This window comes from Macaca nemestrina, chromosome 5 (genome assembly GCF_043159975.1).
Source record: "Macaca nemestrina isolate mMacNem1 chromosome 5, mMacNem.hap1, whole genome shotgun sequence".
Lineage (NCBI taxonomy): Eukaryota > Metazoa > Chordata > Mammalia > Primates > Cercopithecidae > Macaca > Macaca nemestrina.
Genome location: NC_092129.1, coordinates 31,016,746 through 31,082,422, shown reverse-complemented (window position 1 = coordinate 31,082,422; position 65,677 = coordinate 31,016,746). Strand labels below are relative to the sequence as shown.

General features: G+C 36.4%; 1 long non-coding RNA gene and 1 pseudogene across 1 annotated transcript; both read left to right on the top strand.

Moving 5' to 3' along the window:
* The first annotated feature begins 16,519 nt into the window (after nt 1-16,519).
* Nucleotides 16,520-56,033, top strand: LOC112423818 (uncharacterized). The gene is made up of 3 exons (XR_003014365.2): nt 16,520-16,655; nt 43,505-43,585; nt 55,928-56,033. It is a non-coding gene; the product is annotated as an uncharacterized lncRNA (long non-coding RNA).
* Nucleotides 21,451-22,260, top strand: LOC105465559 (large ribosomal subunit protein uL30 pseudogene; annotated as a pseudogene).
* Nucleotides 56,034-65,677: the final 9,644 nt, after the last annotated feature.

The window sequence follows — 65,677 nt, the reverse complement described above, 5'->3', positions numbered from 1 at the left end:
CGTAGAACTGATGTCTCAACTAACAGATTTGTGATCACTTTCTTTTATCATCATGTCACATAATACTAACATCCTGGAAACAAATAACTTTGGTGGACTGAAAAGCATTTTATTAAAATTATCATGTCCTTGATTACTCAGCTTTACAGAGACTAAAAAGTCTTTCAAAGGTGATTAGTACACTTCCCTGATTCTAGAAAGGATTACACCTAGATTATCTAGTAAATGTAATTGGTGGGAGAAAAATACAGAAAATACATCAAATCGATTATGATAAGCTCTAGTCCCAGAGGTTTCATTGCCAGGCAATTTTTTTTTATGTCATTATAAACCTTCTTACCCACACTGACCCCGGAACACTAAACTCTGGATAATAAGATTGGTCCCAAAAGGAATCCCCTCAATTGACGGCACACAATCATTTATAGGCCAAGCTTTTAATGAAAGCATAACAGCATTGAAACATTATTTTTACTTCATTAAAAAATATAGTGTAATGTTTATTTCTCCAAAATTTGCACTGCATTTGATAGCATACTTTTTAAAAAAACAAACCGTGAAGCATTAAGAGCCCAAGGCTTTATCCACACAAATAAAGTGAAATATTAGCAATGTGGTCTTGTGGGAAGGGCAGTGGTCCAAAGGTTTTCAGATGCCTCTATCTAATAAGACATTACATTGAGCAAGTGACTCAGCCTCACATTTAATATTTTTAAGCAGTAAAATTGGAATACTAATGGTTATCTGAGAAAATTAATTACATAAGTAACATAGATTGTAGGATTTACAAAGATGCTAAATTCATATTTTTACTTAACAGAAGGATATGAGCCTTAAATTACCTAAGTTTCACAACAGACATAGGATACTGATAAGTCACAAAGTTTTACTAAAGCATCCAGAATTTCTCCTTCTATATAAACAGATATAAGATGGATGAAGTCTAGTAGAGCACCAGAAAGGCAGGAAAAACAAGAAATATATCAATCACAATGGCTGAGAGGCTAAATAACCTATTAATAGAAAAAAGTAAGCATAATATAACCATAAATGTACAGATTTATGTAAAGAGGACAGAAAATAATGTACCTGCCATTTTTCACATTTTCATTCAAGAGCATTATAAAATATTTTTCCACTTTTGAAAGAGTTATTAAAATGAAATTTCCAGAGGCCAAGAAAGAACTATTAAAAAGAGGAAAAACAATTATTACAACATACTGTTAAAGAAGTGGGATGTTTTAAGACAAAGAAGTGGATGCTTTATCTACTCTCTTAGAGTGGAAGGTTATTACAAGGAGAATGTTAACCAATTGTTCTATGTCATGACAAGATGAAAGATTGTAAAAACATTACAAGGAATATTTGTAAACCTTAGCAGGAGGGGCCATAATTAGAGTTATTGTATAATTTTTCATTATGTGGTTAGGCATCGAAACAGACAAGGAAGAAACAACATAATCTGGATCTTTAGAAATAGAAATAGAACAGACAGCAATTCACGTTGAATGACTTGGCTGTACCTTTGCTAAATAAAGCCTGGGCATTTGATCATTGATCTTTGATGTCTCCTCCAGAACTCAGATTTTATAGCTTATTCTCAGGAACAGAAACAGGCTGATCAACTGTGGGTTATAATTTCTTATTTTATTATATGTATTGTAATTTTAACACATCATTTTTTTGCCAAGTTAATAGCAATGTTTTACTAGAAGTTGTGAAGCTCTGTATTCAATGAGTTTAATGCCAATCTATTCACTTTAACTGGGGCAGTTTTGAAACAGAGTAGCTCTAAGGTGAATTTGTAACTTAGTTTTCGTACACACAATGAATACTACTGTGTTTTCATTTCTAGAGGTAAGCATAATTGTACATGTCTAGCCAGCTATAATTAAGTCTGAAAAGCTGAAACATTGCAGACAGTATTCACAAGAAGAAATGTAATAGAGTAGGTTTTTATTATTAAATGTTATATGTATTATGATATGCCACAAAAGAGACATTTCATTTTTAAAAGATTATTGGTTATATTCAAAATGACCTTCTACACCATTAGGTAGAATTTGTTTCCTTACAGGACTGAAAGTGATACAGCCCTCATCATTTAACTGCTGATTTCTTGATTCCCACATATTCCAAAACTAGGATTTGGCCTGCTGGGTTTGGCAAGTTTCATGTTGGTATCAAGCAAACTACCACTCAAAAAAGTTGTTGGATAGCACTACCATAACTCTGAGCTGTACTGAAATCCAAATGTGAATTTCCTGGAACACATATGGGAACATGTAGTCAACAGATTTCTGAAATTGCATACCAGCACTTTGCTTTGCTTCTACAAGTGCTTGCCTATCTTGGAAGAAAGTCTATTCAAATGTTTCCTGATGGATTCAGAGAGAAAATAACTTCAAGTAAAATGGTCACTTCACTAGTCAGCTTAAAATGATATATTCTTTCATATAAAACAGAATAAAACATATTTATTATGTATATATAAAGGCATACTTCCAAAATAGCAAATGATTAGAGTGATAAAATAATTATCATCATCCTCTATGCAAATTTTCATTAAATTCAATCATTCCCCTTACTCATAAACCCCATAATCAAGACAAGGTTGAGACTTAAGAGTAAAACTTGCTATTAATATTTTATGCTTTTTCCCAAAAAGAGGTTTGGCTAAAAGCTATTTTACATTGCATTTTCTTAAACTATCTGACTAGAACATTGGTTTACATATATTTAAATTTCTTTCAACTTGCTCAATTTCCTACTCACCTTGTAACTCTTATTTCTAAAAGAATCCTCTTGTTCCCTGTTGAACATATTCTCTACACTTCAGTTTTAAGATACCTGAAAAGAAACAACAACAAAGCTGAGAGAAAAGCTCCACTGCTTTCTGAGATACTACACCAATGGTCTGATAAAATCAGGTTAACTTGAGAAAAAAACTTAGTTATCGTATAAGCAGCTAATGCTTATTCTCTTCTTCTTACACAGTCACTGGGTTTCTGATGCATACAGAGTATTCTCCAGTCAAGGTTTATTCAGCTTACCAGGTAGCCCTGGGCATTTTAAACTACCATGATAAATAGATTCTAGCACAAGGCCTAACATATAGTAAAATGAGGGAAGGACAGAATTAAACATAGAAATACCTTTTCTAGAATCTTTAAAACTACTAAATGTAGTAGAAATAATAGTTTTTAATAACTAAAATAATATGTGTTTCTAAATGAAATGTGTTATGCATAATCTTTAAAAATATAAATATTTGAAGACAATGGACTCCTATATATGACTGGCATAGAGATAAGCCTCAAATCAAAGAATCAGAACTGACAGGCCTCCACTGAGCAGACTGGGCCAGTTCACAGAAGTCCAGGACAACTAGCACAAAATCACTGTTTGCACTTGCCACTCCTTCCCCCAAAGTTTTCTTAAAAATGGGTTTTAATCATAAGAAGGCCATATTAAAAAAAAAAAAACTTCCTGATCTAGGGTAGTAGAACAAACTGGTATTTTAGATATGAAGTTTGAATTAGATTTAGGGCAATGACTGTGTTTGGAGAGAGAGACTGTCATAGTGGGGAAGGTCCCAAGTCTAAGTGATGTGCACAGCTCAGATTCAGACAGATGTGTCCAGGTCTGGCAGATACAGGCAACCCAGACAGATGTTTATCTGAATGAGAGGCATTAGAATGGACACAGATCATTTTAATGGATGAGAATCAGGTTCATAGACTTGGGCCAATAAAAACAACTGGGTTGATGAGCAGGAGTGGTACTAAGTGTGATAGTCAGTATAATAAGGACCCTACTACTAATCAGATTAGTCTCCTGACTCAACCCGATATCTGAGTTTTAAGGAGATGGAGACTGCAAATTACAATGGGGGGGGGGGACCTTAAAAAGTTAATTAAAAAAAAAAAACATTGTAAGATACTGAGGTTCAAGCCAATTCTTTGGTATATACCCCTAGAGAGGGGATAGCAGTATGAAGACAACAGAGACATACTTGCTAATGACCTTGCAGCATTGTAGGGTACAGGATATAAGCCATATCCCAGTTCCATGGGCAGTGGGTTGCAGCACACAGCCAATTGCTTATACTCACAGTATTTTCTAGGAGCAAAGGTATTGGGAACATAGGGTGTAGGGAGTAGACAGTATGGGTGACAGGTGCCATGGGTATTTATGGACATTGAGAATTTGAGAGCACATGAATGCCACGCAGCATAATTCCCAGATAAAAGAAAACCTTTGAATTGAAGTAAGTCTCAAAACAGGAGATGAAAATGAGAACTAAGGAAACTTTTTTGTTGTTGTTGTTGTTTTGAGATGGAGTCTCACTCTGTTGCCTAGGTTGGAGTGCAGTGGTGCGATCTTGGCTCACCACAGCCTCCACCTCCCTGGTTTAAGCAATTCTCCTGCCTCAGCCTCCCGAGTAGCTGGGATTGCAGGTGCGCACCATCACGCCCAGCTAATTTTTGTATATTTAGTAGAGACGGGGTTTCACTATGTTGGCCAGGCTGGTCTTGAACTCCTGACCTCATGATCTGTCCACCTCAGCCTCCCAAAGTGCTGGGATTATAGGTGTGAGCCACCACGCCCGGCCAATATTGCTCATTTCTAATAACCCATCTCCATAACACTCTCCTCCAGGTTGCTGTGGCATGAAACAACATGGGTTGCATATTTATTATACATATAAGCTAGGATAGGACTAGAAGTAGTTTAGATTAAGAACTCAGGAAAAATCAGATTGTTTGCATTTCCACCCACAGCAAGTAGTTTGTTAGAATTTCATAATAACGAATTGTTTGATAAAACTCACCAGCTTCATTGTGAAGCAGGGGGTAAAGAAAACTACTTCTTTTACTTTACTTGAAAATGTAAACACTCTTAACAGAGGAAATGCATTTGAAGTGGTTTCATCAATATAATCAGGTTTAGTGTATGTTTGGAGAAACAATCCCCAAATCTCATACATTGTGCTTAGACAGGAAAAATCCTTGAAGGATGAGAGAATCTCAGCCATTGCTCTGCTTTACTTCACTTGTTCAATTGTATGTCCTTTTAAAATGCAATCCAACATTAGCAGATTAAAACAAACAAGCAAAAACGCACTGGGGTCAGAGCATTCAGGAGGTAAAAAAGAAAGGTCTTCCTTCTAATCATCCAATGGACTAGAAGTTTATGTACTTTTAAATCAACAGGTGTTTATCTCATAAAATCAAAATAGTATACTTAACAGCCTCCTTGGCTGTCCTAAGGATATTTAGGATAAAATAGGAAGAAAATTCTCCTGTCCTTGAAGTAATGATTTCAGCTGGCTTGACTATGTCTGTATGCATGTGTGTAGGATAGTAGTGAGGAAGATGAAGTGAAAAAATATGGTCTTTCTTAATTTATAAAACATTCACTTGTTGGATTCAATAATAATCTTTTTTAAATTTTAATGTTATTATTTTATTTATTTATTTATTTTTGAGATGGAGTCTTGCTCTGTCACCCAGGCTGGAGTGTAGTGGTGCCACCTTGGCTCACTGCAGCCTCTGCCTCCCAGGTTCAAGCAATTATCCTGCCTCAGCCTCCCTAGTAGCTGGGACTATAGGCAAGCGCCGCCATGCCTGGCTAATTTTTGTAATTTTTTTTTTTTTTTTTTTTTAGTAGTGATGGGGTTTCACCATGTTGGCCAGGATGATCTTGAATCTCCTGACCTCGTGATCTACCCACCTCGGCCTCCCAAAGTGCTGGGATTACAGGCGTGAACCACTGCGCTCAGTCAGGATTCAATAATAATCTTTATAGATATCAACAACTGACCTTTCCTAGCACCCACTACTATGAAAACAGTTCAAACTCTTCCCAAAGCAGTGACCATCACAACTCCATCAGAACAGGACCCACGGGGGAGGAAATCTGTCAGACCCATGTGCAAAACAACTCTCTGCCTGCTCCATTTGTTCAATGTATAGCAAAGATACAGACAATGAAAAGTGTAATTATTTAAATTATGCTGGCATATATATGTCTTTTTTATTTTATTTGAATGGATCATATGTAAGCAGTCGTATATACTAAATTAAAATTTAAATCTATTCGAGGCAAATCATTCTTTTCTATGTTGAGCACTGGCTCATTTTACTTAAGAGAGTTATAAAGCCAAATTGTGTTTTACCTATATTTCCCTTCATCACTTGTTTGTAAATATAAATTTACTAGGTACCACACACCTGATATGTTCAAGACATGATGCGTATTTCCCTTCATCACTTGTTTGTAAATATAAATTTACTAAGTACCACACACCTGATATGTTCAAGACATGATGCGTATTTCCCTTCATCACTTGTTTGTAAATATAAATTTACTAGGTACCACACACCTGATATGTTCAAGACATGATGCGGATAAATCAAGGGTGGGGAGTGACACAGAGAGAAATTATAAGATACAGTCAGTACACAAAACAGCTTAGAATCTATTCCAGACACAGACATGGGTCACTAATCCTAAAGTCAGGCATTCCATGATAAGTGAGCTAACAGATGCCACAGAATACTGTGGGAGAACAGACATTTGAGCTGACCTTGGAGTCTGAGGACATGTTTTCTCCCAGGTGGGGAAGGATATCCGAGGAAGAAGGACAAACACAGACAAAGGCATAAAGGAATGAAAAAAACTGTATCAAAATTAAAATGTCTCTTGTTTGCCTTGTAAGAGAGGAAACAACTTTGGGGAAAGAGTAGAGGGGCATTTGAGGACTTTTTGTTCTCAATGTACTCTAAGGAATTCTTAGATCCCTGTAGAAATTGTCTAAAACATAATACACCTATAAGGAAAAACTCTAAATAATTAATAAATATATTTTTAAAACTCAGCCTAACTAAATAGCAAGGAAATGCAAATTGTATTACGCCATTCTTGCATTGTTGTAAAGAAATATCTGAGCCTGGGTAATTTATAAAGAAAAGAGGCATGGTGCTGACTGGCATCTGCTTAGCTTCTGGGGAAGCAGCAGGGAGCTTTTACTCATGGCAGGTGGTGAAGTGGCAGTAGGCACATTACATGTTGAAAGCAGGAACAAGAGAGAGTTGGGGGGAGGTGCCACACACTTAAACAATCAGATCTCTCAAGTTCTTACTATTGAAGGGACAGCACCAAGGAATGCAGGATCCACCCCCATGACCCAAACATCTCCCATCAGGTCCCACCTCCAACATTGGGGATTACAATTCAACATGAGATTTGGGCAGGAACAAATATCCAAACTATATCACAAATTTTAAAAAGTTATTTGTTTTTCACTTACCAAGTAAAGAAATAGAACAATAACACTCTGATTTAGCAAGGGTGTGGAAAGATAGACATAGACATTTTTGTATATTTCTTGAGATGTATCCTAAGGAATAATCATTAGCCTACAAGAAGATATAATAACAAAAGAGATTAATCAAGACATTATTTACAAGTAAAAAAACTTGGGAAAAATTAAATGTCTAATAATGAGAAACATGTTAAATAAGTTATTGTACAAATATAAAATGAAATATGTATTCAACATATTAAATAATTATGGAGATGGCTTATGTGTACTCTTTGTATTAACTGAAAAAAGTGAAGTCTATGTACAATGTATACAGAAACAGAACTAATAGAATACATACAAAAACAGTAGTAAAAGTTATCTCTAGGTGGCATATATAATTATAGTTATTTTCTTATGTTCATCTGCATTTTCTAAAATGAGCATGTAATGATTTTATGTCAAGAAAAATTATGTATCCAACTTTACCAAAAAAAAAAAAACAAGGCACAGTTGGATGGTCCTACATTGGAACAAGAGCAAAGTACTTTATAGTGGTGAGCACAATTTTCTTTCTGCCAGTAAAAGAAAATTTTTAAAAGAGTGTTCCTATTTCTCCACATCCTCTCCAGCACCTGTTGTTTCCTGACTTTTTAATGATCGCCATTCTAACTGGTGTGAGATGGTATATCATTGTGGTTTTGATTTGCAAACTAGTTCAACCATTATGGAAAACAGTATGGCGATTCCTCAAGGATCTAGAACTAGATGTACCATATGACCCAGCCATCCCATTACTGGGGATATACCCAAAGGATTATAAATCATGCTGCTATAAAGACACATGCACACGTCTGTTTATTGCAGCACTATTCACAATAGCAAAGACTTGGAATCAACCCAAATGTCCATCAGTGACAGATTGGATTAAGAAAATGTGGCACATATACACCATGGAATACTATGCAGCCATAAAAAAGGATGAGTTTGTGTCCTTTGTAGGGACATGGATGCAGCTGGAAACCATCATTCTTAGCAAACTATCACAAGAACAGAAAACCAAACACCGCATGTTCTCACTCATAGGTGGGAACTGAACAATGAGATCACTCGGACTCAGGAAGGGGAACATCACACACCGGGGCCTATCATGGGGAGGGGGGAGGGGGGAGGGATTGCATTGGGAGTTATACCTGATGTAAATGACGAGTTGATGGGTGCAGCACAGCAACATGGCACAAGTATACATATGTAACAAACCTGCACGTTATGCACATGTACCCTACAACTTAAAGTATAATAATAATAAATAAATTAAAAAAAAAAAAAACAGAAAAGAAAGTGTTAGAAAAGATGCTATTTAATTGGGAAAATTAGCGGGAAAAAAAGTCTTAATAAAGTTGGAGAATGGATGTGGAGGGAATAAGTAAATAAAATGACAGATAAAAGCGGTAATCAGAGTGGCACATTAGAGTTTACGATTTAATAATGAAATAGTTTCTTGTAGCAACACATTTCATAATATAGCCAAGGGTAATAGTGGCTCAATTAGAGGAAAATAAAGGTCTTTAAGATAGACATGAAGAATGCTGTCATCTACATAAACAGTAATAACAGGCAGAAAAATGGCATGAGTTTAAAAGGAAGACTGCAAGCTATATACCAAAAGTTTTAATGAAATCTGTAAATCATCAATATATGACAGTGTGGAAGAGTAGAGGACAATATAAGTATGACATGGATTGACAGTATGACATGGATTTTAGGAGGATCAATTTTATACAAAACAAGAGTAACAGAAAGTTAAGAGAACATGTCTTCCCAATTCCTTGGTACTGGAAAGTAGCTTCCACTTATCTTTCTAATGATCTTTCAAATAGATACTTATCAAATGTTTATTAAACAAAGAATTACTACCTTCTCAATTATTGATCATATATAATCCCCACACAGAAGCCTTCTGACTGAAAGAATCCGATGATAAGTTCCTAAATTATTTTCCTATTTTCCAAAAAAAAAAAAAAAAAAAAGCAAGCTGACATTTTAGAAAGGCTGGAGACTTTAGAAACCGAACCTGGCCTTCAACTGTGGTGACGTGTCCCTATTTTTGTTGTTGTTGTTGTTGTTTAAACATATATTTGGAGGCATATTCAGGGTCACAGGGATTATTGGACAAATAAAAATAATTTGAAACGTTTGGCTAAAAAGGAACCAACAATATCCTCATAGGTGGTAGAGGACAAAATCTGTTGTATATTCCTCAGAGTTAATGAAATTAATCCAGATCCCAGAGGACCCAAGAACATTACTTATTTTTCTTTTATTGAAGAAGTTCAATTTTGAATAAAATATGAAAGAAATGATTTATTGGGTAACTGGGAGAGGTGACTCATACCTCTAATCCCAGCGCTTTTGGAAGCCTAGGCAAGAGGATCTCCTGAGGCCAGGAGATTGAGATTAGCCTCAGCAACAGAGCAAGACCCCCATCTCTACAAAAAATTTTAAAAAGTTAGCAGGGTGTGATGGTGTGTACCTGTAATCCTAGCTACTCAGAAGTCTAAGGCAGAAGGATTGCCTGAATCCAGGAGTCTGGAGCCACAGCAAACCATGTTCATGCCACTGTACCCCACTCTGAGTGACAGAGTGAGACCCTATCTTTAAAATAAGTAAATAAATTTATTTTGGAAAACTAGTCTAAGTGAAAGAGCATTCTATAATAGGACACCGAGTAACTAGAATGTGAGATCCTAATATCTCATCATGTATAACATGGATGATGGAGTAACTTAATATGTAAAAACAATCCTAGTGGTTGTGAAAGAAAGTACCTATTAGTCTGATTTGTTGGCACCTCTCTGGGACATATAGATACGTTTTTGTTTGTTTTTTGTTTTGTTTTTGTTTTGTTTTGTTTTGTTTTTTTGTTTTTTTTTTTTGAGATGAGTTTCATTCTTGTTTTCCAGGCTGGGGTGCAATGGCGCGATCTCGGTTCACTGCAACCTCCACCTCCGGGTTCAAGCGATTTTCCTGCATCAGCCTCCTGAGTAGCTGGGATCACAGATGCCCGCCACTTTGCCTGGCTAATCTTTTGTATTTTTAGTAGAGATGGGGCTTCACCATGCTGGCCAGGCTGGTCTTTAACTCCTGACCTCAGGTGATCCACACGCCCCAGCCTCCCAAAGCGCTGGGATTACAGGCATGAGCTACTGTGCCCGGCCTTGTGGTTTTAATTGAACACTTTATGAGATTACCTTTCTCTTTTCTTAACATATCAATTATACTTTTATTTTCACTTTTTTTGTGGTTACCCTAGAGTTTGCAATCTACATTTACAAGCAGTCCAAGACTGCTTTTAAATAACGCAATAAAACTACCACTTCACAGATTGTGCAATACCTTATAATAATGAAGTATTCCTAATTCCATCTGCCTGTCTGTTGTATTTTCAGTTCACATATACATTGCTGTCCTTCACTCCACTTTTTTTTTTTTAATTTCCTTTTTTTGTTGTTGTTCATTATACTTTAAGTTCTAGGGTACATGTGCACAACGTGCAGGTTTGTTACATATGTATACTTGTGCCATGTTGGTGTGCTGCACCCATTAACTTGTCATTTACATTAGGCATATCTCCTAATGCTATCCCTCCCTCCCCACTCCCCACAATAGGACCCGGCGTGTGATGATCCCCTTCCTATGTCCAAGTGATCTCATTGTTCAATTCCCACTTATCAGTAAGAACATGCAGTGTTTGGTTTTCTGTTCTTGCGATAGTTTGCTGAGAATGATGGTTTCCAGCTGCATCCATGTCCCTACAAAGGACACGAATTCATCCTTTTTTATGGCTGCATAGTATTCCACGAGGTATATGTGCCACATTTTCTTAATCCAGTCTGTCACTGATGGACATCTGGGTTGATTCCAAGTCTTTGCTATTGTGAATAGTGCCACAGTGAACATACGTGTGCATGTGTCTTTATAGCAGCATGATTTATAATCCTTTGGGTATATACTCAGTAATGGGATGGCTGGGTCATATGGTACATTTAGTTCTAGATCCTTGAGGAATCGCCATACTGTTTTCCATAATGGTGAACTAGTTTACAATCCCACCAACAGTGTAAAAGTGTTCCTATTTCTCCACATCCTCTCCAGCACCTGTTGTTTCCTGACGTTTTAATGATTGCCATTCTAACTGGTGTGAGACGGTATCTCATTGTGGTTTTGATTTGCATTTCTCTGATGGCCAGTGATGATGAGCATTTTTTCATGTGTCTGTTGGCTGTATGAATGTCTTCTTTTGAGAAATGTCTGTTCATATCCTTTGCCCACTTTTGGATGGGGTTGTTTGTTTTTTTCTTGTAAATTTGTTTGAGTTCTTTGTAGGTTCTGGATATTAGCCCTTTGTCAGATGAGTAGATTGCAAAAATTTTCTCACATTCTGTAGGTTGCCTGTTCACTCTGATGGTAGTTTCTTTTGCTGTGCAGAAGCTCTTTAGTTTAATTAGATCCCATTTGTCAATTTTGGCTTTTGTTGCCATTGCTTTTGGTGTTTTAGACATGAAGTCCTTGCCCATGCCTATGTCCTGAATGGTATTACCTAGGTTTTCTTCTAGGGGTTTTATGGTATTAGGTCTAACATTTAAGTCTCTAATCCATCTTGAATTAATTTCCGTATAAGGAGTAAGGAAAGGATCCAGTTTCAGCTTTCTACTTATGGCTAGCCAATTTTCTCAGCATCATTTAATAAATAGGGAATCGTTTCCCAATGTCGTTTTTGTCAGGTTTGTCAAAGATCAGATGGCTGCAGATGTGTGGTATTATTTCTGAGGACTCTGTTCTGTTCCATTGGTCTATATCTCTGTTTTGGTACCAGTACCATGCTGTTTTGGTTACTGTAGCCTTGTAGTATAGTTCGAAGTCAGGTAGCATGATGCCTCCAGCTTTGTTCTTTTGAGTTAGGATTGTCTTGGCAATGCGGGCTCTTTTTTGGTTCCATATGAACTTTAAAGCAGTTTTTTCCAATTCTGTGAAGAAACTCATTGGTAGCTTGATGGGGATGGCATTGAATCTATAAATTACCTTGGGCAGTATGGCCATTTTCACGATATTGATTCTTCCTATGCATGAGCATGGTATGTTCTTCCATTTGTTTGTGTCCTCTTTTATTTCACTGAGCAGTAGTTTGTAGTTCTCTTTGAAGAGGTCCTTTACATCCCTTGTAAGTTAGATTTCTAGGTCTTTTATTCTCTTTGAAGCAATTGTGAATGGAATATCATTCATGATTTGGCTCTCTGTTTGTGTGTTACTGGTGTATAAGAATGCTTGTGATTTCTGCACATTGATTTTGTATCCTGAGACTTTGCTGAAGTTGCTTATCAGCTTAAGGAGATTTTGGGCTGAGACAATGGGGTTTTCTAAATATACAATCATGTCATCTGCAAACAGGGACAATTGGACTTCTTCTTTTCCTAACTAAATACCCTTGATTTCTTTCTCTTGCCTGATTGCCCTAGCCAGAACTTCCAACACCATGTTGAATAGGAGTGATGAGAGAGGGCATCCCTGTCTTGTGCCAGTTTTCAAAGGGAATGCTTCCAGTTTTTGCCCATTCAGTATGATATTGGCTGTGGGTTTGTCATAAATAGCTCTTATGATATTGAGATACATTCCATCAATACCGAATTTATTGAGAATTTTTAGCATGAAGGGCTGTTGAATTTTGTCAAAGTCCTTTTCTGCATCTATTGAGATAATCATGTGGTTTTTGTCTTTGGTTCTGTTTATATGCTGGATTACATTTATTGATTTGCATATGTTGAACCAGCCTTGCATCCCAGGGATGAAGCCCACTTGATCATGGTGGGTAAGCTTTCTGATGTGCTGCTGGATTCGGTTTGCCAGTATTTTATTGAGGATTTTTACATCAACGTTCATCAGGGATATTGGTCTAAAATTCTCCTTTTTTGTTGTGTCTCTGCCAGGCTTTGGTATCAGGATGATGTTGGCCTCATAAAATGAGTTAGGGAGGATTCCCTCTTTTTCTATTGATTGGAATAGTTTCAGAAGGAATGGTACCAACTCCTCCTTGTACCTCTGGTAGAATTCAGCTGTGAATTCATCTGGTCCTGGACGTTTTTTGGTTCGTAGGCTATTAATTATTGCCTCAATTTCAGAGCCTGCTATTGGTCTACTCAGGGATTCAGCTTCTTCCTGGTTTAGTCTTGGGAGATTGTAAGTGTCCAGGAAATTATCCATTTCTTCTAGAATTTCTAGTTTATTTGCATAGAGGTGTTCATAGTATTCTCTGATGGTAGTTTGCATTTCTGTGGGGTCAGTGGTGATATCCCCTTTATCATTTTTTATTGCATCTATTTGATTCTTCTCTCTTTTCTTCTTTACTAGTCTTGCTAGCGGTCTATCAATTTTGTTGATCTTTTCAAAAAACCAACTCCTGGATTCATTGATTTTTTGGAGAGTTTTTTGTGTCTCTATCTCCTTCAGTTCTGCTCTGATCTTAGTTATTTCTTGCCTTCTGCTAGCTTTCAAATGTGTTTGCTCTTGCTTCTCTAGTTCTTTTAATTGTGATGTTAGAGTGTCAATTTTAGATCTTTCCAGCTTTCTCTTGTGGGCATTTAGTGCTATAAATTTCCCTCTACACACTGCTTTAAATGTGTCCCAGAGATTCTGGTATGTTGTATCTTTGTTCTCATTGGTTTCAAAGAACATCTTTATTTCTGCCTTCATTTCGTTATGTACCCAGTAGTCATTCAGGAGCAGGTTATTCAGTTTCCATGTAGTTGAGCGGTTTTGATTGAGTTTCTTAGTTTCATTTCCTTTTACTCTTTTTTCTCTACACTTCTCTCTTCATTTCATTCATTTGATCTTCAATTGCTGATACTCTTTCTTACAGTTGATCGAGTCAGTTACTAAACTTGTGCATTTGTCACGTAATTCTCATGTTATGATTTTCATCTCTATCAGTTCTTTTAAGGTCCTCTCTGCATTGATTATTCTAGTTATCCATTCATCCATCCTTTTTTCAAGGTTTTTAGTTTCTTTGCACTGGTTACGTAGTGCCTCCTTTAGCTCTGAGAAGTTTGATCAACTGAAGCCTTCTTCTCTCAACTCATCAAAGTCATTCTCCGTCCAGCTTTGTTCCGTTGCTGGCGATGAGCTGCATTCCTTTGGAGGGGGAGATGCGCTCTGATTTTTTGAATTTCCAGCTTTTCTGCACTGCTTTTTCCCCATCTTTGTGGTTTTATCTGCCTTTGGTCTTTGATGGTGGTGACGTACTGATGGGGTTTTGGTGTGGGTGTCCTTTCTGTTTGTTAATTTTCCTTCTAACAGTCAGGACCCTCAGCTGTAGGTCTGCTGGAGTTTGCTTGAGGTCCACTCCAGACCCTGTTTGCCTGGGTATCAGCAGCAGAGGCTGCAGAAGATAGAATATTGCTGAACAGCAAGTGTTGCTGTCTGATTCTTATACTGGAAGTTTCGTCTCAGGGTGTACCCCACCATGTGAGGTGTGAGGTGTAGGTCTGCACCTAGTGGGGGATGTCTCCCAGTTAGGCTACTCAGGGGTCAGGGACCCACTTGAGCAGGCAGTCTGTCCATTCTCAGATCCCCACCGCCATGCTGGGAGATCCACTGCTCTCTTCAAAGCTGTCAGACAGGGGCATTTACATCTGCGAGGTTTCTGCTGCTTTTTGTTTAGTTATGCCCTGCCCCCAGAGGAGGAGTCTACAGAGGCAGGCCAGTCTCCTGAGCTGTGGTGGGCTTCACCCAATTCGAGCTTCCCAGCAGCTTTGTTTACCTACTTAAGCCTCAGCAATGGCGGGCGTCCCTCCCCCAGCATCGTTGCCGCCATGCAGTTAGATCTCAGACTGCTGTGCTAGCAATGAAGGAGGCTCCGTGCACATGGGACCCTCTGGGCCAGGTGTGGGATATAATCTCCTGGTGTTCTGTTTGCTGAGACCCTTGGTAAAGCGCAGTATTAGGGTGGGAGTTACCCGAGTTTCCAGGTGTGTGTCTCAATTTCCTTTGGCTAGGAAAAGGAATTCCCTTCCCCCTTGCACTTCCCAGGGGAGGCGATGCCTTGCCCTCCTTCAGCTCTCGTTAGTCGGGCTTCACCCGCAGACCAGTGCCAACTGTCCAACACGCCCCAGTGAGATGAACCCGGTACCTCAGTTGAAATTGCAGAAATCACCCGTCTTCTGTGTCACTCACGCTGGAACCTGGAGGCTGGAGCTGTTCCTATTCGGCCATCTTGGGTGTGCCCCAACATATCCCTATTTTAATGCAATATTCACTTAAGCATCTTTCCCTTTGTAGGACCCATTTGACTGGAAGTCCTTTCCTTCAGTAGAAATTACCATACTCCCCATTTCACCTCAAAAAGGAACTTTTCTTCAAAGCTGCTTCCTATTGAGGACATAGATTACCAGGTGTTTATTTCTAAAGTCAATTTCTTCTTTCCTAACTGACCAACCAGAAAATATTTTCAGATAATTTAGTCTAGATCCTACAGACTCTCCCAGTAAATAAATTTGGGGAGCCATGCCATTTCTTTGTCAAGACAAAGTAAGCTTACCTGTCTCAATCTATACCAACACCAACTTCAATTTCCAGTAGCTGTGCTGCATCAGGTTACTTAACATATAATTTTAACCCTAATTTTGTAGTTTATTTTTCAGCAACTACCTTTTTTTTAAAATGTGTTTAAAGAAGATACTTGATGCAAAGATATTTATCTGCTTGCTTACCCTAGTTCAGTAAATCCTACATAATCTGACTCCAACCTATCTCTCCCATTCCTACTTGTACCACTTAGCTCTTAGGCCATCTCACATCCAGCCACGTTGGCCTCTTTATTTTCCTGACAAAGCAAAATTTGTTTCCCTTTCTTCTGCCTGGAGTGCTATACTACCTGACTATCCCAGGTTTGGCTCCTTTATATCCTGTGGATCTCAGGTTAAATATTCCTGTTCAAAGAGACTTTTCATGACCACCTAAAATAGCAAGTCAGCTGTTCTTTATGACATCAACAGTGTTCATTTTCTGCACTTCATTTATAACCACTTGTGCTAGGCAGAATCCTGGTTCTCCAAAGATGTTCACATCTTCATTCCTAGACCTGTGAATATGTTACCTTACATGCCAAAAGAGACTTCGTATGTGACTGGGTTAAGGATCTGGAAATGAAGAAATAATCTTGGATTTTCCAGATTGACTCAATATAATCATTAAGATTCTTATAACAGAAAAGCAGGATAATCAGTGGCACGGAGAAAACATATGACAATGACAGCATAAGTTGGAAGAAAGAGGCCACCAGCCAAAGAATACAGTAGGTGTCTAGAAGGTAGAAAAGGCAAGGAAATGGATTCTCTCCTAAATCCAGAGGAGGCACAGCCCAGCTAATACCTTGATTTCAGTCCAGTGAAACCAATTTCGGACTTCTAGTCTCCGGAACTGTAAAGTAATAAATTTGTGTTGTTTTAAGTCATTTGTTTGTGTAAATTATAGCAGTGGTAGAATACTAATACTCTACCTGACATTTTTCTTGTTTTATTTATTTGTTATTTATCATCTGTCTCCCCGTACTAGAAAGTAAACGCCATAGGACAAGAGCCTTGTTTTTTTATACTCACTGTTTACATTCTTAGAGCAATATATAATAGGAACTCAATAAGTTGAATTGAGTGAATAATTGTTTATCATGTGTAAATTTTGCATTTTGTCTGTCAAAGAGTTATGTCCCTAGACAACCTTTATGCTTTCTGATTGTGAAAAAAAGAAATGTTTGATAAAGATAAAAGTACATTGATCATTCTAATCTCAGTGTCGGAGGACAGTTGTAACTTAGATTCTCCTGTACTAAAAATATGTTCGTTCTCATCCTGAGTTAGCACCCTCATAAGGACATGATGTACCTTGATATTTGTAATTCTTTGCCAAGGCACATGCTGTTGGTTACTAATTTGATTATCTTGACCTCCACGTATAATATTAACCCCAGAGTTGATATGATTATTTTTAGAGCTATAAACAGCAAGAATGATGATGGAGTTGCCCTAACTTTATCTGGAGTTTATCGGATTTTTAAAAAGTTTACATTAAGATTCACACTTAGTGTTGTACATCCTGTGGGTTTTGACAAATGTACAATGACATGTATCCACCATAAGTATCATAAAGAAGAATTTTACTTCCCAAAAAATCTTGTGTTACTTTTACCCCTTCCTCTCCCCAAATCCTGATAACCACTGATCTTATTATTGTCTTTGTAGTTTTGCTTTTTGCAGCAAAATATAAAAAAATATTTTCCTGAAAATATTCCCAGTGGTATGGATATACCATGTTTTATTTATTCATTCATCAGCTGATTAATGGAGTATTAAGTTTCCACTTTTTATTATGAATAGCACTGCTATGAGCATTTATGTAAAACTATTTGTGTGAGCATATATTATTACGTATCTTGATTTTATCCTAAGAGTGAACTGTCTGGTCACATGGCCAATCTATATTTAACATTTTCAGAGAATGCCAGACTACTGCACAAAGTAGATGCACCATTTTACACTCTCACTGGCAGTGTATAATAACTTCACTTTACCCACGTCCTTTCCAACACTTGCTATTATCTGTCTTTTTGACTACAGCTGTCCTATTGGGTATGAAGTGGTATCCCAAAGTTTTATTTATATTTCCCTGAGAGCTAACAATGTTGAACATTTTTCGTGTGCTTCTAGCCATTTTTATATTTTCTTTAGAGAAATGTCCTTTGCCCATTTATTATTTGAGTTACCTATATTATTGAATTTTAAAAGTTATTTATATATTCTGGATACATGTCTTTAACAGACATATAGGATTTGAAAATGTTTTAGGTATGATTGATGACTTCTAAGCAAAACGGATCTGATATCTTTTCATATTGCCAAATGTATTAGTCCATTTTCACACTGCTGATAAAGACATACCCAAGACTGGGCAATATACAAAAGAAAGAGGTTTAATGGACTTACTGTTCTAAGTGTCTGGGGAGGCCTCACAATCTTACATGGATAGCAGCAAGCAAAGAGAGAGCTTGTGCAGGGAAACTCTGCCTTATAAAGCCATCAGATCTCATAAGACTTATTCACTATCATAAGAACAGCACGGGAAAGACCCACACTCATTATTTGATTACCTCCCACTGGGTCCATCCCACAACATGTGGGAATTTAAGATGAGATTTGGTTGGGGACAGAGCTAAACCATATCATTCTTCCCCTGGCCCCTCCCAAATCTCATCTTAAAAAATTCCCAAATTTGAAGAGAAATTTGGACATCCATAACCAGGAAACTCAAAAATTCCAAAATAGATTCAACCCAAAAAGAGATTCGTAAAGGCACAAAATAGTCAAATTGTCAAAAATCAGCACAAAGGGAGAATTCTAAAAACTGCAAGAGAAGAAAAGCATCAATTCATGTATAAGGAAATTCTTACTTGACTGACAGATTTCTTTGCAAACACCTTATAAGCCAGGATAAAATATGATGATACACTTAAAGTGCTGAAAGAAAAAAAGAAGCCAACTAAATTACAATACTTAGAAAAGCCATCCTTCAAAAATGAAGAAAAAATAAAATCTTTCTCAGACAAGCAATAAATGAAGAAATTCATCACCACTAGACTGGCTTTACAAGAGGCGTTCAAGGTAGCCCTGTATCTAGAAATAAAAATATGATAATTACTATCATGAAAACATGGAGAAATACACAAAGCTCTGGTAGAACAAATACACAAAAGAAAAGGACAAAAGAATAAAATCTGATCACCATAAAAAACCACCATATCACAATGATAAAACAATAAGAGAGGAAGAAAGAACCAAAGAATATACAAAACCACCAGAATACAATTAACAGATGATGAGAGTAATTGCTCACCAAAAAATAATAATTTATAAATGGATTAAATCCCCCACTTAAAAGATACAGTCTAGCTGAATGGATTTTTTTAAATGACCCAACTATATGCTACCTATGAGAAACTCACTTCACTGGTAAAGATGCGTACAGATTGAAAGTGAAACGATAGTAAAAAATATTTCACTCAAATGAAAACAAAAAGCAATCAAGAGTAGCTACTATACTTACATTGGATAAAACAAGCTTTAAGTAAAAGACTAAAAAAAAAAAAGACTAAAAGGTCATTATATAATACTTAAGAAATAAATTCAGAAATAAATAAATACAATATATCAATTGTGAATATATATGCATGAAGCACCAGAACACATGGATATATAAAGCAAACATTATTAGATATAAAGGAAGAGACACACTCCATTTATAGATTGGTACTTCAACATGCCACTCACAGCATTGGATAGATAATCTAGAAACAAAATCCACAAAGAAACATTGGATTTAAACTTAACATTAGACCTAATAGACATTTACAAAGCATTTCATCCAACAGCTGCAGAATTCGCATTCTTCTCATGAACACATGGAACATTCTCCAGAATAAACCACATGTTAGGTCATAAAACAAGTCTCAACAAATCCTTTTTAAAATTGAAATTATCAAGTATCTTTTCTTGTATCAACGAACTAAAACTGAAATCAATAATTAGAAACTTTTGAAAGGTACAAATATATGGAAATTAACCAATATGCTCCTGAACAACCAATGAGTCCATGAAGAAATTAATTAGGAAATTTAAAACGTTCTTAAAACAACTAAACCTATGGGATATAGCACAACTATATTATTATATATATAACTATATTATTATACAGTAATAAGTTGAAGTTTATAGCAATCAGTACCTACATGAAAAAAGTAAAAAGATTTCAAGTAAACAGCCGAATGATGTATCTCAAGGAATCAGAGAAAGCAAAAACAAGCGAAAGCCCAAATTAGTGGAGAAAAATAAATATTAAAAATAAGAGCATAAATAAAATAAAACTAAAAAAAAAATCAAGAAAATGAAAAAAGTTGACTTTTTGAAAACATAAACAACATTGACAATCTTTACTTAGACTAAGAAAAAAAGAAAGAACACTCACACAAATAAATTAGAAACAAAAAAATATAATTGATACCACAGAAATACAAAGGATCATTAGAGATGACTATGAATAACCATACAACAAAATGGAAAATCTATAGGAAAAGAAAAAAATCCCTGGACATATACAACCTAACAAGATTGAACCAGGAAGAAATACAAAACCTGGACAGATCAATAAGAATATTGAGATTGAACCTGTAATAAAAAGTCTCCCATTTCACTCTGTAGTCCATCTTGAGTTAATTTTTGTATAAAGTGTAAGAAAGGGGTTGATATGGTTTGGCCAGGTCCCCACCCAAATCTCATCTTGAAGAGTAGCTCCCATAATTCCCAAGTGTCATGGGAGGGGTCCAGTGGGAAGTAACTGAATCATGGGAGCAGGTCCCCATGCTGTTCTCGTGATAGTGAATAAGTCTCATGAGATCTGGTGATTTAATAAAGGGGAGTTCCTCTACACACATTCTCTTGTCTGCCACCATGTAAGACATGCCTTTGCTCCTCCTACATCTTCCACCTTGATTGTGAGACCTCCCCAGCCATATGAAACTGAGAGTCCATTAAATCTCTTTTTCTTTATAAATTACCCAGTCTTGAGTATGTCTTTATTAGCAGCTGAGAACAGACTAACACAGGGGTCTAATTTCAATTTTCTGCATATGACTAGCCAGTTTTCCCAGCACCATTTATTAATTTCAACTTTCTGCATATGGCTACCCAGTTCTCCCAGCACCATTTATTAAATAGGGAATCTTTTCCCCATTGCTTGTAAAACCCAAAACTATAAAAACTCTGAAGAAAATCTAGGCAAATACCACTTAGGACATAAGCACAGGCAAAGATTTCATGATGAAAACACCAAAAGCAATTGCAACAAAAATAAAAACTGACAAAGGGAATCTAATTAAACTAAAGAGCTTCAGCATAGCAAAAAACCTCTCAGAGTGAACAGACAACCTACAGAATGGGAAAAAAATTTTACAATCTACTCATCTGACAAAGGTCTAATATCAAGAGTCTACAAGTAACTTAAACAAATTTACAAGAATAAAACAAACAACCTCCTCTTTTTCCGGCTGGAACCATGGATGGTGCGGAAGAGGAGAAGAAGGTTCCTGCTGTGCCAGAAACCCTTAAGAAAAAGCGAAGGAATTTCGCAGAGCTGAAGATCAAGCGCCTGAGAAAGAAGTTTGCCCAAAAGATGCTTCGAAAGGCAAGGAGGAAGCTTATCTATGAGAAAGCGAAGCACTATCACAAGGAATATAGGCAGATGTACAGAACTGAAACTCGAATGGCGAGGATGGCAAGAAAAGCTGGCAACTTCTATGTACCTGCTGAACCCAAATTGGCATTTGTCATCAGCATCAGAGGTATCAATGGTGTGAGCCCAAAGGTCCGAAAGGTATTGCAGCTTCTGCGCCTTCGTCAAATCTTCAATGGAACCTTTGTGAAGCTCAACAAGGCTTCAGTTAACATGCTGAGGATTGTAGAGCCATATATTGCATGGGGGTACCCCAATCTGAAGTCAGTAAATGAGCTAATCTACAAGTGTGGTTATGGCAAAATCAATAAGCAGCGAATTGCTTTGACAGATAACACTTTGATTGCTCGATCTCTTGGTAAATATGGCATCATCTGCATGGAGGATCTGATTCATGAGATCTATACTGTTGGAAAACGCTTCAAAGAGGCAAATAACTTCCTGTGGCCTTTCAAATTATCTTCTCCACGAGGTGGAATGAAGAAAAAGACCACCCATTTTGTAGAAGGTGGAGATGCTGGCAACAAGGAGGACCAGATCAACAGGCTTATTAGAAGAATGAACTAAGGTGTCTACCATGATTATTTTTCGAGTCTCGTCAGTTTAATAAACAGTACCTGCTCTCAAAATTAAAAAAAAAAAAAAAAAAAAACACCTCATTAAAAAGTGGGCAAAGGACATGAACAGACACTTCTCAAAAGACATTCATGCAACCAAAAACATGAAAAAAGCTCAACATCACTGTTCATTAAGGAAATGCAAATCAAAACCACAAAGGATACCATCTTACGGCAGTCAGAATGGCAATTATTAAAAACAACAGATGCTGGCAAGGTTGAGGAGAAAAAGGAATGCTTTTACACTATTGGTGGGAGTATGTAAATTAATTAAACCATTTTGGAAGACAGTGTGGTAATTCCTCAAAGATCTAGAAGTAGAAATACCATTTGACCCAGCCATCCCATTACTGAGCATATACCCAAGGGAAAATAAATAATTCTATTATAAAGATACATGCACACATATATTCATTGCAGCACTATTCATAATAGCAAAGACATGAAATCAATCCAAATGCCCATCAAAAATAGACTGGATGAAGAAAATGTGGTACATATACACCATAGAATACTATGCAGCCATAAAAAGGAACTAGATCATGTCCTTTGCAGGGGCATAGATGGAGCTGGAAGCCATTATCCTCAGCAAACTTATGAAGAAACAGAAAACTATACACCACTTTGTTCTCACTTATAAGTGAGAGATGACCAACGAGAAAACATGAATACATAGTGGGGAACAAGACACACTGGGACCTGTTGGGGAGGTGGTGAGTATAGCATCAGAAAGAACAGCTAATGGATGCTGGGTTTAATACCTAGGTGATGGGAGTTGATCTGTACAGCAAACCACAATGGCAAACATTTACCTATGTAATAACCCTGTACATCCTGCACATGTACCCTGGAACTTAAAGTTGAAAAAAAGACTCCTAGCAAAGGAAAGCCCAGGACTGAATGGTTTCATTGCTGAATTCTATCAAACTTTTTTTTTTTTTTTTTTTCAAGATAGAGACTTGCTATGTCACCAAGGCTGGAGTGTAGTGTAGGGGTGCAATCTTGGCTCACTGCAACCTCCACCTCCTGGGTTCAAGCAATTTTCCTGCCTCAGCCTCCCAAGTAGCTGGAATTACAGGCACCCACCACCACGCCTGTCTAATTTTTGCATTTTTAGTAAAGATGGGGTTTCACCATATTGGCCAGGCAGGTCTCGAACTCCTGACCTTATGATCTGCCCGCCTCAGCCTCCCAAAGTGATGAGATTACAGGCATAAGCCACTGCACCTGGCCTATCAAACTTTTAAAAGAGAACCAACACCCATTCTTTTCAAACTATTTTTGAAAATTGAGGTGAAGGAAATTTTTTCAGTCTCTTTCTATGACACAAGCATTACTCTGATACCAAAACCAAATTAGAAAAAAAAAAAGAAAGAAAGAAAAAGAAAGCACATACACGCATGAAAGAAAAAAATACAGTTCAATATCCTTGATGAACATAGATCAAAAAAACTCAATAAAATAATAGTATGAAATTCAACAACATATCAATAAGTTTATACACCATAATCAAGTGGGACTTCTCTCAGGGAGCAGGGATGGTTTAACATTTACAAACAATAAATGTGATATATCACATCAACAGAACAAAGAAAAAAAGCCATATAATCCTCTCAATAGACACAAAAAACATTTGAGAAAATTAAACATCTCATCATAATAAAAACATTCAACAAGTTATATATAGAAAGAATGTACTTCAATGCAATTAAGGACATGTATGACAAACCCACAGCTAACATTACGCTGAATAAGAAAATGTTGAAAGCTTTTCCTCTAGGAACTAGAACCAGACGAGGATGCTCACTTTCACCACTCTTATTCAACATAATACTGAAAGTCCTAACCAGAGAAATAGGAAGTCAAGTTGTCCCTGACTGCAAATGGTATAATCTTATATATGGAAAAGCCTAAAGACTTCCCACAAAAATATCTTAGAATTGATAAGCAAAATCAACAAAGTTCCAAGATATAAAAATCAATGTACAAAAATCAGTAGCATTTCTATACACAAATAATGAACTAGGAGAAAAAGAAATCAAGAAACCATCCCATTTAAAACAGCTAAAAAATAACTTAGTAACAGACAATTAAGGAGATGAAAATTCTCTATAATGAAAACTGTAAAACACCAATTAAAGAAACTGAAGCAGACACACAAAAAATGAAAAGACAGCCAATGTTCACATATTACAAATTTTTTTTCTAATGATTATACTACCAAAAGCAATAAACAGATTTAATGCAATCTCTATCAAAATATCAATGTCACTTGTCATGAAAATAAAAAAAAATCCATAAATTTGTGTGGAAGTAAAAAAGGCCTCAAATAGCCAAAGCAATTCTGAGGTAAAGAACAAAGCTGGAGGCATCACACTACTGTCTTCAAAATATACCACAAAACTATAGCAACCAAAACAGCAAGGTACTGGCATGGAAACAGAAACATAGGCCAATAAAACAGAATACAGAACCCAGAAATAAATCCATGTATCTACAACCAACTTAATTTTGAGAAAGGTGACAAGAACATATTAATATATTAAGAAAGGGATAGTCTTTTTAAAAAATGGTGCTGGGAAAACTGGATATTTATAGGCAGAAGAAAAAACTAGACTTCAATCTTTCACAATATACAAAACTCAACCAAAATTGAATACAGTCTTAAATGTAAGACCTAAAACTATAAATCTACTTGAAGAAAACAGGACACCAGTCTTATTCGACACCATAAGCACAGACAACAAAAACAAATATAGATAAATGAGACTATATCAAACTAAGAAGTTTCTGCACAGCAAAGGAAACAGTCAACAGAGTGAAAAGACAACCTGCAGAATAGGAGGAAATATTGGCAACGTATTTATCCAAGAAAAGATTAAAATTCAAACAAGAAATACAACTCAGTAACAATAACAACAACAAAAAAAACCCAGATGCTTTTAAAAATGCACCAATGAGCTGACTATACAGCTCTCAAAGAAAACATACAAATGGCCAATAGGTATACGAAAAATGCTTTACATCACTAACCAAGGAAATGCAAATCACAAACACAATATCATCTCACTGCAGTTAGAATGGCTATTATCAAAAAGACAAAAAAAAGCTTTTGGTGAGCATACAGTCTTCTTCTGGGATTCTTATACACTGTTGGTGGAAATGTTAAGTTATTACATCCATTAGGAAAAAAGTATGGAGGTTCCTCAAAAAACTACAAATAGAACTATCATATGTTTGAGCACTCTGACTACTGTTTATATATCCAAAAGAAAGAAAGAAAATCAGTATGTTGAAGAGTTATCTGCACTCCTGTGTTCACTGCAGCACTGTTCACAGCAGCCAGGTATGGAATCAATCTAAGTGTCCATTAACAGATGAATGGAAAATTTCTTCCCAGAAGATTTTCAAAGATTTACTCAGATCCATTAGAAGAATTACTATGTCAACGCTAGCCTTATTCAATGTTTGTCTTAAATAATAACATATGAAAGCCAAAATTACTCCTTGATCCATGGGCTGCAGAATGGATATTGTGTTAGCAGGTATGTAAACAACATTAATCTTTTATATCTCTATCAGAGCTCTTGGATGACCAGGTAAATTGTCAGGGAGCAATAAGATTTTGAAAGGAATCTTTTCTGTGCAGTAGGTCTCAACACTGGGCTTAAAATACTCAGTAAACCATACTGTCAACAGATGTGTCATCATCCAGGCTTTGTTGTTCCATTTATAACAGCACAGCCAGAGTAGATGTAGCATAGCTCTTAAGGGCCGTAGGATTTTTGGAACTGTAAATGAGCCTTGGATTCCATTTAAAGTCACCAGCTGTATTAGCCTCTAACAGAAGAGTCAGTCCGTCCTTGAAGTCAGGCATTATCTTCTCCTCTCTAGCTATGAAAGTCTTACATGGCATCTTCTTCCAATGTGAATCTATTTCATCTACATTGAAAATGTTTTGTTTAGTGTAACAACCTTCATCACTTATCTTGGCTAGATTTCAGGATAATTTGCTTCAGCTTCTCTATCAGCACTTACAGTTTCATCTTGTACTTCAGCTTCTATATCAACACTTACTGTTTTATCTTGTTCTTTGATGTTACAGAGATGTCTTATTTCCTTAAACCTCACGAATCAACCTATGCTAGTCTTCAAACTTTTCCTCTACAGCTTCTTTACCTCTCTGACTTCACTGAATTGAAGAGAGTTATAGCCTTGCTCTGGATTGGGCTTTAGCTTAAGAGAATGTTGTGGCTGCTTTTATCTATTCAGACCACTAAAATTTCTGTATATCAGCAATATGGCTGTTTTGCTTCCTTGAACTTTTTAATTTCCTTCAAGAACTTTTCCTTTGCATTCATAATTTGGCTATTTAGTGCAAGAGGCCTAGTTTTCAGCTTATCTCAGCTTTCAACATGCCTTCCTCACTAAAGCTTAATCATTTTTAGCTTTTGATTTAAAGTAAGAGATATGCAACTTCTCTTTTCCTTAAATACTTACAGCCCATTGTAAAGGTATTAATTGGCCTAATTTCAATATTGTTATGTCTCAGAGAATAAGGAGGCCCAAGGAGAGAGAAAGAAATGGGGAAACACTAAGTTGATTGATGTAGCAGTCAGAACGTATTTATTAAATTTGCCATCTTGTATGGACATAATTTGTGGTGTCCCAAAACAATTATGATAACAACAAAGATTTCTGATTACAGATCATCATAAAATACATAATAATATTGTGCATGAAATACTGCAAGAATTATCAAAATGTGACACAGAGACATGAAATAAGCACACGCTCTTGAAAAAATGGCATTGATAGACTTGCTCCACACAGGGTTGCCACAAACCTTTAATTTAAAACAATGCAATATCTGTGATACATGATAAAATGAAGCACAATAAAATAAGGTGAGCCTGTTTTGTACATGAATATTCATAGCAGCATTATTAATAATAGTCAAAAAGAGGAAATAAACGTTCATCAACTGACAAATGATAAATAAAATGTGGTATATCCATACAATAGAATATTATTCAGTATTAAAAAGAATGAAGTGTTGATATACCCTACGTTATGCACGAACCTTGCCAACATTATGCTAAATAAAGCAGTCACAAAGGACTATACATCAAATGATCCAATTTGTATAAAATGTCTAGGACAGGCAAATCCATAGAAAAAGAAACTAGATTGGTGGTTGCCTATGTCTGTAGATAAGTGGGTGGGCGGCTGGGTGGAAGAAAATAGAGAGTGACTGCTAATGGGTAAGGGGTTTATTTTGCTGTGATTAAGATATTCTAAAATTGATGATAGTGATTATTGTACAATAATGTGAAAATTTTATGGTATCTGAATTATATCTCAATAAATCTGTGAAAGAAGGAAGAAAGGAAGGAAGAAGAAGAAAGGGGAGAGGAAGGAAGGGAGGAGAGAGAATGGAGAAGAATGGAGGAAGGGGAGAGAAAAAGAGGAAATAACAGGGGAAATGAAAAGAAAGAACAAAGAAAATAAAGGGAAGAGAGGGTAATCTAGATGGGAATATTTGTTGAAATAATTGCTCAATTTTCCTGTTAAAAATAGGTGTCAGATTTTGGCTTCTGCATAGGAAGTACAAAACTTACAATATCAAAACAACATTAAAAAACTGAGATATCTGTAAAATCTTAAACTAACTTAAACCTATCATGGAGTCCAGGTTCCAGGGCAATCAACTAACCTGAAAAGAAAATAGGTGCTGCCAACGAGAGGCTGCGACGAGGGCACTTGCTTACTGAGGGTTAACATGGGATGCATACGAAATGCTAAGAATAATTACGATAATTTTTTTAATGAATTGCTAAGAGTAAAGTGGGGACCAGCTGATAGTATAGAACACCTGGGAGACCCAGACATAAGAGGAATCCACTCTAACTCTCAGGTTCTTCTCCACAGAACTTATTAGGTTTTCACCAGAAAAACAGGACATAGTGAGGGAGAAAGAGAAGACTTCCTTTGTGGTACAGGGCTTGGCGACGGATTCAGCATCTGCTACAGGAAAAACCCAAATGCCCAACCCCAGATCCATCTCCTTTATCTCACATATGGAACAAAAGCCTTAAGCCACTGAGAGAAGGGCAACAAACTCTGTCACCCTCAAGGCACAAGTTTAAAAAATCCAACAGAGCAAGGCAAGGGAAAAAACAATTCCTCTGCTCCTGTGGGAAATATCATTGGAAATCCCCGGAGATGAGGGGAGGGGAAGAATCACTTAGGATCCACTCCTAAGACTCAGTATCATAGCCCCCTACCTAAGACTGGCTAAAACAGAAAAACAGGACAATCCCATCCACCAACCACACCCACTTCACCAGGCTAGCAAGCATAAAGTAGCAAGTAGAAGCATGAGGAGGCAAGAGAGACACCCTCTTTGAAGCCCAAGTACAAAGGAAAAACCTAAAGTTGAGGTGGCACAGATATTGAAACACCTTCTGGCAAACCAGCCTGCACTCTAAAAATAATGCTAGAGGAATCTGGACTGCAGCAATAACAAAACCTAAACCAAGCTCAATTGCTGGCTAAATTGATTCAACACCCTTTTCCTTCCCCAATTTTCAAGCATAGATAACTTTTTTTTTCTTTGAGAATATCTTAATTAAGTTTTAGTTCTTCAGACATGTAGCATTTAATCTTTTTTTTTAATTATTATTATATTTAAGTTCTAGGGTACATGTGCATAACGTGCAGGTTTGTTACATATGTATACTTGCGCCATGTTGCTGTGCTGCACCCATCAACTCGTCAGCACCCATCAACTCGTCATTTACATAAGGTATAACTCCCAATGCAATCCCTCCCCGCTCCCCCCTCCCCATGATAGGCGCCGGTGTGTGATGTCCCCCTTCCCGAGTCCAAGTGATCTCATGGCCACACTGCCCAAGGTTATGTATAGATTCAATGCCATCCCCATCAAGCTACCAACGAGTTTCTTCACAGAATTGGAAAAAACTGCTTTAAAGTTCATATGGAACCAAAAAGAGCCCGCATCTCCAAGACAATCCTAACTCAAAAGAACAAAGCTGGAGGCATCACGCTACCTGACTTCAAACTATACTCCAAGGCTACAGTAACCAAAACAGCATGGTACTGGTACCAAAACAGAGATATAGACCAATGGAACAGAACAGAGTCCTCAGAAATAATACCACACATCTACAGCCATCTGATCTTTGACAAACCTGAGAGAAACAAGAAATGGGGAAAGGATTCCCTATTTAATAAATGGTGCTGGGAAAATTGGCTAGCCATAAGTAGAAAGCTGAAACTGGATCCTTTCCTTACTCCTTATACGAAAATTAATTCAAGATGGATTAGAGACTTAAATGTTAGACCTAATACCATAAAAACCCTACAGGAACACCTAGGTAGTACCATTCAGGACATAGGCATGGGCAAAGACTTCATGTCTAAAACACCAAAAGCAACGGCAACAAAAGCCAAAATTGACAAATGGGATCTCATTAAACTAAAGAGCTTCTGCACAGCAAAAGAAACTACCATCAGAGTGAACAGGCAACCTACAGAATGGGAGAAAATTTTTGCAATCTACTCATCTGACAAAGGGCTAATATCCAGAACCTACAAAGAACTCAAACAAATTTACAAGAAAAAAACAAATGACCCCATTAAAAAGTGGGCAAAGAATATGAACAGACATTTCTCAAAAGAAGACATTCATACAGCCAACAGACACATGAAAAAATGCTCATCATCACTGGCCATCAGAGAAATGCAAATCAAAACCACAATGAGATACCATCTCACACCAGTTAGAATGGCGATCATTAAAAAGTCAGGAAACAACAGGTGCTGGAGAGGATGTGGAGAAATAGGAACACTTTTACACTGTTGGTGGGATTGTAAACTAGTTCAACCATTATGGAAAACAGCATGGCGGTTCCTCAAGGATCTAGAACTAGATGTACCATATGACCCAGCCATCCCATTACTGGGTATATACCCAAAGGATTATAAATCATGCTGCTATAAAGACACATGCACATGTATGTTTATTGTGGCACTATTCACAATAGCAAAGACTTGGAATCAACCCAAATGTCCATCAGTGACAGATTGGATTAAGAAAATGTGGCACATATACACCATGGAATACTATGCAGCCATAAAAAAGGATGAGTTTGTGTCCTTTGTAGGGACATGGATGCAGCTGGAAACCATCATTCTTAGCAAACTATCACAAGAACAGAAAACCAAACACCGCATGTTCTCACTCATAGGTGGGAACTGAACAAGCATAGATAACTTTACTTAAGTTATTCTTACACAAGATTCTGACTATCAGACAAAAATTTGGGGACAAAAAAAAGTAAGAGAAAAACGACAGGATGTAAAGAGACAAAGCAATCAACAAAACCAGACTTGGATGTAACCCAGATGTTTCAAACTACAAGACAGAGAATTTAAAATAACTGAAAATAATATGCTAAAATAATATGCTAAAGATTTTACAGAAAAAGTTGGACAATATCAGATATTCACATCAAGAATTTCTGATTTAGAGAATTTAAAACTATTAGAAATAATCAATTGAAAATGCTAGAAATGAGAAACATAATAAGAGAGATTAAGAGTACCTTCAGTGGGATCATCAGTAGATGTGACATCAGTGAGGAATGAATCAGTAAACTCATACATAGCTCAACAGAAATTACTTAAAGTGAAAACCTAAAGAGGAAAAAAGCACATAAAATAACAACAAAACATCCAAGATTTGCATTACAATAATAGTTTAATAAATATATAACCAAAACTCCAGAAGAAACAAAATAAAACATGAAGAATATTTGAAGAGATAATGTCTGAGAAAGTTTCAAATGTAATTGTAGACACCAAGATACAGATTCAGATAGCTAAGAGAACAACACACAGGATAAATACCAAAAATTTGATGTCACTTCACTGAGTTAACAACAACAGCAAGAAACACAGATGTATATCTGATAAAGGACTGATATCCCAAGTGTAAACTAATAAATCCTACAAGTAAAATTTTTCAAAGACAATATAAATTTTAAAATGGGCAGATAACTTGAATAGAGAACTCACAAAAGAAGATACATGAATAACCAATAATAAGAAAAAGTGCTCAACAACATTATCTATCAGGAAAATGTAAATTGAAACCATGATGAGATAACAGAATGATTAAAACTGAGAAGACTGCTGTTGCAGATGTGGAGTAATTGGTATTCTCATACATTTCTGTGGGGGGTGCAAAATAATACAACTACTTTGAAAAACTGTTACTCACTCTAATATAAACGTAGATGTATCCAAGCATTTGCCTTCCTAAATATATTACCAAAAGAAAGGAATATATGTATCTTTCAAAATAACTTGTTCAAGAATGTTCATAACAGTTCTATTTTTAAGAACCCCAAAATGGAAGCAACCCAAACGTCCATCGGCATTAAAATGGAAAAGAACTGGTATACACCACCACATGAATTAAATACAAAAACATTATTTGGTGGCTAAACAAACTAGATAAAATAGTAATACTTTATGATTCTGTTTTTATAAATTTTAAGAATAGGCAAAGTTAACCTATGGTAATAAAAATCAGAAAAGAGTACTAAGGGATATTTACTAGAAAGGGCACCAAGAAACTTTGGAGGTGACTGAAATATTCTAACTTATCATCAGGTTGATGATTATGTAGGTCAAAATTCATTGAACTGTTCACTGAAATTTAAGAACTTTACATAAATTAAATCTCTATTATATACTCAACACTAAAAAATCAAAAGAGAAACTCATAAAAGCACTATTGTAATAGTTTTTAAAAGGTTTATTAAGATATAAATGACAAATAAAAATTGTATATATTTAAAGTAATAAAAAAGAAAAACAGATGTAAAATGGCCATAATAATAAGCACGAAGATCAACTTCTTAAAATAGATTTTCTATTTAAAGCCAAAGTTAAAACTTGTAATTATTCTGTCAATACCTGGTGAAATACTACATACCATCCACTCTGCCCTTGTGCCAGCACAGTCTCCTTCAACTGCTGTTTCTCATTTGTCATTTGATATAGCTGGCCCTCCATATACCCTGGTCCCCATCCATGAATTCAACCAAAATAATATACCCTGTTGATGAGAATGTAAATTGTTCAGCCACTATGGAAAGAAGTTTGAAGATTTCTCAAGGAACTTAAAACAGAACAACCATTTGAACCAGCAATCCCATTACTAGGTATATACACAAAGGAAAAATAAATTGTTCTTCCAAAAAGACATATGCACTCATATCTTCAACACAGCATTATTCACAATAGCAAAGACATGGAATCAACCTAGATGCCCATCAGCAGTTAATTGGATAAAGAAAATATGGTACAAATACACAATGGAATACTGCACAGCCATAAAAATAAATGAAATCATGTTCTTTGGAACAACATGGATGCAGCTGGAGGCCATTATCCTAAGAAAATTAACACAGGAATGGAAAATTAAATACTGCATGTTGTCACTTATAAGTGGGAGCTAACCACTGACTACACATGGACATAGAGATGGGGACAATAGACATTGGGGGATAATAGATGTTAGAGGAAAAGGAGGGCAAAGGTTGATAAACTATATATTGGGTACTATGCTTAATATCTCGGTTATGGTATTATTCCTACCCCAAACCTCAGTGTGACACAATATACCCATGTAACAAATCTGCACATGTATCCCCTGAACCTAAAATGAAAGATGAAATAAAAAATACACTTATAAAATAATTTAAATAATAAAAGTAATAGAACTGAAAACCAACACAGTATAACTATTCATGTAGAATTTACATTGTATTAGATAGTATAAGTAATTTTATAGGAGATGATTTAAGACATATCAGAGGATGTATATAGGTTACATGCAAATACTATGTAATCTTATATAAGGAACTTGTGTATCCTTATATTTTGGTGTATGTTGGGAGTTCGGTCCTGGAACTAATTCCTAATGGATACCAAGGGAGAACTGTATTTAATTCAGGGCATATTTTGTTTATTAATAGGTTTCACACATATTTATTTGGCACTTGCAAAGCACTAGGCATGATGCTAAGGATCAAGATGCTTCAGTGAACAAAACAGACACAGGTCTTTCCTATGAAGCCTAAATTGAAATAGGATAGACAATTAAAATTTAATTATATAAGTGTTTAACTGCAATTGTGTATGCACAATAAAGGTTATATACAAGTAGGGAAACCATAATTTGAAATCCAAACCTCAACATTTTTAAGATCAAAAAAAGGTGCTATTGGTAGTTATGTCTGCACAGTAGGAGTAAATCAGGACTGTCTGAGAAAAACTGGAATGCACAGATACACACACAAGGTGTAGGAGACCAAGCAGGCTTGTAAGAAATCAAACCTAGTTTGATGAGTCAACAAAAAAGGTCTTTAAAAAGTAATATATGAAATCAGCTCTGCAGAAGGTATACATCTTTTATCTACAGAGATAAAAGAGGGTTAAGAGCAGCACAGGTAAATGGAATAGGATGTGAAAAGTCTCTGAGTCAAGAGAAAGCATGGCAAGGTTGAGGAATTGAAACAAGAACAATGTAGCTCAAGTTTAGAGTTAGAATGGAAGTAATGAGATAAGTAAGTTTGATAATGTAAGAGGGAACAGGTCACGAACAATGGGGAACCTCAAAGGGTTTTAAACATCAGAATGATATAAGCATGTGTGTATTTGTATAAGAACAATCTAGGGGCAGAGTAAGGTGGCTGAATAGAGGCCTCCACTGATTGTCCATTATCTCCCACAGGAATGCTAAATTTGATAACCATCTACACACACACACACACACACACACACACACACACACACACAATCACCTTCATAAGAATCAAAAACAAGATGAGCAATCATAATAACTGGTTTTGTAATAATTTTATATTACTGAAAGAAGCACTGAAGAGGGTAGGAAAGACAGTTTTGAATCACCGAAGCCACTCTCCCTGATTCCCTGGCACCAGCCACATGGTGTGGAAAGAGAATCTGAGTGCTTAGAGGAGGAAGAACACAGAGTCCTGTGAGCCAGTGCACTGAGTTCAGTGCTTCCCTGTCACAGCAGAAAGCAAAATCAGGCTAAACTCAGTCAATGCCTACCCATGGAGGGAGCATTTAGGCTAGCCCTAGGGAGAGGAGAATTGTCCATCCTTGGGGTTAAAACTTGAGTTTCAGCAAGCCTTGCCACCATGGGCTAAAGCACTCTGGATTCCTAAATAAACTTGAAAGGCAGTCTAGGCCACAAGAACTGCATTGCCTGGGCAAGTCCTAGTGCTGTGCTGGGCTTGGAGTCAAGTGGACTTGGAGACACCAAGTGAACACCAGATAAGGTAACTAAGGAAGTACTTGCACCACCGATACCCCAACCCCAGGTAGTGCATCTTGCAGAAACAAAAGTGACTCCCTCTTTCTGCTTGAGGAGAGAACAGGAAAGAGTAAAAAGAATTTTGTCTTACATCTTAGACACTAGCTCAGCCACAATATAATAGGGGACAAGACAGACTCATGAGGACCCCATTATAGGCCCTAGATCCAAACCAACATTTCTAGACATACCTGGGCCAGAAGGAAACCTGCTGCCTTGAAGGGAAGAACCCAGTCCTGGAAGGCCTCATCATCTGCTAACTGAAGAGCCCTTGGGCTTTGAATAACCAGCAGTAACACCCAGGAAGTATGTCTTTGGTCTTGGGTGGAACTCTCAGATATGTTGGCTTCAGATGAGATCCAGCACATTCCCAGCTATGCTGGATATGGTGAGAGACTCCTTGTGCTTGAGAAAAGCAGAGAGAAAAGTAAAGGTAACTTAGTCTTGCACCTGAGGTACCATCTTGGTCAGTGTGATAGAGCACCAAGCAAGCTCTTACAGTCCTTGATTCCAGGCCTTGGCTCTTGGATGACATTTCTGAACCTTCTCTAGGACAGAGGGAAGCTCCCTACCTTGTTTCAGCACTAGCAGCATTTAACACAAGCTGACTGAAGAGTACTTAACCCTTGAGTAAACATTGGCAGTAGACAGGCAGTGCTCCCTGTGGGCCTGAGGAGGTGGTGGTGGTGGAGAGTGGCTCATCTCCAAGCAGGGTGGTACGGGGGGTGGGAAGAGTGGGAAGGATTTTGTCTTGTGGCTTGAGTATCAGCTTAGTCACAGTAGCTTAGAGCACCATATAGATTTCTAAAGCTTCTGCCTCTAGTCCTTGGCTCCTGACAGCATCTCTGGACACATTCAGGGTCTAGGGGAGCTCACTGCCCTGAAAGGAAGGACACAAATCTAACTAGCTTCACCACCTCATGATTGTAGAGCCCTAGATTCTTGAGTGAGCAAAAGCAGTAGCCAGTTAGTGGTTACACTGGGCCTTGGGTGAGACTCAGTTCTGTGCTGGTTTCAGGTCTGACCTATCACAGTCCCAGTGGTGGTGGCCACAGGGAGCTTATGTTACCTCACCCCCAGCTCCACGTGGCCCAGCACAGAGGGAGGGACTCCATTTGTTTTGGAGAAAGTAAGGGAAGAGAACAAGAGTCTTTGCCGGATAAGCCGGAGAATTCTTACAGATCTTATCCAAGGCCACCAAGGTGGTACCTCTATAAGTCTGCAAGAACAACAGTGTTACTGGGCTAGCAGTACCTCCTGATGCAGATACAGCATAGATCACAACACCCAAGTCCCTCTGAATACCTGGAAAGTCTTCCCAAGAAAGACAAGTAGAGACAAGATAAAACTGTGAAGACTACAATAAACACCTAACTCTTCACAACGTACAGATATAAAAAAACATCTGCAAGCCTCAAGACCATCCAGGAAAACATTACCTCATCAAACAAACTAAATAAGGCACCAAAGACCAATCTTGGAGAGACAAGATATGTGATCTTTCAGACAGAGAATTCAAAATACCTGTGTTGAGGAAACTCAAAGAAATTTAAGATAACAAAGAGAAGGGATTCTGAGTTCTATGAGATAAATTTAACAAAAAGTTTGAAATATTAAAGAGACTCAAGCAGAAATTCTGGAACTGAAAAATGCAACTGGCATACTGAAGAATGTATCAGTCTCTCAATAGCAGAATTGACAAAGCAGGAGAAAAAATTTAGTGAGCTTAAAGACAGGTTATTCAAAAATACATGGTTAGAAGAGACAAGAGACAAAAGAACAAAAAACAATGAAGCATGCATACTTCTAGAAAATAGCCTCAAAATGGCAAATCTAAGAGTTATTTCCCTTAAACAGTAGAAGGGGGAGTAGAAAGTTTATTCAAAGGGATAATAAAAGAGGACTTCCCAAATCTAGAGAAAGATATCAGCATCCCACTACAAAAAGGTTATAGAATGCCAAAATGATTTAACCCAAAGAAGATTACCTCAAGCATTTAATAATCAAACTCGCAAAGGTCAAGGATAAAAGCAGCAAGAGAAAGAAGCAAATAACATACAATGGCGCTCCAATACATCTGGCAGCAGACATTTCAGCACAAACCTTACAGGCTAGGAGAGAGTGGCACGACATATGTAAAGTATTGAATAAAAAAAAAATACCACGTTTAGTATAGAATAGTGTATCTGGTTTAAAAGAAAAAATAAAAATCCTTCAAAGACGAAGGAGAAATAAAGACTTTCCCAGACAAACAAAATCTGAGGGATTTCATCAACACCAGACTTGTCTGACAAGAAATGCTAAAGGAAGTTCTCCAATCTGAAGGAAAGGGGTGTTAATAATCAATAAGAAATTATGTGAAGGTACAAAACTCACTGATAATAGGAAGTACACAGAAAAACACGGAATATTATTATAACACTATAATTGTGTTGTGTAAACTACTCATATTTTAAGTAGAAAAATGAAAAGACTAAACTATCAAAAATAACTACAATGTTTCAAGACATAATAGTACAATAAGATATAGATACAACGAAGAGTTAAAAAGCAGGCAAAGTTATAGAGTATTTTGGTTTCTTTTTGTCAGTTAATTGTTTGTTTCTTTATGCAATCAGTGTAAACTAGTCATCAGTTTGAAATAATAGGTTATAAGATTTTATTTGCAAATCTTATGGTAATCTCAAACCTAAAAACATACAACAGATAGACAAAAAATAAAAAGCAAGAAATTAAAACATACCACCAGGAAAAAATCACCTTCACTAAAAGGAAGATAGAAAAAAATAGAAGAAGTAAAAGAAGATCACAAAACATCCAGCGAGCAAATAACAAAATGCTCACAGTAAGTCCTTACTTATCAATAATTGCCTTAAATGTAAATGGACCAAACTCTTCAATCAAAAGACACAGAGTGGCTGAATGGATTAAAAATACCTAATGATCTGTTGCCTACAAGAAACATACTTCACCTATAAATACACATATAGACTGAAAATGAAGAGATGCAAAAAGATATTCCATGCCAATGGAAACGAAAAAAGAGCAGGAGTAGTTGTATGTATAGCAGACAAAATGGATTTCAAGATGAAAAGTATACAAAGAGACAAAGAATGTCATTATATAATGATAAAGGAGTTAATGTAGCAATAAGATATAGCAAATATAAATATATGATGCACATATACTAATATATATCTGCATATATAATTTATATGTAAATATCCATATATAACATATATATGTATCTCCTTATATAATTTATACATGTAAATCACTGTCAAGGACAGACTATATTAGGTCACAAAACAAGTCATGAAAAATTCCAAAAACCTGAAATAATATCAAGCATCTTCTCTGTCCACAATGGAATAAAACTACAAATTTATAACAAGAGAAATTTTGAAAACAACACAAACAAATGGTAATTAAACAATATGCTCCTGAAAACAAGTCAGTCATGAAGAAATTAAGAAAGAAATAGAAAAATTTCTTGAAATAAAACACAATGGAAACACAACATACCAAAACTTATGGGATACAGCTAAACATTACTGAGGAAGGGGTTTATAGCTATAAGGGCCTACATCAAAAAAGAAGAAAAACTAAATAAATAACCTAACAGTGCATCTTAAAGAACTAGAAAAGCAAAAGCCAACCAAATTCAAAATTAGTAGAAGAAAATAAATAACCAATATCAGAGCAAAATTAAAGAAAATTGAAACAAAAAATGCAAACAATCAATGAAATGAAAAGTTGATTTTTTGAAAACAAACGAAATTGACAAATCTATAGCAAGACTAAAAAAATGAGAAGGTCCAAATAAATAAAATCAGAGATGAAAAAGGAGACATTACTTCCGATAGTGCAGAAATTCAAAAGATCCTTAGTAGCTACTATAAGCAACAATATACCAATACATTGTAAAATCTAAAAGAAATGGATACATTCCTAGACACATACAACCTACCAAGATTGAACCATGAAGAAATCCAAAGCCTGAGCAGACCAACAGCAAATAATAAGATTGAATCTGTAATAAAAAGTCTCCCAGCAAATAAAAGCCCAGGACCCAATGGCTTAACTCCTGAATTTTTCCAAACAGTTAAAGAAGTACTAATATCAAACCTACTCAAACTATTCTGAAAAATAGAGAAAGAGAAAAATACTTTCAAACTCATTCTATGAGACCAGTGTTACCCAGATGTCACAGCCAGACCAAGACACATGAGAAAAAGAATACTAGAGGCTAATATCCCTGATGAATATCAATGCAAAAATCCTCAGCAAAGTACTAGCAAACAGAATTCAACAACACACGAAAAAGATCCATGACCAAGTGAGATTTATCCCAGAGATGCAAGGATAGTTCAACATATGCAAATCAATGTGATACATCTTTCTAACAAAATGAAGGACTAAAACCGTATGATCATTTCAATTGATGCTGAAAAAGCATTTGATAAAATTCAACATCTTTTCACGAATGAAATCCTCAAAAAATTGGGTACAGAAGTAACCTACCTCAACATAATAAAAGCTATATATGCCAGACTCACAGCTAGTATCATACTGAATGGGAGAAAACTGAAAGTCTTTCATCATAGATCTGGAAAACAATAAGGATGCCCAGTTTCACCACTGTTATTCAACATAGTACCAGAAGTCCTAGCTAGAGCAATTAGACGAGAGAAAAAATAAAGGGCATCCAAATTGAAGAGGAAGGAGTCAAATTATCGTTCTTTGCAGATGATAGGATCCTATATTTGGAAAAGCCTCACTCCACCAAATGACTATTAGAACTTATAAACATATTCAGTAAATACACAGGATACCAAATCAACATTCAAAAATCAGTGGTATTTTTATATGCCAACTGCAAACAATTTGAAAAAGAAATCAAGAAAGTAATCTTTTTTATAATAGCCACAAATAAAATTAAATACCAATAATTTAACCAAAGAAGTGAAAGATTTCTACAATAAAATCTACAAAACATTGATGAAAGAAATTGAAGAGGAAACAAAAAATGGAAAGATATTTCATGTCCAGGGGATTGGAAGAATCAATATCATTAAAATTTCCATATTTCCCAAAGCAATCTACAGATTCAATGCAATCCCTAACAAAATACCAATGACATTCTTCACAGAATTAGAAAAAATTGTCCTAAAATTTATATGGGATCAGAAAAGACCTAGAATAGTCAAAGCTATTCTAAGCAAAAAGAACACAACTGGAGGAATCACATTACCTGATTTCAAATAATGCTACAGAGCTATAGTACCCAAAACAGCATGGCACTGGCATAAAAACAGACATATGGGCCAGTGGAACAAAACAGAGAACCCAGAAATAAATCCACACATCTACAGTGAACTCATTTTTTACAAAGGTGTCAAAAATATACACCAGGGAAAGGACAGTTTCTTCAATAAGTGGTGGTGGGAAAACTAGATATCCCTATGCAGAAGAATGAAACTAGCCTCCTATTTCTCACCATATAACAAAAATCAAATTAAAATATATTAAAGATTTACATCTAAGACTTCAAACTATGAAAGCAGTAAAAGAAAACATGGAAAAACTCTCCATGTAATTGGAATGGGCAAAGGCTTTTGAGTAATATGCCACAAGCCGAAATGGACAAATGTGATCACAACACGTTAAAAAGCTTCTGCACAGCAAAGGAAACAATCAATGAAGTCAAAAAGACAACCCACAGAATGGGAGAAAATCTTTGTCAACCACCTATCTGAAAAGGCATTAATAAGCAGAATGTATAAGGAGCTCAAACAATTCAGTAGGAAAAAAATCTAATAATCTGACTAGAAAATGAGAGAAAGACTGAAAAGATATTTTCAAAAGACATACAAATAGCCAACAGGTATATGAAAAGGTTCTCAACATCACTGATCATCAGAGAAATACATTTGAAAACTACAAAGGGATATAATCTCACGTCAATTAACATGGCTTATATCCAAAACACAGGCAATAACAAATGCTAGCAAGGATATGGAGAAAAGGGAATGCTTGTACACTGTTGGTGGGAATGTATGTTAGTACAACCACTGCAGAGAACAGTTTGGAGGTTTCCACAAAGTAGCAATACAGCTATAATATTATCCAGCAATCCTCCTGTTAGGTATATACCCCAAAGAAAGGAAATCAGTATATTGAAGAGATATCTTTACTCCCATGTTAAATGCAGCTCTATTTACAACAGCCAATATTTGGGAGCAACCTAAGTGTCCATCAAAAGATGAATGGAGGAATTGCATTGGGAGTTATACCTGATGTAAATGACGAATTGATGGGTGCTGACGAGTTGATGGGTGCAGCACAGCAGCATGGCACAGGTATACATATGTAACAAACCTGCACGTTATGAACATGTACACTAGAACTTAAAGTATAATAAAAAAATAAATAATAAATAAATAAATAAATAAATAATTTGTTTTTATTTTACTTTGAGTTCTGGGATATATGTGCAGGTTTGTTACATAGGTATATGTGTGCCATGGTCGTTTGCTGCAACTATCAACCTGTCATCTAGGTTTTAAGCCTTGCATGCCTTAGGTAATAAACTATTTTTTAAAAGTAAAAAACAAAAAAAAGATGAATGGATAAAGAAAATGAGGTACATATACACAATGGAGTATTTTTCAGCCATAAAAAATAATATCATGTAATTTGTGACAACATAAATTGCACTGGAGGTTATTATGTTAAGTGAAATAAGCCAGGCAAAGAAAGACAAACATCACATCACCTGTTGTCACTTATTTGTGGGAGCTAAAAATTTAAACAAGTGACCTCATGGAGATGGTTGGAAGTATGGTTAACAGAGGTCGGGAAGGGTAGTGCATGGGGTAGGACTTGTAGGGGAAGTGGGGCTGATTAACGGGCACACAAAGAAAGTTACAAAGAATGAATAAAACCTAGTATTTCATAGCACAATTGGGTAACTGTAGTCAATAATAACATAATTGTACATTTTAAAATAACTAAAAGAGTGTAATTAGTTTGTAACACAACAGATAAATGCTTAAGGGGATGGATATCCCATTTATCTTTGTGTGATTATTGTGTATTGGATGCCTGTATCAAAATACCTTTTGTGCTCCATACATATATACACGTACTATGTACCCACGAAAATTCAAAATAACAAAATTTTAGAAAAGAACACTCTAGTTGCAATGTGGATAATGGATCATAAGAAGGCAAAAACAGATATGGGGAGATCAGTTAGCAAGCTATTGCAGTAGTCCAGGAAAGATGATATTGGTATGGTTTTAGGCAGGTTGCATTAGAGATGGAAAAAAAGTAACAGATTTGAAATACATTTAGAATTTGATGATTGGTTGACTATAGACTGTGAAGAAGAGTGATGAATCAAGATTGAAACCCAGCATTCTTTCTGGCTTTTGCAAAAATATGTTGTCCTTTCCTATGAATTCTAAAAAATGAATCACCTCTGAGAAAATGTGGCTACAAAGACTAGTATGTGTCATTATAATGCACACATATATCATAACTTGCATTTGTGGCAGCAGCATTTTACTTGCAGGCCATTGTTGTACCAGAGTGAAATGAATTTGGGCATTTGGGGTCAAACTTTTATTTGAAAGTCCCTTTCCAGTAACTATGAAACCTTGGGCACATTATTTAAGCTGAGTTTCACCTTCCAAATCTATAAATATTTATGTACACTGAATTAGATAATGTATATATAGTGGGAATAAAATTTAGAGATCTTAACTGGATTTTACATAATTCCTGGTTTTCACCCCATGAGGAAGGCACAAACACACACACACACACACACACACACACACACACACATAGAGCAAAGGTCATGGATAACAAGGGTTTTGATTTGCTAGAGCTGAGTATCATGGAACTCAAAGAGTAAAGCCGTGAATACAACTGGACGTGTGTGTGTGTGTGTGTGTGTGTGTGTGTGTGTGTGTGTGTGTGTGTATGGCTTGATTGCCCTGACAATGTAAATTATTTTTCACAGGCTGGATGAGATGGTGTTGCAGAAAGGGAAAAGAAAAGGATTCTTTTCTCTAGGGACATAACTAGAGAAGGCAGTTTTGAACAAAAGAATCCCAAGAAATGTTTGGGAGAAATCAGTGCCTAGTTTCCTAAAGGAAGCCTGAGGTAGAAACCTTTGGAAATGTTCCCTATTAACAAAAAAACAAAGTATTCTTATAGTAAAATTTAAAAATGTGACCAACTCATCTGCAACTGTAGATAGCAAATGTCTCCTATGTGGTCCCACATCTGTGTCATGGCAGCAGTAGAGATAGTTAGAAATTACCCTGTGTTGGAAATGAGTTGGAAGCTTTCTTGGTGTCTATCAGTTAGAAAGTGATAGGTAAAATGTAGCAAATGCATACAAGAGTATTATGTTACAGTTAGAAAAAAAGCAGATTGTGTCAAAGAACAACATAGATGGATCTTTAAAAATTAGGTCTTGGGGAAAAATTAGGAAACAGAATGAGATCTACAATTTTTTTCATTGATTACTCATCCTCTTCCTCCATAATCATCAAATCTATGGAAACCCTTTGAACGCTTGCTTTTTCATCTAGTCATTCAATAGATATTTCAGTCCCTATTATGTACCAGCCCAAGAGCTACATATACACTATTCGATGTTAAACAAGAAGTGTTCAATCTTCAAGAAGCTTAAAATCTAGTAGGAGTGCCAGAAAAGTAAATAGGCAATCACAATGCAATAAAATAATTATTAGCATGTATTCATTCTCTTTCTTACCCTTTTCATCTTTCCAGGTGAAATGTCAGTTTAGCAACTGATACAAAGACACACCTAAAGCCCAAATGACTATAACGACCTCCAAGTACATCAACCAAGTAAGCAATGTCTCATGCATTATCTCTCAGACAGCTGAAACTCATTAGTTTCCTGGGGCAGTCCTATAAATACGTCCTCCACCCAAACATGAACAGTAGGTCCTGACCTTAGTCAGAAAACTGACAACCAAATGTCCTGTGTGTTATATATCTGTGGTATTCACTATGACAACAAGAACCACTTCAAAAAACAATATGTGGCATTTGATAAAATAGAAGGTGCTGGAGGGAAGAGATCATCAATTCAGTAAAATTAGATCCAGCTGTGAGGCACTCAGGCTGGTGCTATCTGTAAATCGCCTTTTTCCCCCTGACTTGTACATTATAGCAATCTACTACAGATTACAAGAGCACGGCCAAAAGCCATATGTTTGGCATCATATGAATAGCATCTGGTATTTTTTAAGATACAACTAAAAATGTTGAAAACACAATAAAACAACTGTCATTCACTTAATGTTTGTGCTTATATCTTAGCTCATAGATGGTTTTATGACAAATAAACAGTTGTATAAAGTCTCAGTTTAGTCACCTTCCATTATACATTTCTTTCCTTGGTGAATTACACTTTTGTCTTTCCTTTTGGCTTGGTCTGAGTGTCCTTTTGTGCTACTGTAGATGGTGAAACATTGTATAAGCAGAATGAAGATATCTTTTGAGGTGGATTCAACCAAATAGTCTACAAGGCCATAAATATTATTTACACTCAATTATGTTTACTAAAAGTCAGTCAGGCTCTGGCTAGTATGTTTCATAAGGTCTAGAATTCAGGATTCCATCAGAGTAGTAAGGGAAAAACACATGCAGTTGGCACTTTGGAAAGTGGACATGGGCAGTTTTTCCAGCCTATATATAAACTATCATTCTTGATCAAGTCTATCCTCTGATTTGGAAACAATTTAGGCATTTTGACAAGGGTATCTGTTAATAATTGGTAACCTCAAAGTGGTTTATGTAAACCTAACAAGAGGTAGAAACTTCTTAGTTACTGATTTAGGAAGACACTTAACCCCTTGCTGAAACAAATTAATTATATCGACTGATTCATGTCTTCTTTGCATCTGCCCATACAATATTGCAGTTAGGCTTAAAATTTTAAGGTAGGAATAGTGTTTCCTTTCTGTCTTCAGAAGCCAATTCAGGAAACGGTAAGTATACTAATTGCACTTGAAAGGCATATTACAGAGAGGATGGCAAAAATGTTACTATGGCTTTTTAGAAAACCACAGTTTAAAAAAACGGCAACTTTCCTCTCTAAAATTGGGATATAATTTCCCAAATCAAGGTACACTGTATATGAAACACCACATTTATACTTATTGAATACTTCTAACCACTCTTTCTTACTTCAGAGTTTACACTTTTCATTGTGATTTATTTTTGAGAGTAGCTAGTATGTGGTCTGCTCTGCAGATATGTAGATTTCATATCCAAAAAAAGATCATAATAATAACAATAAAGGTAAAGATGAATTAGGACAACTTCTCAGTGAAAAGCAGAAAGGCTTGGAATTTATGAAAAGAAAAACTAGAAAATCCCTTAATTAATTTAGCTAATTTATAATCAAAATTAAGGATTTATACTCTAGATTTATTACTTCACTTGTTGGTTAACTCTTAGTTTCTCTAAATAAATCACTTAGTCATTTAAAAATAACCAATTTATTTGTAGTAAATTATTTTTAAATTAGTGATGTTTAATGGTATATTACATGGACTAAATTCCAAAGTCTACTTTAATAGAGCACAGAATGTAATTTTTAATTATATTTTTTCCTACCTTGGCACTCCCATGCTACTTTATTCCAATTATAGTACTTATCAAGGTAAAATATATTTACTATAATTAGACTATGTGTTCTTCTAGCCGTCTTATTCATCTTTGTGCCCCTAGTGCCTACCTGGAAAAAGCTAACTGGTAGAGCAGTGGAGGGGGAATAAAAAAGGTTGTTGAATATACAAAAAAAAAAAAATCTGAAAACAAAAGAAGCTGGTCAGTTTGGAGACTGTTTCTCTAGTGCACACTGCACAACTATTTCATCTCTTTAAAGATGTAAACCCTAATCGGTGCCAACCTGTGAAACACAAACCCATTAAAATGGCAGAAGGCACAGTGTACATAATCCAAAGAGCAATAAAGTTGACTAATGGAACTGATGACCATTAAGTTCCAAGCAAGGAGCCTGATATAGTCAAATAGTACTGGGCATGTTTAATAGTGCACTTTACTATGTGAGTTATAGATCAGTCACTGCTAGTTTGGTGAGAGGATGGAACATGGCAGCAGATTGACAACATTTCCCTCACAGAGATATTCTCCCTTCATTTATATACATGGGGAGTTTGTGTTATAACTGAAAGACAGTAAATAGTCTGACTGAGGTAGATGTTACAAGTGGGAAAGAAAGTAGCCTTTGTTTCCTACCTGACCATATGGATTAGATTTGAGCTCTTACTCTTAAATGACAGAAGGCCAAGTGGATATTAATTGGACTTAATGTTGATCCTCTGCATATCTAAAAAGATAAAATTGTACAGAATGGTTTAAAATAACTCCTACTAATCTTGAAACTCACTCCCAAGGATAATTCCTTTTATACCTTTTGTAATATTCTATATTTCAAAAGAATACATTTATACTCTCTTGGTTTATGAATTTTAGGCATTATCAACTGAATTCTAGTAATCTGAAATTTTAGCTTACCTATTGAACTAATCTCTTCTCCTCCTTCTTTTCAATATGAATGGATTCATCTATTTTCATATTGCTATAAAGAACTGCTCAAGACTCAGTAATTTATAAAGAAAAGAGGTTTAGCTGACTCATAGTTCAGCAAGACTGGGGAAACCTCAGTCTTACAATAATGGCAGAAAGCGAAGGGGAAGCAAGGCACCTTCTTCAATAGGCAGCAGGAAGGAAAAGTGCCAAGCAAATGGGGAAGAGCCCCTTATCAAACTGTCAGATCTCATGAGAACTCACTTTCAGGAGAACAGCATAGGCAAAATGGCCCCCATGATTCAATTACCTCCACTTGATCTCTCCCTTGACATACGGGGATTATGGGGATTACAATTAAAGATGAGATTTGGGTGGGGACACAAAGCCTAACCATACCAATGAATAAGCAATATTTTGTCTTCTTTAGTAAAGTTTAAGTAATATATTTACTCATTTATTCTTTGTTGCATTAATCAAAGTAACAGTATGTCTCAAAGGACATGAGTTTGTTCTTTTTTATGGCTGCATAGTATTCCATGGCATATGCACCACATTTTCCTTATCCATAATAGTCTTCTATTAATGGGCATTTAGGTTAATTTCATGTCTTTGCTATTGTGAATAGCACTCTGATTAACATATGTGTGCACATGTGTTCATGATAGAACAACTTATATTTCTTTGGGTATATACCCAGTAATAGGAGTGCTGGGTTGAATGGTAGTTCTGTTTTTAGCTCTTTGAGGAATTGTCACACTCCTTTCCACAATGGCTAAACTAATTTACACTCCCACCAAGAGTGTATAAGCATTCCCTCTTTGCAACCTTGCCAGCACCTGTTATTTTTTAATTTTTTATAATAGCCATTCTCACTGGTATCAGATGGTATCTCATGGTGGTTTTGATTTACTTTTCTCCAATAATCATTCACATTGAGCTTTTTTTCATATGCTTCTCCACCAAATGTGTGCATTCCTTTGAAAAGTGTCTGTTGATGTCCTCTCTCCACTTTTTAATGGAGTTGTTTTTTCTTGTAAATTTAAGTTCCTTATAGATTCTGGATATTAGACCTTTGTCAGATGCATAGTTTGCAAAGATTTTCTCTCATTCTGTAGGTTGTCTGTTTACTCTATTGATAGTTTCTTTGGCTGTGCAGATCTTTCATTTAATTAGATTCCATTTGTCAGTGTTTGCTGTTGTTGTGATTGCTTTGCTGTCTTCATGATTAAGTCTTTGCCAAGTCCTGTGTCCAGAATGGTATTGCCTAGGTTGTCTTCCAGAGGTTTTAGTTTTAAGTTTTACATTTAAGAATTTTATCCATCTTGATTTTTGTATATGGTGTAACAAAGGGGTCCAGTTTCAACTTTCTGCATATGGCTAACCAGTTATCCCAGCACATTTATTGAATAGGGAATGCTTTCCCCATTGCTTGTTTTTGTCAGCTTTGTTGAAGATCAGATGGTTGTAGGTATGCACTCTTATTTCTGGGCTCTTTATTCTGTTCCACTGGTCTATATGTCTGTTTTTGTAATAGTACCATGATGTTTGTTTACTGTAGCTCCATAGTATAGTTTGATTGGGGAGCATGGTGCCTCCTGCTTTGTTATCTTTGCTTATGATGGCCTTGGCTATTCAGACTCCTTTTTGGTTCCATATAAATTTTTTTTAAGTGCTACAAATTTCCCTCTTAACACTGCCTTGGCTGCGTCCCAGAAATTCTGGTATGTTGTATCTTTGCTCTCATTAGTTTCAACGAACTTCTTGATTTCTGCCTTAATGTCATTATTTACTCAAAAGTCACTCAGGAGCAGGTTGTTCAATTTTGATATAATTATATGGTTTTGAGTTATTTTCTTCACCTTGAATTCTATTTTTATTGCACTGTGGTCCAAGAGAGTGATTGCTATGATCTCAGTTCTGCATTTGCTGAGGATTGTTTTATGCCTGATTGTGTGATCAATTTCAGAGTATGTTTCATGTGCACAAGAGAAGAATCTATATTCTGTTGTTTGGGGGTGGAGAGCTCTATAGATGTCTATCAGGTCCATTTGTTGGGTTCAGGTCCTGAATATCTGTGTTAATTTTTTGCCTTGATAACCTGTCTCATACTGTCAGTGGGTTGTTGAAGCCTCCCAGTATTACCCTCTAAGAGTCTAAGTCTCTATGAAGGTCTGTAAGAACTTGCTTTATGAATATGGGTGCTCCTGTGTTGGGTGCATATATATTTAGGATAGTCAGATCTTCTTGTGTAATTGATTCCTTCATTATGTAATGCTCTTGTCCTTTCTGAATTTTGTTGGTTTAAGGTATGTTTTGTCTGAAATTAGCATTGCAACCCCTGATTTTTTTTTCTTTTTTCCATTTCCTTGGTAGATTTTTCTCCATCCCTTTATTTTAAGCCTATGGATGTCACTGCATGTGAGATGGGTCTCTTAAAGACAGCATCCACTGGGTTTTGCTTCTTTATCCAGATTTCTACTCTATGCCTTCCAAGTGGAGGCATTTAGCCTGTTTACATTCAAGGTTAGTATTGATATGCATGGATTTGATCCTGTCATCAAGTGAATAGCTGGGTATTATGCTGATTTGCTTGTGTGGTTGCGTCACAGTGTCACTCGTCTCTGTACTTTAGTGTGTTTTTGTAGTGGCTGGTAATGGTCTTTTCTTTCCATATTTAGTACTTCTTTAAGGAGCTCTTATAAGGCATTTCTGGTGGGAACAAATTCCCTCAGAATTTGCTTATCTAAAAAGAATCTTATTTCTCATTCACTTATGAAGCTTAGTTTGACTGTACATAAAATTCTTGGTTGGAATTTCTTTTCATTTTATCACTGTTCAATGTAGGCCCCCAATCTCTTCTGACTTGTGGAGTTTCTGCTGAGGTCTGCTGTTACTCTGACTGACTTCCCTTTGTAGATAACCATTCTTTCTCTTTAGCAGCTTCCTTCATTTCAACTTTATAGATTCTGAAGATTATGTGTCTTGGGGATGATCTTCTTGTAAAGTGTCTTGCAGGAATCCTCTGCATTTCCTGAATTTGAATGTTGGCCTCTCTAGCTTGGTTGGGGATATTCTCATGGATAACCTGAAATGTATTTTCCATTCTCTTCATCTCTTTCAGACACACAAATGAGTTGTTGACTTGGTCTCTTTATGTGATCCCATACTTCTTGGAGGCTTCTTTCATTCCATTTTTTTTTTTTTATTCTTGTTAACTATCTTATTTCAGAAATTAGTCTTCAAGCTCTGAGATTCTTTCCTCAGCTTGGTATATTCTGCTGTTAATACTTGTGATTGCATTATATAATTCTTGTGGTGTGTTTCTCAGCTCCATCAGGTCAGTTACATTCTTTTCTATACTGATTTTTTCTGTCAGTCCTTTATCATTTTATTGATTCTTCACTGTCTTAGATTGAGTTTCAACATTCTCCTAAGTTTCAATTATCTTTGTTCCTATCTACATTCTGAATTCTATTTCTGTCATTTCAGCCATCTCAGCCCAGTTAAGAACTTTTACTGGAGAGCTGGTGCAATTGTTTGGAGGAAAGAAGGAACTCTGGCTTTTTGAGTTGTCAGAGTTCTTGTGCTGGTTCTTTCTCATTTTTGTGGGCTTATGTGCCTTCACTCTTTGCAGCTCCTGCCCTTTAGATATTTTTAAATCCCATTTAATGACCTTCAAGGTATTATTATTATTATTATTTGAGATGGATTTTCACTCATCACCCAGGCTGGAGTGCAATGATGCGATCTTGGCTCACTGCAACCTCCTCCTCCCGAGTTCAAGCGATTCTCCTGCCTCAGCTTCCCAAGTAGCTGGAATTACAGGCATGTGCCACCACACCCGGGGTTTTTTGTTGTTTTTTGTTTTTGTATTTTTAGTAGATACAGGGTTTCACCATGTTGGTCAGGCTGGTCTCAAACTCCTGACCTCAGGTGATCCACCTGCCTTGGCCTCCCAAAATGCTGTGACTGCAGGTGTGAGCCACCGTGCCCAGCCAGACCTTCAGAGTTTAATTGTGCTGAGGTGGGTTCAGTCAACTAGCTTCATTTCTGCAAGATTTTAGGGAGCCAAGGTTCAGTTCAGGACTTCTGAACTGTGTGCTCTAATTTTAGGGGACTGGTATTGAGCCCTGGTTTTGTGCTCTGGTCCCTCGAAGTTAGGAACTTGCTGCACTGGCAGGACCAAGATGCTATTGGACCACTGGTCACAATACTATCATGGGTGGTGGCAGCCAAAGCACTTCATAGGGCGGTGACAGTGGGATCCATATTTATTCACATGTCAGCAGCAGCAGCAGTGCAGCAAGGTGCACGTTGGTTGGCTGGCGGCAGGGTGTTAGAGGGTGCTGAGGTGACAGCCTCCATGTGAGCATTCAGATAATGTTGGCTTTTGTTTCAAGAACACAGAGCAAAAAAAGTAGAAAAGCACTTCCCTGGGGCTTGAACAATGTTAGTCTTGACAGTGGATATTCAGGATATTTAAGGTTACTGGTTGCACTATCAGAGCTGGACACTGGATCATGAGTAACAAAGGTAGGTGCTCACATACAGTTTAATAAAAGTTTATATGCATGCATTTGGGATATCTAGTCATCAACTACATCTCTAAAGAAATGTGAGGCCCAAGGCTAAGGTCCTCTTGCCTAGTAATAAGGGTGATACTGCTGCCAACAATGGAAGTGACTCAGATGCCAGTAAAGGTCCTAAGACAACATATACAAAAAGAATAAATATCATTGTTAGACAAAAACAAAAACATTCAACAATACCTGTTGAAATATGGTAAGGAAGATTCATTAAGGACCACTGAGGGACTACAGCAACAGGATTTGTCAGTGGGGGAGAACTGGGGTAAGGGGGATTCTTCATGAAGACAGGCCAGAGTAGTTAGACATCACCTGGGGAATGGTGAAGGATTAAAGAACTTGATCAAATGTTGACAGTGATCAGATATCAAGGGTGGGAGGTTCTTGCCAAACTGTCTTAGCAGGGTTCTTTGCTAAAACTGGATTTTACAAGAAAGTACAAACACAGGCCTAGGAGAAGGTCCAGAATTCTGGCTAAAGTTCGATCAACAGAGAATCTTTGTCATTACTATCAGTGACCCTTAAAGGCTCCTATGTCATTGTTATTATTTCAGGAGAAAATAAAGATTTAAAAATTAATAAATTTGACAAACGCTAAACTGCAACTTCCATGATGCAGGTATCATGTCTGTGGAGGTCACTACCATATACTGTGAATACTTGATGCCCAATAGGATCTTTAAAAATATTTATTAAATAAATTAGTGAATAAAACATTTTTATTTTGTCTACTATGCAATATGTGATAAGCTAGAGTTAAGACAGTGGGTGTTCCCTATCCATGGCTTCAAGGGGACACCAGAGACAAGATTCACATGCTAGAGTAGAATTCAGCAACCTCTCATCAGCCTTTCTACAACTTCTGGGACAGCTCAACCTAAAGCACAGGGAGACCCTCTGCCATAAACAACATTAGACACAACAGCAGAGCCATTGCTCATTACTAAGGTCATAGGTGAATTTCAGGGTTAAGTCAACACCAGATCTGAGTTCTCATTACTTTCAATTCAATGCACAATTTGAAAGCAAGCCAATTAATCTGAGAGGATATGTTTCAGTACTATGACAGCCTTATTCCAGCTTCAGCTTGGACTTTGGTTCCCATTACTTTCAATTCAATACACAATTTGAAAGCAAGCCAGTTAATCTAAGAGGATATGTTTTAGTACTGTAACAGCCTTATTCCAGCTTCAGCTTGGACTTTGGTTCCTACTCTGCTTCTGTTCCCGAGTTTAAATGAACTTCCAGTCTCTGTTCCAAATTGGAGTTGTGCCACAAGCATTTCCCCTGGCAAGTCACTTTAGTGATGAACTTTAGGGGTTGGTGGCACAACCCATGAACTTAATCTGGATGGGTAATTTGGAACTGGTAATGAAGCTTGGTTCAATTTATCAGCTGCCAACCCTTGATTGAAATATTTAAATTCATCCAAGCCTCAGAAAATTTATGAGAACTTTATAAAAAGAGAAAAATAAAAGTTGTTGCAATAAAATGAAACACATTTTTGGATAATGCCTACTTTTATAGCTGTCAAAGATTATACTTTTCATGGAATTATACTTTAATTCATTTGATTTTTCTTTCTCCAGGATAATCACACGTACCCGGACTCCCAGTCCAGGTAATTACATGAACATGTCAACTCATTTAATGACAGCATGGAGTTTTTACCAGTTATACGTAAATAATGTACTTGTACAACTGGAAGTGATTTGCAACAACTTTTGACTTATCAAGCAATACTAAGTTTAGCACTGATAGATATTAGTAAAATGTTGGATGGGATTCAGACCACATTGGTTGGAATAAACCAGTTTAGGTTTCAGGGGAAGCAGAGGGTTAGTAGCATAATAAAAATCAAGAGCATTAAATTCACCTAAAGGGCCAGGCTGACAGCCCTGGAGGCCAATATCTTTCCTTTATTCCCAAAGCATGTATAACATAGGCTTCACACTCAAGTATTAGTAAGATTTCCTCTAGCGTTCTTCCAATAAATTTAGCCATTTTCCATGAAGGAATGCCTTATATATATTAAAGAAAAAAGCCTCCACCTCATCATTTAAAATTTAATCTTAAAATTTCTTAATAAAAGAAAAAATATTTCCTGAGATTACAAAAACCTCCACTGTGAGTTTAAAGCACTTGGAGCTCCTTAAAGACAGAAACTATGTCTATAAGACACATTCCTCACAGAAAGGGTTTGGTCCAAGGTGGGTGTTCTACCCATGCTTATTGAATAAATGTATTAGTTAATATAATTTACTAATTTTGTCAGCATTAACTTAAAAAAATTTCAATTGGAATAAGAGTTCACACATTTTGTAACTAGTACACGAAGGCCAAATACTGAAGTGCCAATTATCTACCTAAAAATATGCTGACTGAGACAATACAATGTATGTTTTACAATGCAGTATTTTTTCTATATGCAATAGAAGGTTAAATTCTTTAAATTTCTATATACAATATTTCCATTTACAATGCCAGTGGCTAATCTTTCCTGCTTTTTATTTAGGCTTATTTCTACATTATTTTTTTCTTAAAGAATATGATGTGTATTTCCTTTTTCTCTATAGAGTGCAGCTATGGGAATTAGAAATATTTTCAAATCGTCACATAAACACGTCTGACATTCTGCATTCTGTGGATCTCACTGTATGCACACAGCTCTAATCCTCCTGTTCTGGACTTTAGGTTATACCTTGCACATAAGATTAATTACCATTCCCTGCTTTATGAACCCAAGGTGCTCCGGGCAATATATCACAGCAAGAATAAGTTCTAAAGCAGTATGATAAACTATATTACCATCACAGCTTTACATTATTTGGGGATAGAGTGCTCACAACAACTACATTTTTTTTTTATTTCTGCCTACATTGATTGAAGTTTATACTAGTTAAAAAAAAAAAAAAACTCAAGGGACATTTTAACTTTAATGGTCCTTGTATGTGTGGTTATAGCAGATGGCTAAACTACTAAAATGAAGTTGTCGTACCATGGTTTTATGGTACTATAACAATAACCTGGGAATTGCATCCATGATAGAAAACTCTACAAGTGGTCAATTATCTTGTGCTCTTAGGCAGAAAAGTACTAAATGAATATATAAATAATTGTATCAATGTATGAAATCATTAGTAGCCAGCTTACAAATACACGAGCTGCAAAAAGCACAAGCCAACTAGAAATAACAGCACTTATCACCCATTCTAGCAAGGTCAACAATTGGAAGTATTTTGGTGGAAAAGTTAAGTTTCTGTTTTCTTTCAACTAAAGGAGAAGATAATTTGTAGCACTCAGACCCTGAGGGTGCTAAAGCCAAGCTGTAGCTAATTTGGAGTTTTAAAGATGGGAGAGCTTCCCCTGGTTATTTCATACCATTTCTCCCTTTGAAAGAGTTCTTAAGCAAATGTTTACCTTGTCATCATGTGTAAGTTGGGCAATATGTTCTGAGTATTATGGGGTTATGCGCTCTCCACTGTGGGTTATTCACAAAACTTCCTCTAGTTGTTGTGCAAAGCAAGTTACTGTGAAGGTTCTCCAAGGTTCTGGTTGATTTGTGTTTGGAATAAGTCTTTTGTTGTTACTTGCTCTCTGACAGAGGAACTGGAAATTATCTGGACTTTGGAAGAGACTTTGTGATATTTGGATAATGCTCTCAAAGTGAGTGGTATATTAGCATGTGGCTTACTCATGCAAAACAAGTCAAAAGACGAATTTAAAATATATTTCTTAAAAGTCTGAGTTTTTTGAAGTCCCTAACAGTCCCAATTTTGTGGTACAACAGACTCACATTGGCTAAAAAATCTAACAAGGCCTTTAACTATCACATTCTGCAATCTGAGTTTAGTAACACTGCAGAAACTGTTTCTCCCTTCCCCATAAACTTATAACAAATGCATAGTTTATTTAAGAATCACATCTTAAAAATTAAGTAGACAGTGATACCACTTGTCTGCCACTATATTTTGCCAAGGTCTAAAATAAAGTTTTTGAATAGCAACACCACAAATCTAACTCGATTCTATAGTGACTAATTCTGGTCTTTTTTCTTCATAATAGGATGCTGGGTAGTAAACTGCTAAATATGTAAAGTAGTGAACAGTTAATTAGGGTATATACATTTTCATAAAAGAATACATCCTTTTATTTAAATTGTGAGGATCTCTGTAATTATATAACTCCAGTTAAAAAATAGAAGTATAAATTTGATGCCCAATGTAAACAGAGGTCTGGGTCAAAAGACTCTCTAGCTCTCCCCTATTTCCCTACTCTCTACTCTCTACTCTCCACACACCACTAGAAGATGATGCTGCATTCTTTTATCATAGCTCTCTTCCTTACCCCCAGAATCTACAAATGAAATAATTAAAGAAATGATTTAATTGATGTGCTGGATAAGCTGAATATCACCTTTACCTAAAGATGTGTGCACACAGGATGAATTCATCTCAGAGTGACTTTGTCAAAACGAGAACCGACATACCAACTACAGCCCCATACCTGACATGCTGGAACACCAGGGTGCCCCCATCAGCACAAGACACTTCTGTGCTCTTCTCTCCTTTTATCAATCAATGGCACATTATTCACCATGTGGAACACTTTTTTTGGTGCCAAATTCTATGATTAAGGGAAAGTATTATGTGCTGTTCAGTTTGCCTTTAGGGAATATTTTAACATTTTAATACATCTAAAAACATGATTTGTGACTAGCCACAGAAATTCTAGCAAATGTGTATTCCTAAGTAATGCCCAGTTCCAAGACTTCAGCTGAAGCACCTAGTCTGGTTCTGCTCTCCTGGCTGTTCTCAATCACAGCCCTGTCAACCCTACTACTATTATTAGGGGATCTAGCTGCCTCCTGAGTTGCTACCTTTAAATAGTAATGACTGAAATGACAAGAGAGGCCTACTGTTACTAACATTTTAATATAATCCCATATTAGGGGTATGTCCTTAAAACAGTACAAGACTAGAGACAGTTGGAATCCCAAGTCAGGAACATGTTGACCCTGATGCCCATTTTATCTCAGCAGGATGATGGGCTGCCTGACACACTTATTTGGTCCCAAGTGATAACCTGGCATGTGAAGACTATCAGGAAGATAAAAATTTTTCAGCTACGCATGCAGAGATGAATGGCTATCAGCTTATATGAAACACAAAATATCTTTATGGAACCAAGTGTTTATTTCCATTCATTCACTAATTTATTCATTCACTCAACTCAGTATCAAGTAAGACTCTTGCTTGATGCTGAGGTGAATGAATTAATAAGGCATAGCCAAATAAAGACTGGGTTAGTGTCTCAGCCAGTTCCATCTTCAAGACATGCATGTCATGTTTATTGATATATTCCTTTGATGAGCAACTACATTTTGAGACTTTTCCATGGCCAACTAAGGCTATAATGAGAACCAGGTTGACGGGCCCCTGCATAGGAAAGAGAGAGACAAGCTCAAAATCTTTTAAATTTCCTAGGCTGGATAAATTATAAAAAACTAGCTTCTTCATATGCCTCCTCAAACGAGTAAAGGATTAGAAATTCAGGCCTATCTATGAATGGAAATAAGATGGCCTTTATATAAGGCCTGAAGATAACTAAAGTAATGAAGAGTGAGAGAAAAAAGAAAAGCAGGAAGGAATGACATATAAAAGAAACAGAAGAGGAATATGGACAAGGAGCATTACAGAAAGAAGTAAAATAGGAGAGAAAAGGGGGCCAAAGGCAAAACCGGTGAAGAGCTGTGATGCCCAAGACAGGCCCTCACCAGCCATTGCATTGAATTAAGAGAAGAAAAGGCAATATGTGGAGAGCAAAGATGGGAAAGACAAAAAGGTGAGAGGCGGAGAACATCAAACTTCACACCAACTCCACCACTTTACCTAATCCACGTTGCCATCATCATCATGGAGTACTGCAATAGTGTCTTGTCATCTTTCTGACCCCTGCTTCTCTATAGTTTTTTCTACACAGAATCTAAAATGAACCTCATAAAAAGTAAAAAGGCGATTATGCCTGCTCAGAACATTCAAATGCCTTCCCTTCCCACTGAGAATAAAATTCAAAGTCCTCATTACAGTTTCAGAGTGCACACATTATCTGGCCTAATTTAGCTCTTCTTCAGCATGCTACAAGGCTGGCTGACTTTCTGTTTCTTGAACACACTGGGTTTATTTTCTCTTCATGGCCTTTGTGCTCAGTTGAAACTCTCTCCCATCAGATCTTCTCAAAGCTGGCTTCTCATATTGGAGATCACAGCTGAAAACTTTCACTGTATCTATCTCATAGTAAAACTCAATAAACGTCTGCTGAATGAATGAATGAATGAGCCTTATAAAAGCTTTGTCATAAAATTAACCTGAGGAGCAAAGATGACTTGGGTAATGAGAATGCTTGTTTAAATAGATGATTTAGGGATATCTTGTAGGAAAAAAAGAATAATATCTTTTTCTAGAGCACAGAAATAATGCCAATGTATGTAAGAGGAGAATAGGTTTCAGTCTAATACAATACTTTCAAAATTAGAATAGTTTATGTTTCTTTGGATTTCCTCTGTATTGAGCTACTCACATAGCTAGTAATTGACAAAGGTGTTAAATGAATGAATGGAATTATTTCCTACATACTTGGAGTTGACTTTAAATTCCAAAGTGGAGGCCATTGTAACTACTTGCTTTATTAAGAGTTCACTCTAGACTTTTACTTCACACCATAACTACTGTAAGGTCAAGACTTACTTGTTCACAGGAGATATGTATTGTAACACTCTGAGCTGTCAGCTCTCACCTGAGTGCTGACGAACGTGATCTCAGTTGCCACAAATCTGTTCTCTACTTATCAAGGAAGCAAAAGTCCCAAGCCATGTATATGCCTGTCTTTTCTTACTTGTCATATATTCGAATAACACACTGGTTTAGTCTGGCATTAACAAGCTATCAGAAAAAAACCTCAAATCTCACGACAACAGAAAATTTTTCCAAATAAAATTTTGCAATTTTATTTCTAAACTCAAAGATGGCTCAATTTTAAAAAGCCACTGGCTTTGCTATTGTTAAAGAACACAGTCCCTATTTAGAATTGCATCGACCTTTAAAAAAAATCTATTCCCTATGCAATTTCATTAGTTCTTTCTGCAGTAATTGACACTAGCAATACTAGCTCTATTACTTTGAGTTAATTTTTAAATTTTTATTAGAGTTCTTATTAATCCAATGACATTGTTTTCCTACCAGCACATTTTTGCATATGCTATTCTTCCTGACAGAGGATCCCATAATTCCCCCCCATCCCTGTGATCTATATGCCCAGCCTTTATGACACAGAAAAAAGTCTTAGCTAATCTTTGGAGAGTACTTCAGTCACCCAAATTGAGAGAATTCTTTATTTCTTAGAACTCCCACAGCAATTAAGGCCTAGACCAGTAATCAGGCAATGTGGTAGCTATTCTCCAAAGACAGCCTCCAAAAATGTCTCCCTTCCCTGTCTGCTGTTTCTCACATCAAGAGTGGGGTTTATTCTATCCCGTTCCCTAAACTCAGTACCGATTTTGTGACTGCCTGGCCCAATAGAATGTAGTAAAAGGGGGTATTTTGGGAAACCCAACTTTGACTTTCTAACTCTTGGAGGTCTCAACCATGACGTAAGAGGTGCAGGCCAAAGAGGCCACATGGAGAGGTTCTGGAGGATGAGACATCTCTGGGAGACTGAGTCCAGTTGGAGGAATCCGGAGAATTCAAGCAAGTGAAGAAGTCGTCTTGAACATTCTAGTCTAGCTTTGATTTGATTGCAAGAGTATGAGAAACTTCAAGTGAACCTGCAGAAGCACTGCCCAGCATAGCCCCAACCAGTCCACAGAAATAATTGCAGTTGTCGTAAGCTATTTTTAGAGTAGTTTGTTATGCAGCAATAAACAAACAAAATAGAACAAAATAGCAGTCATGTTAGAAGCACAAATTTTTATGGCTCAAAGGGCTTAACATCTTAGCAAACCGTCATATGTCTTCAAGTTATTTTCTGTGTTATTTGTTCAAACTGTAAACTTCTTAAGGACACAGAATGTGTTCTAATGTTTTATATGCCTCTCATTCTCAAGCATAGTGCATTAAAAATAGTACATTATGAAATAATATTTAATATCTTGTCCACAGAATAAATACCTTAGAGTTTCATTTAATTTCTTTTGGTTCCTGGAAGCTTCAGAATAATGCAGATTTTGTTACAAAATCATTTACAAGATTTCAGAATCTGAAACATTATTATGCTATCATTTATATCTTATACATTTATTATTTTCCATATGTGAAGAAGCATTAATACATAGTTATTCAACTATAATAATATAAAAAGAAAATAACTTTGAGCTTTCCCTTAGAAAGCTAAGTAGAAAAATGACTCAGTTGCATCCATAAACAAAGCAACATTTAAAATTCCAAATGACTAAGAAAAACATTTTATTTTATTACTCCAGGGCATAGAATCTATATTACTCGTAATATCCCAAAGCACTTTAGAGGACTTATGTGAGTAGCAATGAAATGATTGCATTTCCAGAAAGGACACTTAGCAAGTTTATTGCTGTTTTTTTCTGTACTTCATCAGTGACTCAATCTTTTGGCTAGACATTATAACTCCTTCTGAATCACTGGAGGCTTGTTCAAAAAATATTTCAAATAACTGTGTACCTTTAGGGCCTCATTCTTAAAACCTTCAGGAATATTTCAGCAATTTCATGATCTCATGGGCTAATTACTTTTAGCTGTACAATTTTGCACCTATATCACATATTGTCTGAGGAATAAAGTGTACTAAATGTACCTGATAATGTATCTGGCTACATTTATTTCCTATTACAGAAGTGTTATAAGTATTCTGGGTCATTCATTTAATTTAAAGGCTTACCTTCAACTGAGATCACAAGTGGTATTAGAAAGCAAGACAATAAAATGATATGCAATTTTGAAAAGATAATTTAAAATGTTAGAAGCTGAAACTATAAACATAGAATATAAATCAAAATTTTAAATTTAAAGATGTTAAAACTATGTACTTATATAATATTTTTCATATGCATAAATTGGTCCTCAAAGCACATGAATTTTCTACATTTTCTTGCTGGTGTCATCTGGGTTTCCTCTGGTTACCCAATGTGAGAAAGAAATAGGATCAGAATAATAGTAAAAAAATGTCCATTTAAGGTCACACCTCAAGGAACTGGAGAAACAAGAACAAATTAAACCCAAACCCAGCAGAATAAAAGAAATAACAAACATCAGAACAGAACTAAATGAAATTGAAACAAAATAACAATACAAAAGATAAATGAAACAAAAAGCTGGTTCTTTGAAAAGATAAATAAAATTGATAGATCATTGTGAGATTAACCAAGAAAAGAAGAGAGATGATCCAAATAAGCTCAATTAGAAATGAAACAAGATTTATTACAACCGATACCACAGGGGAAAAAAAAAAAAGATTGTTCAAGGCTACTATGAACACCTTTACACACATAAACTAGAAAACCTACAGGAGATAAGAAATTCTTGGAAATATACAACACTTCCAGATTAAACTAGGAAGAAATAGAAACTCTGAATGGACCAATAACAGGCAGTGAGATTAAAATACAAATTTTAAAAATATCAACAAAAAAGTCCAGGACCAGATGAATTCACAGCTGAATTCTATCAGACACTCAAAGAAAAATTGGTACCAATCCTATTGACATTATGCTATAAGACAAAGAAGGAATCCTCCCTAAATCATTCTATGAAGCCAGTATCACCCTAATATCAAAACCAGGGAAGGACATAACAAAAAAAGAAAACTATAGGTTAACATCCTTGATGAATACAGATATAAAAACCCTTAACAAAATATTAGCTAATCAAATCCAACAGCATATTAAAAAGGTAATCCACCATGATCAACTGGGTTTCATACCAGGGATGCAGGGACAATTTAATATATATAATTCAATAAATGTGATGCAACACATAAACAGAATTAAAAACAAAAAGCATGTATCAATAGATGCAGAAAAAAAAATTGACAAAATCCAGCATTTATGATTATTTATGATTTATGATTGAAACCCTCAGCAAAAATACCATAGAAGGGACCTACCTTAAGATCATAAAAGCTATCTATAACAAACCCACAGCCAACATAATACTGAACAGGAAAAAGTTGAACGCATGTCCCCTGAGAAGTGGAACAAGACAAGGACACCTATTCTTGCCACTTCTATTCAATATAGTACTGGAAGTCCTAGCTAGAGCAATCAGACAAGAGGAAGAAACAAACTGCATCCTGCCAGGCATGATGGCTCACGCCTATAATCCCAGCACTTTGGGAGGCAGGGCAGGTGGATTACCTGAGGTCAGGAGTTCGAGACCAGCCTGGCCAACATGGTGAAACCCCACCTCTACTAAAAAAATACAAACAAACAAAAAAAAAAAAATTAGCCAGGCGTGGTGGCAGGTGCCTGTAATCCCAGCTACTTGAGAGGCCGAGGCAGGAGAATCGCTTGGACCTGGGAGGTGGAGGTTGTAGTGAGCCAAGATCGCGCCACTGCACTCCAGTCTGGGTGACGAAGCAAGACTCCATCTCAAGAAAAAAAAAAAAAAAGAAATAAAGTGCATCCAAATCAGTTAAGAGTAAGTCAAACTGTCGTTTGCTGATGATATGATCGTATACCTAGAAAACACTAAAGATTCTCCCAAAAAGCTCCTAGAACTGCTCAATGAAATCAGCGAAGTTTCAGGATACACAATTAATGTACTCAAATCAGTAGCTCTGCTATACACCAACAGTGACAAAGCTGAGAATAAAATTAAAAACTCAACCCCTTTTACAAAATCTGCAAAAGTAAAAAATAAAATACTTAGGAATATACCTAACCAAGAGGTGAACGACCTCTACAAGGAAAACTACAAAACACTGATAAAAGAAATCACAGATGACACACATGGAAACACATCCCATGCTCACGGATGGGTAGAATCAACACTGTGAAAATGACAAATTCATTGCAAAAAGAAATCTACAAATTCAATGCAATTCTCATCAAAATACCACCATCATTCTTCACAGAACTAGAAAATATAATACTAAAATTCATATGGAACCAAAAAAATCACATGCAGTCAAAGCAAAACTAAGCAAAAAGAACAAATCTGAAGGCCATCACATTACCTAACTTCAAACTATACTATAAGGTCCTTGTTGCCAACATATCACGGTACTGGTATAAAAATAGTCACATAGACCAATGGAACAGAATAGAGAACTCAGAAATAAAGTCAAATACTTACAGCTAACTGATCTTTGACAAAGCAAACAAAAACATAAAGTGGGGAAAGGACACCCTATTCAACAAATGGTGCTGGAATAATTGGCAAGCCACAGGTAGAAGAATGAAACTGGATCCTCATCTCTCCCATTATATAAAAATCAACTCAAGATGGATATAGATTTAAATCCAAGACCAGAAACCATAAAAATTATAGGAGATAACATCGGAAAAACCCTTCTTGACATTGAATTAGGCAAATATTTTATGACCAACAACCCAAAAGCAAATGCAAATGCAACAAAGATAAATAGATGGGACTTTAACTAAAAAGCTTCTGCACAGCAAAAGAAATAATCAGCAAAGTAAACAGACAACCCCCAAAGTGTGAGAAAATCTTCACGATCTATAAATCTGACAAAGGACTAATATCCAGAATCTACAAAGAACCCCCCCCCAAAAAAAAAACCAAGAAAAAAAAATAATCCCAACAAAAAGCGGGCTAAGGACATGAATAGACGATTCTCAAAAGAAGATATACAAATGGCCAACAAACATATGAAATAATGCTCAACATCACTAATGATCAGGGAAATGCAAAGCAAAACCACAATGTGATTCCACCTTACTCCTGTAAGAATGGCCATAATCAAAAACTTTAAAAAAAAATAGATGTTGGTGAGGATGTTGTGAAAACGGGACACTTTTCTACAGCTAGTGGGAATGTACAACCACTACGGAAAAGTGTGCAGATTCCTTTAAAATTGAAAAGTAGAACTATTATTTAATCCAGCAATCTCACTACTGGGTCCCAGAAGGAGTCGTTACATGAAAAAGATATTTGCAAACACATGTTTATAGCAGCACAATTCACAATTGGAAAAATATGGAACCAGCCCAAATGCACATCTATCAACGAGTGGGTAAAGAAATTGTGGTATATATATACACCATGGAATACTACTCAGCCATAAAAAATTAATAATAATGGTATTTGCAGCAACCTGGATGGAACTGGAGACCATTATTGTATGTGAATTAATTCGGGGATGGAAAACCAAACATCGTATGTTCTCACTCTTAAGTGGGAGCTAAGCTATGAGGACACAAAGACATAAGAATAATACAAGGGATTGCGGACTTGAGGGAAAGGGTGGGAGGAGGGTGATAGATAAAAGACTACACATTGGGACTTTGGGAGGCGAGGCGGGCAGATCACGAGGTCAGGATATTGAGACCATCCTGGCTAACACGGCAAAATCCCGTCTCTACTAAAAAATACAAAAAATTAGCCAGGCATGGTGGCGGGCGTCTGCAGTCCCAGCTACTCGGGAGGCTGAGGCAGGAGAATGGCATGAACCCGGGAGGCGGAGCCTGCAGTGAGCCGAGATCGCACCACTGTACTCCAGACTGGGTGACAGAGCAAGACTCTGTCTCAAAAAAGAAAGAAAGAAAGACTACACATTGGGTATGGTGTACACTGCTTGGGTGATGGGTATACCAAAATCTCACACATCACCACTAAAGAATTTATTCATGTAACCAAACAGTACCTGTTCCCCAAAAGCCTATTGAAATTTGAAAAAAAAAAAAAAAAAAAATCCCAATACAGTATCCAAACAACTAAAAATACTCCAACCCAATACATTAAAGTTTTTATAGTTTAATATTTTTGAAGAATCAATGGGTTCTACAGAACAACTTGTCAGAAATGCCTACCCAGTGTCTGCTTCTCCTTCCCTTAATTACAGAACCTTCACTGTGCTCAGCCAAAACCAAAATAAAACAAACCTCACTTTCTCCAGACTCCAGTGCAGCTAATGGTGGTCTATGACATGTATAAGTGAATAAGATAAAAAGCTTTTTCTTTCCTGATGCAGGCACTACCTTTTCCTGTTTCTTCTTTTATTCCCCCAGTGCAAAACATAAAGATGATACCTGGATATGCAGTAGCTGTCTTTAGACTAGAAGGATATGCACAAAGATGAAGAAAGGCCTTCACAGAAAGACTGAGAAACAGAAAGAGCCCAGTACCCTGATGAAATAGTTAAGCCACCACAGAAAACCTAAATTGCCCACTTCCCCATTTTATCTAAGCTGCTGTATCTGGGATTTTCATAACATATCTTAACATCCCAAACTAATGCAAGTCCTCTAGATTACGGTTTAAATCAAAATCGTAATTCATCAATGTTTACCCTCAACTGATTAAAATTAAGTTAAACTGACTTAGACACTAAACAAACACTTTATGTAATTTTTTTTTTCCTTCCTGAGTTCTCCCACATCTGCTGCTTCCTCTTTATTTCAGAACTTCAAGCCTTTGGTGTAATTACTTCATACCTGACCCACTCAAACGCCTTCCAAATTAGTTTTGCTGTCCCTATTATCTCTTAACCCACTCAGTTACTAGAATAATCTTCAAGAAACTCACTACCTCCAGGTCCCTACACTGATTCTACATCTCTGGTGTTTCAAGTCTCCACCATTTGGAAGTCTTCCTGACAATCTCTTCAGTCTCATCGTATCCACCCTGCTTCACTCTAATCTGGAGTTACTCTTAAGGTTTATTCCTTCTTGTATCATTGTACCACTGCCTGTATGTTTTCTGCCAATTGTCAACCCTCCTTTATCCTTTTCCACCATGTCTGAACTTAGTGCCAAAAAAAAAAGAAAAGAAAAATTATATCAGGAAGACTTTCTGATCCAAATCTTGTACATTGCATGTCTGTGATTACTATGACCTTGATTGTTTTTCTGTATTATATATGATCACTATTTTTTAAATTTATTTTACTTTTGCTGTTGGATACAATATACACTATCTGGGTGACAGGTACATTTAAAACCCAAACTTCACTACTACACAACTCATCCGGGTAACCAAAAACCACTTGCACTACTAAAGCTATTAAAATAAAATTTAAGGCAGGGCATGGTGGCTCACGCCTGTAATCTCCGCACTTTGGGAGGCCGAGGCGGGCGGATCACGAGGTCAGGAGATCAAGACCATCCTGGCTAACATGGTGAAACCCCGTCTCTACTAAAAAAATACAAACAAAATTTGCCAGGCGTGGTGGCAGGCGCCTGTAGTCCCAGCTACTCGGGAGGCTAAGGCAGGAGAATGGCATGAACCTGGGAGGCGGAGCTTGCAGTGAGCAGAGATGGTGCCACTGCGCTCCAGCCTGGGCAACAGAGCGAGACTCCGTCTCAAAAAAATAAAAAATAAAATAAAATAAAATAAAATAAAATAAAATATAAAAACAATAAAATAAAATTTTTAAATATATGACTGATTCTTAAAAATTTTCACCGGCAAATATTTAAACAAATTCTATAGTAAGTACTCTGGTATGGTTTGAATGTGTCACCCAAAATGCATGTGTTGGAAATTTAATCTCCAGTACAACAGTGGGGAAAGGTAGAGTCTAAAGGGAGGTGTTTAGGTCATGAAGGCTCTGCCCTCATAAACAATTAATGGCAATTATC